Source organism: Heliconius melpomene, chromosome 12 (genome assembly GCF_056956725.1).
Source record: "Heliconius melpomene rosina isolate 202511_hmr_F chromosome 12, ASM5695672v1, whole genome shotgun sequence".
NCBI classification, from domain to species: domain Eukaryota; kingdom Metazoa; phylum Arthropoda; class Insecta; order Lepidoptera; family Nymphalidae; genus Heliconius; species Heliconius melpomene.
Window position 1 is genome coordinate 7,325,745 of NC_140400.1, and position 62,229 is coordinate 7,387,973.

General features: G+C 32.4%; 5 protein-coding genes across 6 annotated transcripts; all 5 read right to left on the reverse strand.

Annotated features, from left to right (window-relative positions):
- Positions 1 to 3,106: 3,106 nt before the first annotated feature.
- Positions 3,107 to 7,584, reverse strand: LOC146533693 (uncharacterized). Its single transcript, XM_085193782.1, has 4 exons — positions 7,581 to 7,584; positions 6,153 to 6,845; positions 4,365 to 4,637; positions 3,107 to 3,885 (listed from the first exon to the last, which is right to left on the reverse strand). The coding sequence occupies exons 1-4, from the start codon at positions 7,582 to 7,584 to the stop codon at positions 3,107 to 3,109; spliced, it is 1,749 nt and encodes a 582-aa protein (XP_085049908.1).
- A 1,979-nt stretch (positions 7,585 to 9,563) lies between these two features.
- On the reverse strand, positions 9,564 to 10,491 carry LOC146533694 (kallikrein-4-like). The gene is made up of 2 exons (XM_085193783.1): positions 10,488 to 10,491; positions 9,564 to 10,342 (listed from the first exon to the last, which is right to left on the reverse strand). The coding sequence occupies exons 1-2, from the start codon at positions 10,489 to 10,491 to the stop codon at positions 9,564 to 9,566; spliced, it is 783 nt and encodes a 260-aa protein (XP_085049909.1).
- A 1,236-nt stretch (positions 10,492 to 11,727) lies between these two features.
- Positions 11,728 to 23,256, reverse strand: LOC146533695 (putative inorganic phosphate cotransporter). 2 transcript variants are annotated; one of them, XM_085194761.1, is made up of 11 exons: positions 23,079 to 23,256; positions 19,591 to 19,712; positions 18,502 to 18,681; positions 17,527 to 17,665; positions 15,396 to 15,613; positions 14,780 to 14,929; positions 14,458 to 14,590; positions 13,978 to 14,102; positions 12,959 to 13,078; positions 12,480 to 12,612; positions 11,728 to 11,847 (listed from the first exon to the last, which is right to left on the reverse strand). In XM_085194761.1, the coding sequence occupies exons 1-11, from the start codon at positions 23,110 to 23,112 to the stop codon at positions 11,807 to 11,809; spliced, it is 1,395 nt and encodes a 464-aa protein (XP_085050887.1). In that variant the 5' UTR covers positions 23,113 to 23,256; the 3' UTR covers positions 11,728 to 11,806. The 2 variants fall into 2 exon arrangements, with proteins under 2 accessions (XP_085050887.1, XP_085050888.1); XM_085194762.1 differs by lacking the exon at positions 23,079 to 23,256 and adding an exon at positions 20,370 to 20,529.
- Positions 23,257 to 28,029: 4,773 nt separating this feature from the next.
- LOC146533696 (putative inorganic phosphate cotransporter) lies at positions 28,030 to 45,952 on the reverse strand. The gene is made up of 10 exons (XM_085193934.1): positions 45,745 to 45,952; positions 40,862 to 40,986; positions 38,926 to 39,105; positions 37,540 to 37,678; positions 36,288 to 36,508; positions 35,391 to 35,540; positions 32,975 to 33,107; positions 31,179 to 31,303; positions 30,610 to 30,729; positions 28,030 to 29,361 (listed from the first exon to the last, which is right to left on the reverse strand). The coding sequence occupies exons 1-10, from the start codon at positions 45,773 to 45,775 to the stop codon at positions 29,197 to 29,199; spliced, it is 1,389 nt and encodes a 462-aa protein (XP_085050060.1). The 5' UTR covers positions 45,776 to 45,952; the 3' UTR covers positions 28,030 to 29,196.
- A 4,580-nt stretch (positions 45,953 to 50,532) lies between these two features.
- Positions 50,533 to 57,115, reverse strand: LOC146533697 (putative inorganic phosphate cotransporter). The gene is made up of 10 exons (XM_085193936.1): positions 56,993 to 57,115; positions 56,428 to 56,663; positions 55,915 to 56,100; positions 55,391 to 55,529; positions 54,942 to 55,165; positions 54,609 to 54,755; positions 54,346 to 54,478; positions 52,971 to 53,092; positions 51,185 to 51,304; positions 50,533 to 51,018 (listed from the first exon to the last, which is right to left on the reverse strand). The coding sequence occupies exons 1-10, from the start codon at positions 57,066 to 57,068 to the stop codon at positions 50,821 to 50,823; spliced, it is 1,581 nt and encodes a 526-aa protein (XP_085050062.1). The 5' UTR covers positions 57,069 to 57,115; the 3' UTR covers positions 50,533 to 50,820.
- Between the last annotated feature and the right edge of the window lie 5,114 nt (positions 57,116 to 62,229).

The following is a 62,229-nucleotide window of genomic DNA, read 5'->3' on the forward strand; positions in this document are numbered from 1 at the left end:
AAATATTATACCAGGAATTATCAATATAATGACATGTGTAATAATATTTTTAAATAAAATACAACGGTACATATTGGTAACTTTTAAAAGTATATAATGAACTTACGAAGTAACACATTTTATTAAAATATGTATTTCGCTGGTCTTATGTTATATATAATAAAACAGTAAAAATATATTGTCTGTACATTTAGTATTTTAACTGAAATGGATATACAGAGAGACAGATACTTAAAAATATTAGAAAGCAAAAATATATATTTTTTTAATTTCTTGTTTGTCTGTCTATATGTATGATCACGTTTATCTCCAAAAGTACTGAACCGATTTACTTAAAACTTTCACCAATTGCTTTGTTTTATGTTTCATCAAAATCGATTCATTAAAAAAAAGTTATCGGCATTTGAATGAACTTAAGACATGAGTTTGTCTGCAAATATGAAGTAATTCATATCTATATTTATACTTATCATAAATCTGTATTTGTTTGTGATAAATTTATATTTCAAACCAACTTTCAAAACAAGGAGGAGGTTCTCAATTAAATATTTTCGATTCGATATTCGATTAATTATATTGGATTCGATTTCGATATTGGACTATTCGATTCGTTTTGGGTAATGTGCTATCATTACAGTTATTTTTTAAAGAATATTATAATCCTTATCTAAGTCAATAATTTAACATTTAAGGCTATTTCTGAACGAGTAAATTAAATAATACATTGACATTTGACACATTTGACTGTCAGTCAACTCTGTTTATTAAATGAATAATGATGTAGTTCAAGCGAGCGAAGCCGCGGGTGGGCTGCTAGTTGATAATATAAAATATGTACTTTTTCAATTTCCTATTGGCGAAGAACCAAGCAGTTAACGCAGTTCACTCTCAAGTAATGTCATATAATATGCATAAATACATTTAAGAAAAACTCGGTAATTATGAATTTGTTTGAACAAGAGCGGTAGGCAATTTTTCCTTAGAACTTTTGATTCTAACATTCAATAAGTACAAATTGTATAAATGGTAATTCATATAATATTACTAGTGGACGCGTGCAGCTTCGCTTGCGTATTTAAGGGTGAATTCTAATAACCCATGAAACATGTGTTCAATGAAATGTTTTTAAGACCCCAAATTTCAAATTTTATAAAAATTGGTGACAATTTAAAAAAACCCTATACAAACTTTCAACCCCTTATTTGCACCCTTAGAGGGTAAATTCTAGAAAACGATGAAACACGTATTCAATTAAATACTTTTAAAAATCTAAATTTCAAATTTTATAAAAATCGGTGCCGATTTAAATTTTTTTCCATACAAACTTTGAACCCCTATTTCACCCCTTTAGAGTTGAAATTTTTCAAAATCCCTTCTTAGTGGATGTCCAGAATACGAAAGTAAACATCTGTCCAAATTCCACGTTTCTACCATCAGCTGTTACGGCTGTGCGTGCGTCTTACCTCAGTCAGTGAGGACAAGTCCTTTTATATATATAGACTAGTGGACCCGGACGCGGCTACGCCTGCTTCAACTATAAGAATATTTATTAAATATATCCATGAAATTATTTTCAATTTTCATTAGAATTAGTAAGGAAATATAGGCCTAAATAATCAAAAAGAATAATAAGTAGATACATATTATTAGAAAAAAATATCTGAGTTATTGAAATGAACCAACAAAAGGATTAAAAGTAACTAAAGGATGGTGTTCTTAATATTAGAAAAAGTACCTAAAGTTTTCCGTGCGTGCTACATAGATATCGACTCTACGAAATAACTAAACATTTCTCTCTATTAAGCAGGATAATTTTAGCGGGCAATATCAAATAAAATAAGAAGAGAACCAAAGTGTAGCTTAAATTAATTATAAACAGCAATTAATAACATAAAAATTAACAATAGTTCGAAAATGTATGAAAATTTATAAAACCGTCAACGTCATCTGCCCTTTCGCGTTGGTCATAGGTACTCATACTATGCCCCCCGTAGGCTAGGTCATTTGGAATCAGTGACATCTTCTTAATTATTTATTAGAATGTTATACAGTAAACTATAATTTCAATCTAGATAAAATGCTAAAAGTGACTATTATATTTATTTTCATAAGGATGAATATCAAAATGTCGCGGTAACGGTTGCGTAGCGACGCGACGGTTGTTATTAACATGGCAGAATAAATTGCATGTCAAATTAGAAAGTATTTTAATTTATTAGTATATATGTGTAATGTAATGTTATATAGCCTATAGCACTTCTGAAGAATGCAGCTTTCATACAAAACAAAAACAATGTAAATCGGACCAGTAGATCCAGAGATCTTAGCGTTCAAACAAACAAACAAACAAACAAACAAACAAACAAACAAACAAACTCTTCCGCTTTATTATATTAGTATAGATTATTCAGCTTCACGCTGTATCCCGTTTGCAGCAGGGTAGGCAGAGGAAATCTATCGTTGACACTCTGTTCTTCTCCTTTTTCCACCGAATCTTTCGAGGCATTGCGTGTTGAGCGGCGGAACTCTGGCCTTGGTGCCAGAGCGAAGTGAAAAAAATAAAATTTTAATAAATAATAATTTTATTATATTAATTTTTTACGCTTTTTTATTATAAGCAAATTATTATTAAAAATATGTCGAACACGCAATGCGTCGCGTTACAGTCACACACTTGTGCCCCTAAGCCACAACGGCTTCAATTAATATTTTAGGAATATTTATAAGATTATTCTTAAGAAAAAATCGTTCTTCGTCCAACCCTACCACTGCAGCCCTCACTGAGCCCTAATGTAGAGCCTTGGAGTAATTTATTGAGTCAGAATAAGTTCAGTTGAAAGTAATTAAGATGACTACCACCATCTTCCTTGTACAGACGTCGATCGGTTACTATTGCATTATAAGTACTACAGAAAGGATGTAGTATGCTATTATATATATTTCAAATTATTCTAAAAATACAATAAATTAATAAAAAAATAAAACACCACCACTATATATGTCACCATATGGTGATAATTATGTTGGTATTTTAATATAAAATGATACACTGTGCTATGGTAATGTGTGTTGTACACGTCAACTGGTTCTCTAATTTACATATTTATTATGTGTCTTTAATTTGATGAACAATCCAATTGAGGTAAGGACTTAATGGTGTTATCATTCCTGCAGTATGTAGTTTTTTCATCGTATCACAAGCTGCACTTTCACCGCCTGTAAGAACTCCTATGATACCAGTTGGGTGAATGACAGGCCCTCCTGAATCTCCACTACAAGACCTTGCAGGCTTGTTGCACTCCCAGGACAAGCAAAATAAGGGTCGCATAGAACTAAATCCAGGAAATTCTTTTATAGCACATTTTACAATTATCGCTTCATACATTTGAAGCGTTTTATTGAGTGATAGAGCATCATTTACACCTCCTTCTGATTTGGTCAATCCAAAGCCATATGTTGAAACTTTGTGCCCATACAATGTGCGATAATCAACCGAGCTAAATATACCCAGCACTGAAACTATTGCCTTACTTGTTTTCAGCAAACCTATGTCATTAATTATAGTTAAAGGATTATTTTCGGAAGTTATCTGTTTATAACTAGGATGCAATACAGAGCCTATTATATCACTAGCACCCCATTCATGATGCTTTTTCTCTGAATTAATTGCATAACGGATGACTATCTTAGATTCACCTAAGGTATTATTTGGTAAAATAGGATGACTGCGTATGAACGCAATACAATGTCCTGCAGTCAATGTCCATACTGGCGTAACAATACTCCCAGTACAAAAAGATTGGTATAATTCCGATTGTGTTCCTTCACTTATTTTCACAGCTAGAGCAACTGCATAGGGAAAATCTCCAGGAACAGCATCTCGTCCTTGAAAGATTCTTAATGAATCAAAATTGCAACGTATAGATTGAAAATAATAAGTACAAATAATAAAAATGAATGTAGAAATATTTTCAAACATAGCTAACAAGCCTTGTGTGAACAATTAAACGAAAATATAATTCAAAAAGAAAAAGTGTAAAATTCGATATGCAATAAAAATATATTATTACATTTGAGTTTTATAATGATTGCAAAATTTTACAGAAAAACATTCATACTATAACAATGAAATGTTAAGCGAGGACACTTGTACTATCTATCTATATCCATCCATTTCAATAATATAGTCACTTATATTAGACTAACGAAGCCAAGATTGAAATTATATTTTAGCTTATTTCATAATGTTCCGACATTATTAACTATCCAATCGAGAAACGGGCTGATCGGCGTTGAGATTGATGCATATATACCTAGTCTTCTACAATTTCGATTTGAACTGGCTGAATGAATTGCAATAATACCTGTAGGATGTATAACTGGTCCCCCGGAATCGCCTCCACATATCGTTGAAGGATACTCGCACTCCCACGCCAGACACAATGCTGGGTGTATGTGATTCCGGACATGATAATCACCACATTTGATAATCACCGCGTCGAACACTTGAAGTGAATTATTAAGTTTGATAGGATTTGCTACAGTGCTTTCTTCTGTATTCATATCTCCGTAGCCAGCTCCTGTAACTGTATGACCAAACATAGTTCGATAATCAACAGTACTAAGTCTCCCAAATTCTGAAATTAGCGTTTTATCCGTTTTAACTAACGCTATATCATTTTTAAAATATAATTTATATTTTATATTTTCTCTTAGCTTAAAGGTAGGATGTAGTATTGTGTCTACTATATTACTTGTATACCATGTAATATTATCTGTTTCAATGACGTAACGGATAACTAGCTTATGTACAGGGGTATTCATTACAGAAATTATCATGTAAATACAGTGGCCCGCGGTCAAAGTCCACACCGGCGTAATCACACTGCCGGTACAAAAATAGTTGTATTTTTCAATGTTCTGTTTTTTTCTATAATTTGTTGCCAACGCAACTACAAAAGGATATTCTCCAGCATCAGCATCTTGCCCATCAAATACTCTCAATCCTTTAGAATCAACGTTGATACCATAGTCAAATATTATACCAGGAATTATCAATATAATGACATGTGTAATAATATTTTTAAATATAATACAACGGCACATATTGATAACTTTTAAAAGTATATAATAAACTTACGAAGTAACACATTTTATTATAATTTGTATTTCGTTGGTTTTATGTTATATATAATAAAACAGTAAAAATATGTTGTCTGTACATTTAGTATTTTAACTGAAATGGATAGAGAAATACTTAAAAGGAGTAATAGAAAGCAAAAATATATATTTTTAATTTCTTGTCTGTGTGTCTGTATGTATGATCACGTTTATTACGTTCTCATTCGATTATGGCGATTCGATATTTAATTCATTTATTCGATTAGTTATTTTGGATTCGCTTTCGATATTAGATCATCCGATTCGATTTGGGTATTTATTGTAATATGCAATCGTTGCAGTTATTTTGCAAAGAATATTATAAATTCTTACTCAAATCAATAATTTAACACTCAAGGCTATTACTTAACGAGTAAACTAAATTATTCGACATCAACACATTTGACTGTCAGTCAACTCTGTTTATTATCGCCCTGACCCTCTTTAAAGAACGAGTGAATAGGCACTACCTAGGTAAGTATGCTCCACCGTCGTTCGCATCGTTACTTACCACCAGGTGAGATTGCGGACAAATGCTTGCCTATCTCCAATAAAAAAAAATAATAAATGAATAATCATGTAGTTCAAGCGAGCGAAGCCGCGGGCGGACCGATAGTTGATAATATAAAAAATGTACTTTTGCAATTTTGCTATTGGCGAAGAACCAAGCAGCTAACGCAGTTCACTCTCATGTCATATATTATGCATAAATGCATTTAAGGAAAACTCGGTAATTATGATTTTGTTTGAACAAGATCAGGGGTAGGCAATTTTTCCTTATTCGAATCTTTCGAGGCATTGCGTGCTGAGCGGCGGAACTCTGGCCTTGGTGCCAGAGCGAAGTGAAATAAATAAAATTTTAATAAATCATAATTTTTCTAATTTACATAATTATTATGTCTCTTTAATTTGATGAACAATCCAATTGAGGTAAGGACTTAATGGTGTTATCACTCCTGCAGCATGTAGTTTTTTCATCGTAACACAGTCACCTTCATCACCAGCACTTTCACCACCTGAAAGAACTCCTATGATACCAGTTGGGTGAATTACAGGCCCTCCTGAATCTCCACTACAAGACCTTGCAAGCTTGTTGCACTCCCAGGACAAGCAAAAGAATGGTCGCATAGTACTTAATCCAGAAAATACTTTTATATCACATTTCACAATTATCGCTACATAAATTTGAACCGTTTTATTAAGTGATAGAGCATCATTTACAACTCCTTCTGATTTGGTCAAACCAAAGCCAAATGTTGAAACTTTGTGCCCATACAATGTGCGATAATCAACCGAGCTAAATACACCCAGCTCTGAAACTATTGCCTTACTTGTTTTCAGCAAACCTATGTCATTATCTATAGTTAAAGGATTATTTTTGGAAATTATCTGTTTATAACTAGGATGCAATACAGAGCCTATTATATCACTAGCACCCCATTCATGATGCTTTTTCCCTGAATTAATTGCATAACGGATGACTATCTTAGATTCACCTAAGGTATTATTTGGTAAAATAGGATCACTGTGTATGAATGCAATACAATGTCCTGCAGTCAATGTCCATACTGGCGTAACAATACTCCCAGTACAAAAAGATTGGTATAGTTCCGATTGTGTTCCTTTACTAATTTTCACAGCTAGAGCAACTGCATAGGGAAACTCTCCAGGAACAGCATCTCGTCCTTGAAAGATTCTTAATGAATCAATATTGCAACGTATAGATTGAAAATAATAAGTACAAATAATAAAAATCAATGTAGAAATATATTCTAACATAGCTAACAATCCTTGTGTGAACACAACTTGGTTTAAAAATAAATGAAAAAATGTTAAAATTTATTCCTTCATATTATTATTGTTTTGTAGAAATGCATAAAATATCTATCAATGTATTATTGTTACTATAAACACTATAAATTGGTCGCTGGTATGTTCACAATAAAAACTATGTTTATTTGTTGGAATGTGATTGGTATTTCAGGTAATAATGTTTCAATTCAAAATAAAATATTATTTTTTAACAAAAAAAAAAACAACTCCTTCAATTTTGACCGGATCCCATAACCAGAACCAAATCAAACTTCAAACTGGCCTTGGAGTGTATCCTTTCCAATAAAAATCGTTTGGCTTATTTACTTATCGAATATTAAGTTATTAGTCCATTTCTCGCGCACATACTTAAAGCACATTTAAGACTTACGTCTTTTTTATATGGATACTATTGTCAGAAATAGACCAAATTAAAGTGAGATCACATGGGACCGCACTACCTTTCAGACAAAAAATATTTATCAAAATCGGTTGACCCAACCAAATGTTCAAAGGTAACAAACACAAAAAAAAAACAGTGGAATTGATAACCTCCTTCTTTTACAGAAGTTGGCTAATAAATTTAGATATAATAATAGTTCTTTAACCCATATAGACCCGCCGTGCCCAAATGGGTACACCTACAATAGTACTCTTGTTTTTTTTATATTTTTATTTTTATGCAGTTTATGTCTAGAATTGTAAAGATAAGTAGTATATCCTTATGTTGTAGCCGTAAAATCCAATTAAAAATTTTTTACAATCGTTCATTTCGTGCCTTTTGTAAAGCTGTTTCACGAAATCTGTGAAGGCAAAATGTAAGTATATATATTTTTAAATTTTTCTTCTAAATACATTTGTTTTGGTACAAAACATACTTAAGTACTTAGTATTCTATGTAATATAATTACATTTGATTAGAAAAAAAGAGTCGTAATAGGACAAATTCAACTTTTACGATGCTGTCCCCAATTGAGGCCAATGGGCACATCAGAGGTCAATTTTTATGTTTTTATATGCATGTCCATCCAAAGTTCATAATGACTCTTAGGATATTTAGCGGTCGCAATGAATATAAGGGTCTTCAAGAAGCAATCGCAGTTGTAATTATTGAAGAAAAAGGCTTCGGAGAGGTATATTTAGTTGCGCTGCCTCTAAAACCAGGTGTGGTATTCGACGAAGAAGAAGATGTAGATATACAAAGCAGTGCTAATCTGCCTGCTTACTAAAAGAAGCATTTATCAACCTTTTGCTAAGAGACGTAGAGGAACCGTAATCTTGAGCAACCCCGTTGGTGTAAAAGTGATCCAACTACGACTAATATACAAGGTCGTCTTGAGAAATTTAAGAATTGTTAAAAGATGAAACTCAGCAGTAAAGGATATGAAAAGAAAAACCGAGCCGATTTTGATTACTGCTTTTACCAAGATAACTAAATTTTATTAGTGCGAAGGTTTTACAGTGTGGTATGGGAGGGGTTGATCAGGCTGATCAATCTTTTTACCTATATAGCAATGCTGTACGTGGCAAAAATGGTGGTGGGTTTTATCCACACATACATAGGATCTTGCTGTTGCAAATTAGCGGCACCTGCACTTGCTAACCAATATAAACAGGATAGATTAGCTTGATTTTTTCGTTACGTCGCTCGTCACGATTTAAGAGACGAAAATATCAACGTATTTATGCGACCAGCAGCTTCTGCAGTACCAAGTTTGCAGCACCACGGGGTAGACCACTACTCCCAAAAATTTTGCTAGCAACTGAGACGTGCAATGTGCCATAAAAAAACGCGTTGATAGTGTAAAAAGTGTTATAAAACATTTCGTGTCGCAAAAATAGTTTCGAAAATTTAGATACTACATGTGCCCATTGGCCCCATTTAAGGACGGCATTTTTTTATATTTAAATAAAAATTATTTTTTTTAATGTTTTTTATTTTCTTACATCGATATTTATCAATTATTACCTAAAAAACTAATTTACTGCTAGTTTGGCTATGGGTCTAAATGGGTTAATAAATTTGTAGAATCGGAGTAAAAATATATCTATATATATAAAATCAAAAGGTCACTCACTCATCACGAAATCTCAGAAACTACATGTGCTAGGAATCTCAAATTTTGCATAAGAGTTACTTATAGGGCGTAGGTGCTCGCTAAAACGGGAATTCGCAATATTCGACTTCAAAGGGGTTGTTTTGGGGTTGAAAGTCTGTATGACACTTCGTTACTACAAATGCTAGAAGTCTCAAATTTTGCATGGACGTCACTTATAGGACGTAGGTACTCATAGAGACAGAAATTTATAATAACGTAGTTCACGCAGGCGAAGCCGCGAGCGGGCCGCTAGTATAATATATAGATCAATATGTTCACATATTTTTTCTATAAAATGATTGTAGCAAATTAAAAAATATATATATAAACTACGCTTCCCATAATATTTTCATTTATTCTCTCTGACACCAACACGCAATGCCTCGAACGATTCTTCCAACCGTGCTGTACGGGATACAGCGTGAAGCTGATTTTTATTTTATTTTTTATTTATAGCTAATAAGATGACGTCGTATACAAAAACCAAGGAATTTATTCTCTTATCTTTTTAATAATCCAATTGACAAAAGGACTGAGTGGTGTTACCATTGCCGCATAATTTGATGTTTCCATCGTGTTGCATTTTTCATTGTCACCAGCCGTTAGAACTGCTATAATACCACTCGTATGAATCACGGGTCCTCCTGAATCTCCCCTACAAGATGTTGCAGGCTGATTACACTCCCAGGACAAACAAAATGATGGGCGGACAATATCTTTTGTATTAGAACATTTCACAACTACAGCTGTATATATTTGAAGTGATTTATTAAGTGTGAGAACATCGTCTACGCCGTTTTCTGAATTCATCAATCCAAATCCTGCTGATGTAACTTTATGCCCATATAAGGTGCGATAGTCGACTGAACTGAATTTTCCTAATATTGAAGCTGTTGCATTATTTGTTTTCAGCAAACCTATATCGTTGGTCACAGTCAATTGATTTTGTTTATTACTTCTTATTTTATAGCCAGGATGACGTTGAGTACTTATTATATCACTAGTAATCCATTTATGGTGTATTACTAGCTTAGCCCCAGGAATATTACGATGTAGAATATCAGAAGAAATACTTTTTACCTTTTCAACACAATGGCCTGCAGTTAAAGTCCATACTGGCGTAACAATGCTGCCGCTACAAAAAAGCTCATAGAATTCAAATTGTGTTCCATCGTTAAATTTAACAGCAAGAGCTACTACGTAAGGAAATTCACCGGGAACAGCATCTTTTCCTTGAAAAACTCTTAAATTTTTCGAAGTAACATGTGTAGCTGTGAAATAGTACACACAAAGAACAGAAGAAAATAATGTTGAAATATTTTCAAACATAACTAATAAAAAAAATTGATCGTTTTATATGATTGTGTTTAATTTTGATAAAAAATCGATAAAACATGTAATCGTAAATTATTATACACATTGGTACGATTGAATTGGGATGCAATAACAATCCTATTATTATTTATTATTTAAGCTGTTGTAACACAGTTAAAAAAATTGTTTTGTAACTTGACTGTAACTGATGTTTTGTAGCTCGGTCCTCCAAATAAACAAATTACCGTAGCGTTTGGAGCTCTGTTCTCTCTGACTACCCTATTAGGGAAAAGCTATATATGTGTGTGTGTGCGCGTGTGTGTGTGTGTGTGTATGTGTGACTGTGATTTATATATGTAGCGTGTTTACAAACAATACGGTTCTTTAGTAGAAAAAAACGCATTGTAATGATATACGTATCACATAAATAAATAAAACAAAATAGTACATTACACACTATGTATATAACAATCCTATATAAGGTCCTCGAATGGTGACCCCGTATCGGCAAAAGGAGCGCAGGCCGCCTTCCAACCAGGTGGACCGACGACCTTAAAAAGACAGCGGGAATCCGCTGGATTCAAAGGGTGAGGACCGGACGGAGTGGCAAGAATTAGGGGAGGCCTATATCCAACAGTGGACGTTGAAAGGCTGATGGATTTATATAACAGTCTATATTGTGCTTGTAGGAAATTGGGGGGGGGGGGGAAATTGGGGGGGTCGCCACTAACAGACGAACAGACAAAAATAGTATGAAAAATATATAAACTAGTATATACGTTATAATACTAAAAACCATTTCTTTGTATCAGTTATGAGTTTTCAAATGAAGCATTAGTATGGAAATGAAGTAATGCATAAATTATGGGAAATCAATATTTTATTTTAGGTTGGGTTGAGCCTATCGTATACAGCTTAGTGAAGGTACAACAGCTTATCTTAAACGAACGGCTAAAGACGGTCTAATAACACTATTTGCATATATACATATTTACTTGTATTTCATCTTAGAACGAAAGAGGTTTTGTTAAATAATTGGGGGGAAAGTGAGGAATGGAGTCTTAACACGGAGTTCTCTCTGCCTTTCCTGCTGTGTGCGGTTCTTTTTGTTAAAAAATATTTTATTTATATTTCCTAATTAAAATATTATTATCAACTTTTTAGTTTTGCTTAAGGTTTATAATGATTATTATTTATATAATTTAGGTATAATTTCGAAGTTTATTTGTGTTGTTTTAATATTATAAGCCGTAACAGTCATATTTGGCGCCCCACTCTCTCCGGCTATCCCGCTATGGATAAAGCGTAAAGCAAAAAAATCTTAAGAAAAGAAAGTCAATAATAAGATGAATTTTATTTACATCGTATTTTTTTCAGGTACAAAAATAAATAAGATTAGTTTAATCTCAGTGTCATTCACTTCATATATGTGTAGAGCTTGCTTTATCTGTGGTTTTCTTTTCTGTGGAAATAATTACACAATTATTTATACTATAAAAATATAAAACAGAGAGATAAATATATCAACTCTTATATACTCAGTACTCTTCAATTACAACACAGCATCTATATAAGCGCGACGGTTGCGAGTTCAATTTCCATTCGGTGGAACAACGTAGATTCATTTCCTCGCGCTGGTAACAAGACCAGGCTCGGCGTTGAAATCCGCACTGGACACGCAATGTCTCGAAATTTACTCGATATGTGGGAAACAGACCTTAACACAAGTTGCCCTCTGCTTAACTTTCTAAGTGCGTGGTGTGCGTGTTTTATATATGAAGCTATTAATAATAATAATAATTTTGGGCACACTTATCAAAGAAAACAAAACAAAGTTGACAAGTTGGCAACCTATGGAGAGGACCATCACGTCAACAAAGTTACGGGCAGCAAGTAGTATAATATATGAGGTATGTATGTACTCTGGCAGACTAAGCGCGGCGTCAAATTCCAATTTTTCCAATTCTTTCTTTTCCAATCCAATTCCAAATCCAATCCAATTCAAATTCCAATTCAAGAAAAGAAAAGAAATAAACTTTCCTGTGTTTACCCGGAGTCGTGAAAAAATTTTTTAAACTCTGTTTGTGTACTTACCAATATCAGTCTCTTCATTAGGCTCATTCCACTCTTGTCTTGCCGATGTCGTGAACAGTATGAAGAACAAGTTAGTGAAGAAGTATACTGCTGATGCTAAGAAGAACACCTTGCGCCATTCTGATGCTTCAGTCTGGAAAGGAAATTAGTAGATACAATGTCTTGAAATTTAGATTTTTTTTGGCCGTCTTGGCCTTTTTAAACTGTAAAAGAAAAATAACGGCAATACTTAATTATAGATACTTTATATTATGTTCCTTCATGATGTGTCACGTGAGTAGGCAGAAGGAACTTAGTGTTAAGACACTCCCTTCCCCATTTTCCGCCGAATTTTTCGAGGCATTGCGTGTTGAGTGGCGAAACTCAACGTTGGCCTTTTTGCCTCGGTACCAGAGCAAAGAAATGAAAATATTATTATTTTTTAGAATAATTTAAATTATAAAAACATTATGATAAATTTAATATATTTAAACACTTACTTCGTCTTGAATGATAATTCCACAAACTATAGGCGCTATAATCGAAATGATATTGGCAAAGAAGTTGGATATCCCCATAAGAGAAGAACTGAAATTGGGTGCCAAGTCGATTGATATTAACTGAAAAGATAAAAATGTTTCTTAAAATATTTTTTTTCTTACTTTTAATATGAACCTTTACATACTGTGTAAAGGTACGCTAGCCTCTATACTACGATGGCGGCTCTGTTCCCGTCAGTAATATTTCAGATTTTCTTATGAAAATGTAAGACTATAGTTAGACATAATAACATGGTATTGCAGGTATTCATCTCCTCTATAAAATTTTAGTTAAACAGCTCTAATGTCCACAGATTAATAAATATTTTTTTGGTACTTTTTTTACACGTTGTGTTACATTATTTTCACGCAAATACATATAGGCTATATTTAATAGGATAAGAAAATAGGGATCATAACTTAAATTTATTATTTATTTCTATAGAAGATGGGAGTGTTCGAAATATTTATATATCAAAAAATTTCTTAAATAGCGATGCCTTGCGTGTTGATTAAAGGAACTCAACGCCGCGTTTCTTGAACTTAAATAAAAAAAACTTGAACTTAATATAATATTACCTTCTAAATATTTACAAATAATCACATAAAAAAATCGTATAGCAGCTCTAAATAAAGCTAGACATTTCTAAAGAAACAAAAATTTAAGTAGTTAGGTCGAAAGACCTTTTATAAATTGACTTTAGCTCTCTCGAGATCAAGTTGTCGATTCTTTTGCGCCACCTACAAATATTTAATATTGAAACAGGTCAAAGGTTCGAATAAATGAACTCCTACTCACCTATGGATTGGAAATATATTATTAAAATCAATTTACTTTTACGATTAAGAAGTTCTTCTATCTAAATTGATAATCCATTTCGTCTAACATTGAAAATGAATGTCTAAATGTCTTGTTATTTTTTTAAACTTGAGAAACTTAAACGTTTTTTATTTTTTTATATATACTACGTATTACATACCATGTATCCAGTATACTGTCCTGCATTAATTCCCACACTGACAGTCAACATTAGCACAGCGAGGACCAAGTTACCCTCAGGTGTGTATGAGAGACCCACCAGTGCGAGCGCCGGGCCCCATAGACCTGAAAAGGATGATAATAATGAAATATTAAAGTTACAAGCTTAAAAGAACTATATAGATATATTAATTGAATCAAAATTAAATCAGCTTCACGTCGTATCCCGCACACAGCAGAGTAGATAGAGGGAGAGTGGTAAGATACTCCGTTCTCCACTTTCCGTAGAATTTTGGAGGCATTGCGTGTTGAGTGGCGGAACTCAACGTCGCGCTTTGCCTGGACATCAGAGAAATGAAATTATAAACTTAAATAAATATTTAATTTCCTCGAGTGGGTTTACAGGCTGAAGAGAGAAGACAATTTACCATAAATATATAAGTAAGAATAAAATTATGAAATGAACGAAGTATGTATATACCTATAGTGTTAAATAATTTCCTCGTATTAGTTACGCTGAGCCAGCCACGTCTTATGATCAGATCAGTCATAGTTCCCATGGGGAAGCTTAAGATATACATAGCCAAATACGGTAGGGACGATAGCATACCATTCTGAAAGCGAAAAATCACGTAATATTTTTATTTTAAGCTAGACTATACAATTCTTTTAACTAAATATATAAAAAAGATCGCATTTGGATATGAAATCTACCATTTTTTTATCGTAAAAAGACAAAATCGTAGATAAATCGACATTATTTGGATAATAATACATAAAAAAAATCAAATAAAAATATTTACCTTAGTCAAATTCATGCCCAACACTTTAGCCATATAAGTAGGCATTTCCGTCATGAGCGTGAAGAAGCCCCAGTTCTGGCCGCAATGCGCTATCACAGCCGCCCAGAAAGGAAGGCAGCCAGCTATCTTTTTGTATGGAGTTGGATATTTCTGAAAATATTTAGTATATTTGAGAATATATTTCTATGATTATATTATTAGGAAATTTTATTCGTGCTCTTTTCAGTAAATGCTTAAGAAGTTGAGTAATGTTCTGTTATTTAAATAAATTGGTTTCATATTTAAAAACTAAATATTTTGTTATTCAGTGAAGATATCTATAATATTTAGTAGAGGCTTTGAGTTAAGTTCCGTCACTCAACACACAATGCCTTCGAAATTCTGTCGGAATATCTCGTAACATTAAATTTCGAGGTTCCCTCTGCTTACGCTGCTATGTGTGGGATACAGCGGGAACATAAAAAAAATATCTATATATACTTAATTGATAATGTCTAATGAAATGCTATTATTTACAACATATTATATTTAATAGGCTACGCTATAATTTACCACTGCGCCACGACGGTTTCAATTATTATAACAAAAAAGGTTTAACACAATAATATATTCATACCTTTTGCTCACCAACTCTGCCCAGTGAAGTTTGGATGTACATAAGTTCTTCTTCAGATATTAATTTAGATGATTCCGGCGAAGCTGATCCCAACATCAGGTACGCAATGGTCCATATCGCTCCAAGAGTACCGTTGACATAAAATATAGCTTGCCACCCCCAGGCAGTTGCGAGGAAGCCAGACGCAATAAGTTGTATGGCAATACCTAGTTGACCACCTGAGAATGTATATAATAATATATTAAAAAAAACTCAGTTTTACCTTCTTCATAGGGTCGGATTGTGCTAATATTTGGAATACGACTTCAGTTCTGATGACATGAAGATATAAAAAATATTGTTGTTAATTTAAAGTGACCGCCGCAACAAAATGGTGGGTTATAAAATTAGGCACAACCCACGTAATATGGGTGTCAATGGAATGGGCTCGATTTGAAAAATACAATATTGGTATATTAAAAATTTTTTTAGAAAGATTTTTTGTTAACATTGCTTTATCCCGCAAATAGCAAAGTCAGCAAAAATTTCGTGGCGGAACTCAACGCCGCAGTTTTTAACAACAGAGTAGGCAGAGGGAACCTAGCGTTAAGACACTCCGTTCCCCACTTTCTGCCTAATTCTAGAGGCTTTGCGTGTTGAGTGGCAGAACTCAACGTTGCGCTTTGCATCGAAACCAAAGCGAAAAAATGGAAATATAAACGTAAATGAATATTACACTTCCTCGAGTGGGGATCGAACCCGCAACCGGCGCGTTACAGTCACGCCCTTGTGTCGCTGCGCCACGACGACCTAAATATTTTATTTAAAACAAAATAGATATATATATATAAGAAATAAAATTACTTATATGGTGTCGTTGTGAATACCATTCGTATATACGCGAAGCAATTACTAAGTGCTAGTTAAGTTAACGATTAAAGCAACACTAAAGTTTAAAAGACCGTTACTATGAAATAAATAAATGTGAATTTTAATACTATAGTTTTTATAGAAATACTAGTGGGCCCGGACGCGGCTACGCCCGCGAAAATATTTTCCTATATTATAAATTCGAAAGTAACTCTGTTCTGTCTGTCTTTTACGCAATCAGGGCCAAACCGCTAATTTAATTGTAATAAAATACTCATATAGAGATACTTGAGGGTCTCGGGATGAACATAGGATACTTTTTTTTCTCATATTTGTAATATTTTTGATATATACCTACTAATAGACTAAAATACTTATTAATTTGACATGCAATTTATTCTGCCACGTTAATAACAACCGTCGCTATGCGACCGTTGTTAAGCAACGATTTTCAAAGTTTGTTGTTAGAAAACGTCACCCAAACTGAACTTGCTTAACGTATCTCTCTATTGAAGTTGAAAATAATTTCATACATATATTTAACAAATATTCGTATAGTTCGAGCGGGCGTAGCCGCGTTCGGGTCCACTAGTATTTTATACAAACACAGAATTTTTAACGCATTCGCTATCGAATATAGAGTTCGATAGTAACTCTTCGACTTGTCTTTGACTGCAAAAGTTCCCTGCGCCAATTCAGTACGTGTTTAACTTTGTGTTAATAATTGCTGACACAATTTTCGAATTAAACTTATTAAGTTTAAAGTTAGTGCAATTGGCTAACGTATATTATGTTCATCCTATGTTGAGTATAACTTAATATATTAGTATAAGAGACCAAATACTAAATGTGCAATTTAGAAGGGTAATTGGTATTTTAAATTGAACCATCATCATAACAGCAAATGTGGCGATGAATGAGAAACGTATGGAACTGACGAAAATTTTTAGGCTAGAGACTTAAAGAAATCCAATGAAGATATTTATATCCAACAATGAACCCTGAACCCCCCCCCCCCCCGGGTTCAGTTACAAACGAAGAGAGACAGTAAAAGGTGGTCATAGATAAAAAAAGAGTTTAATAGTTTAAATTATTAACTCATTTGAAAATTTGAAGTCGAATTCTAAAGAGACGTTACATGTTGAGTGGTTAAAGTGATTAAAATATGTAAATACGTTATTCCGCCGCATAGGAATTATAGGAGCAATCGTCGCGCTTATAGTACATACGCTGTTTCGCTGCACCACGACAGCCTCTAGTTTACACATTTTGTACAACTTACCAGCGTATATTATAGTACTTAAAGTGCCTTTTTCTTCCAAAGGTATCCATTGGCTCACGAGATGATGCATACTTGGGTAGACAAACGCCTGTGTTAAACCTTGCAGCACTCTGCAAGCTATGACGAACTGCCAACCACCCTGGAATAATTTCAAACGAGTATTAGAAAACAGCAGTGATTAGTCACTTCGTTTTTCACTTTTTCGTTATTTTAGAAAAGTGAAAAATTAATGATTCTTAATTCTGCAACTTCTACAACTTAAGTAGGAAATAGTCTTAAAAAAAATAATGGAATATATTATCAGAAGTAAGAATTCCTCTGTAAATTTTAACAAATTGTTCTTTTGAATTAAAAACACTTCGTACTAACAAATCAACAAAAATATTTACTTTAAAAGTTAAACTAAATTACAATTTAAAGCTCAGTTATCTTCCGAAGTTAATTAGAAAAGTCTGTCTTTTCACGTCTCCTTCAGTATTAACCTTAGATCTCTGTACGTTACTGTCGATTAAAATATAATTTAAAATTCTTTTTTAAAGATCGTCTGTTTGTTAAGAAAAGTAAAATTGAAATGCATATAATATTTCTACTTTGCTTATGTTTTAATTGATCATGACTATATTTCACCGCATAGCAGGGTACGCGGGGTTCCCCATGCTATGCGCTATATCCTAGTGGCCCAGACACTGCGTTGCTATTGTTGGAAATAAACACAGTCAGACGTTCAACACGACCACCACGCCACGATGGCCTCAACGTGTTAGATGTATCTCTTACAGCAGAGAAGACAGAAGGAACCTGGGTATCTAGTGTTAAGACATTCTGTTCCCATTAAGACACTTCCCCGTACCTCATTATCCGCCGAATTCTAGAGACAATGCATTTTTAGTGGCGGAGATTAACACCGCGCTTTGTCTCGACATCAGAGCCACGATGGCCTCAGTTTTTATATACAAATTAGTTAAATTGACTTACCAATTTAGCGCCAATGGGCATCGAGAGTGATAACAGCGCGTTCACTGACACTGAAATAGTGATAAGGATCTTCCCTCCAAACCTCTTCGCGAGCTCACCACCAGGAATTTGTAGAATTATATAACCCCAGAAGAAAGAAGATAGTATCATGGATTGTACGCTGTAGTTCCAGTCGAAATACTGTAAGTAGAATCAATGTTTGTTATGTACTAGCAACGCCCTTGTGGCTTCGTCCGCTTGAACTACATAATTATAAATTTAATAATCAGTATATTTTTCGTTTTCTTATAATAATTTTGTTTTAAAAACAATATCTCTACTGACTGACTGACTTTGTTCTTTATTTTTCTCTACTTTTTACTTTATTATATGATTATATTTTTTATTTTATTCTACAAATACTATATTTTCTATTTTTTTTATATTTTTTTCCAGAATAAAGATCAAAAGAAATCTTGTGATCTACTCTCAACGTTACGAAGTACATAGTTCAAATTCCTTTGTCCTCATGGAGACTAATTAATTAAAAACTAAAGGACCTAATTAACTTGAATATTGCTTAGCTTTTATATATACTTTAAAGCATTTTAAATAAATACCAAAATGTTTTTAACAAAATTTTTAGCAAATAAATTAGTTTGTTTCAATTATTTTCGAACGATTTTTTAGTTTATATAAAAATCATCTAAACAAATTACCTGAATGACATGAATTTTGTATACCTTCTAAAATAAATTATCTAACAATATCTTCTTTCTAAATATATTTTCTTTTATATTTTAGTGTGTAAATAAATAACCCTTTAAAAAATTAAAATGACAGCTTTTGACATTGGAATCCATAAATCGGTGTTTTATTTCTCATAGAATAAGAAAACACTAATGATTGCATCTATTCGTGTAGTTTAATATAAAAAAATAATACATTTCTATTCGTGTTAATCTAAAGAACTATTATTTTGAAATAATTTTTTTTGAGTTTATTAGTCCATTAACAAAATGATCGTTTCTATTATACCCGTGGGCATGCACCTTGAACTCTTAAAGCGTCAGACGAAGACGTAGGTTAAAGTTAGTAAAATATACTTACGCTGTCATTTTCTTCATTGGTCATATCTACAATGGCCATGCTCATGTTAACACGCATGCAGAATGCTAATAGCATAGCCAGGAAGAGTAGGAACGTCTGCGCATGTCTCACACCTAGGCCTTCTGGAATTTTGAAAGTGTAAAACATAAGTGACGTTGTAAGTTCGATTCCCACTAGGGGACTTACGTTTCTATAGGGTTTTTGAAATATTTATCACGCACTTTTCACTCGTTGAAAATGGATGGATGTTACAAATGGATCTACATAAATATATACAAGAAAAATTAGAATATTTATTATATCAATTTCGGTTACAGATATTAAGTAGATTTTTGCGAAATTTATTTTTTTAACAACTTTCCTGGTACTTATCGCTACTTCGTAATAAGCCCTAGTGTCAGTTATAATAAAAACCTGTCATGATAAAAATTTTTTAATTTAGATTCGAATATGGTTATAGAACTTTTTATTTCGGATATCTATTATGGAGGTAGAATAAAATGTTACCGGAATCTTGTTAAGGTCAACTATTTTAATGTGGTTGTTTTAATATTCTAAATAAACAATCATAGTAAATATACACAATACTAATATTATAATAGTAGAAGTTATATAATATATCTACAGATAACTGCCTAGATGGAGTAAAGTTCAAATCACTTGAGTTTAATAGGGAAAAATATTGATAAGCGTAAGTCCATTTCCGCACGTTAGAATAAATAATATTTTATACTTCCTGGATATTTTTAATCTATATTATATACTAAATGAATTCTTACCTATTCCCATACAGTCAACAGACATTGCGATCCCTTTAGGATCGTTTGAAGCTAATAGATAATCCAAAATTACTGTTATAAATTACTGTCAATAATAAACAAGTAATTGGTAATAAAAGATATAAGCTATCTTATCTTTCAAGTAGGATCAAACTGTACAGTGTGTGAATATGAATTAAATCGGTTCAGTAGTTTAGGAATCCATCGAGGACATACGACGTGAAACATAGTTTATATATAATCTATATTATATAAAAAAAAAATCTAAATTCTAAATATTCTTTATTCAAATAGACTGTTATAAGCACTTTTGAATCGTCGAATGAACATATAAGCAAAAAGCTACCATACCAAAAGGACATGTTCTCAGTGACTGAGGTAAGACGCACGCACAGCCGTAACTGCTGATGGTAGAAACGTGAAATTTGGACAGATGTTTATTTTTGTAATCTGGACATCCACTAAGAAGTGATTTGGAAAAATTTTAACTCTATAGGGATGAAATAGGGGTTGAAAGTTGTATGGAACAAAAAAATTAAATCAGCACCGATTTTTATAAAATTATATATTAAATCTGTTTGTTTAAGGTTCCCTACGTCAAGGGAAAAAACGATCCACCTTGTTGTCTGTTTCTCAAGTCTGTCATATCTCAAGATCGCTTGGTACCCCCTTAAGTTGAAATTAATTTCAAATATCTCTTTCGTCTACGGTCTTTAGAATTACATACATAAATAAAAATTAGGCTTCTAGATAAACGCAAGCAAAAGATACGAGCATTTCTGGATCGCGTTTGCTGCTTTTTCTATGAAATTTATCACGTTATCAACATTTGTAGTTTACTTCCCTTTCCATTCCTCCCCATTATCAAATAAGAACTCACAAAACAAATAAAGATAAAATAAGAAAAATGAAAATTGATAGGTATACTGATATAATATGAAAAAATTATTCCAAGCAATCATTACATTATATTTGTAACTTTGCCGTGCTTTGTATCGACACCAGAATAAAGAAATGGTAATATGAAATTTCCTCCAGTAGTAATCGAACCTACAACCTGTCGCACGTAAGACTATGAAGTCATTCACTCATTTGTACCACTGCGCCTCAACTGGCCTTAACTGTTGAATATTGAATATATCTTTCCACTTTCAGCCCAGTAACAAAGAGAAAAGAAATTGAGAGATTACAAAAATTGTTTTGACTTCTTATACGCAATAAAAAATAGACAAATATTGAGAACCACTTGGTTCTATATCTCATAGGGCAAGTGCCCTAACACTATTTTCTTCTATTTTCTTTGCAATTCCAAAAAAACAAGCGAGAGATATACATATAATTATCAAATTAACAAATTACATTAATTAATGTATGTTTGAATTAACTGAGGCGACCTTTTGATAAAAATATATACGTAACAATAACATTATACACATAATATTTATATTAAATACGACGCGTTGAAATGAATGGAAGTTTTTCAATGACCCAAAAAGTCGATAAAGTCATTGCTCGTGGGATAACGCAGAATTTAAATAAAAAAACTTTAAAAATAAGACTTATATTAGCGAGAAGAACGCAAGACAGATGAAGGCTGTTGTGGGAGGCCCGGACCTTTGATTTTTTCCCTTCGCACGATCATGAAAAAATTCTTGGCAGCGAACCAAAAAACTTTTTGTGGACTTGGAAAAGGCGTTTGACAGAGTTATGACAACGAAAATATTGGAGATACTACCCTCATATAATATGAGCGAACCGTCGCTGCGGGTTGTACAGACACTTTACAGAGATGCTAAGCCAGGCCAGGAAATGGAAAAGAACCTAGATCTAGTAATAGGATCACTTCGTTTTCCTTCTGTTCGTCTGTCAAAACCATTCATAAAATATGCTTAACAGTATAATAACACATTTTTGGCTTTTTGAAAAAAGAATAAAGGTCATTATCATATAAGTTTATAGAACACTTGCAACACATAATCGACTTATAAAAGGAATAAAAAACCATTTAATTGTTTTTACAGTTACTTTAAACATAAGAAAGATTGCACTGACCAAGAATATTTAACGGACAAAAATGTGTGAAGTTATAATCATTTCAGTTTTATGTAAGATAGCTCTATACCATTGTATTAAATAATAAAATTGTAACTTTTATATAAAAAGGGCACATATTGAGTTTCTTGCCGTTTCCTTTCAGCAAAATGACTTCCGAGCTGTTGGTAAGTTTTTGTTGTAATTGATCCTAGCCTTAGTTCAAATTCAAAATATACTTCAGGGTTGAAGTCAAATAAATCGTAACAGATAGCTTGATTGTAATATTATTTTATTAGGTATTATCATAATTTTAATGGAGTTCATAAAAAAATATAAACAAATGAAGTTTTTAGTACTAATTTTATAATCTTTCATCATAATAAAATTACAACTTTGAATAAACTTCAAGAGCTTTTGCTTATAAGCATCTAATTGGGGTAATATCAAACAATAAACTCGAAAAACAATTTACAATAAAAAAATATAATAATTTGGTTTCCAAGAGGATATGGGTATGGTAGTGTATGAGTCCGAGACCCGCTAAGTTCATTTTTTTATTCGTTTTTAAATATTTGACTTCCATTAGTAAAGAAATAAATATTTGAAAAATAAAAAAACGTGCTGTCTTTTATTTATTTTACATAAAAAAAATATATTTCTTTAAAAAATACTTACTGGGCCTCATTTTTTCAATATCCGGTACACCCATGTTCTAGTTCAGTTATTTATTTTGCTATTTTATAAATTAGTCATTTACTTTTACTCAGTTATTTAGTTATTTACTTTATAATTTAGTTATTTAGATATTATCATGGCGAATCCGCACTGAAGCGGTGACTACTTCAGAATAAGCTGCGGATAGCTTACGCGGTACATTTCGCACGACTACACGATCTATAGAGACGAATGCAACTAAAAATATTAAAAATTGCACGAAAATCGTACCGCGAATTTAACCAATTTTTTTCAGAATCGTCCCAAAGTTTCTATGTAATAAAGCTATTCGTTGCTATCATATAATGTTAAAATTTTTATTCTATTATAATAAGTTTTGTTGTTAGCATCGCTGTACGTGTGCTTGGAAAGCTATGCCATACAAATACAATTTTCAATTTTATTTATTTTATTTGAATTTGAATAATTTTCCTTGTACTTTCTGAAATGTACTTTCTATCTAATATTTTAAACTAATTTCCATTATTTTATATATACACAAGATAAATTCGTATATTGTAATAATTTCTTTTTTACATTCGTTTTAGCTCTTCTATTTAAATAAGCTAGTTGAGGTCAGTCATGGCACAGTGGCTGTCAACGAGATGTGACATTCGATCTTAATTCGCGGAAGTAACATATTTATTTATGCGCTGCAGCATAGTGTTTAACTGTATGAATTCGATTCCTCGTCTCGGGGGGTTCCCCTGAATTATGTTCGTTACCTTGCTCTAGTAATAAGATAAATTACCGTGTTGAGTTCAGTCAACACGAGAAGTTGTCGAAGTCGAGAAGTCGAAAATATTTAAGAGGAATTCTATTTTTCCTTCTATTTTTATATTATACTAGCGACGCGCTTGTGGTTTTGCCCGCTGTATATAGATAAATATTTATTTATTTAATAACCTGCATTAGTTTTGTGTTGTAATTAATTTATTACTTTAAACACAATGTCTATACATGGAAAACTAATAAAAGTTTCAGGCAATTTGATAATTTTTTGTAGCAATTTTATCGAACTTTTTAAACTTTTAAAATACAAATTTATAGATAAACTGTTAAGAACTTCCTCACAACTAATAGTACTGAACTAATAGCGTTCAGAAATACGGAATACGTGACCTATATTATACTAATATTGAGTAATATTTGGCTTCCAATATACAAGTCTAAAACTATATATTTGACACAAGTATTTATTTATTTTTGTTGTTTCTTTATATCGCTTTAAATTAGAGTTCGGTTTTTACATAAGAATACTTGAAAGTTATTTTACATAACATGACTGCTTAAATATTTTTTTCTGTATGTACCTATAGACAGGTACATACAGAAAATATGCAAATATAGTACCACGTTTCTCCGTATTTTTCATCATATATAAAATAATTTATAATCGTATGAGCCAAGTTAACAGCAATCGTTCCTTCAAAAGCGAACGTCTCAACAACACCACAACTAAAAAACATAATAATATAATTCTAGTTATCTTAGATGTCTGCAAACCAACGTAGTATAATTTTAAAAATAGTTAAAACAATATATTGAGGACTCCGTCAACAAAGCACAACGATGAGTTTTGTCACTTAACAAGCAATTTCTCAAAAGTTGAGTAATGGCTGGCTAAACTCTTGGCTCCCTCTGCCTACCTTATAAGCCAGACAGCGTAAAACTAAAAAAAAAGGTACTTCTTTAATTGTTTACAATTATAATTCTATGGTAAAATAATCTAGCTAAGTAACATTTCTACATGTTGTAAGTAATGTCTGTTGATGAAGACAACTATCTTGTTCCTTGATATAATGTTTCACAAATCAGACTTTAATAGGACTCAATCAAAGACTTGCTATGTCACTTTCTCGTGGCAATTATTTGTCATTAGCTTGAGAAATGCAGTCATTGAGATGATATACTACTGTGCTAGATATGTATTTTATTTATGTATAATAAAACGAGCATGTATATAAACTAACTTTTACTTGTGGATTCGCCCGCCTGTTTGAATGGAAATAACGAATGTTATTTATTTTTTTACTATAAAATTACTGGGGCGGAACGCTGCGCCATAATAGAAAAGAATGGTGAATATCTGAAAAAGTAAATATGCTAGATTCATCGGTTTACAAAATGTTTCTCATTTTCACACATCACATTTAACATTTTTTCAAAATATGTACTTAAGTGCCTAAAAAACATATAGTCGACGCGACTCCATACATTTCTGTGTCATGCATAATTTCTAAGGGCGATACGTATTTGTATATCTATAGGAGGTTATCATTGCAACGTATGTAATATCAACAAAATTGGATGCCCCCTACGATATATGTTGACAAGAATAATCCTTACTGAGTGTTAAGAGGACGCACATTTTATCTTGACACGAAGATAAGTTAAGGATGCTGTGTTTTTTATACTAATATAATAAAGGTGAAAATTTTATTTGCCTGAACGCCATCATCTCAGGACAAAAAAAGAAAAACTAATTTTGTGTTGGATCATTCGTTTATTGAGGAAGGTAGTTCTCTAGTATATCACGTTAATCATCAGAGAGTGTCATGACACTAGGGGCACGAGTGCAGGGACTTCGAGTGTCACTCGGGGAATTAAATATTAAAATAATATCAGCTTCACGCTTATATCCCGCACACAGCAGGATGGACAGAGGGCACATAGTGTTAACACACTTCGTTCCCCATTTTCCGCCCAATTTTTCAACTTACTCGGCGAAGGGGACCGCCCTTTTATTTATTTTGCACGAATCTTCAGAGGATGTTATGGTGGTTTCAACATGTATAGGCCAAAAATTGTCCGGACGTAAAAACTTATCTTGATTTATGGCCCTTATTGAAACAAAATTATGATTTTTTAGTACAAAGTATCATTAACAGTAAAAATGTATTCTCAATGTGTTAAATTTGGGTTTTTTGTATTATAGTTTCATCTAATCATAAAAAAATTAACTTATATATATTTTGCTACCTTTTCTGTTGGCAGATTCTTATAAGTTTCTGGTACCCTAAGTATATATTTATAAGAATTTCGACGTAGCTTGATGAGGACGTACAGCTTAGTGGTCAGGGAGCTTGGACGGTTTCCAAGACCCGTGGGTCAATTGCCGCTGCCTTTATACTTTATATACGTGTTCTAAAAAAAATGATATGTATTCATATTCATAATGTGCATGCATCTTGAAACATTACTTGTAAATCCGGATCGACACTGGTTTTGTTATCAAAATGAACTCTTATATTTTTTTCGTACAAAAATATAATAAAATTAATCGTAGTTTAAAGGTGATTGATAACGATGCTGAGAAAAGCATCTAGTTTTTATGAATTATAACAATGTATACTAATACAGTGAATTAAATAATTAAAACTTATACGCACAAATTTAAAAAGAAACTAAAATGTAGAAAATAATATACTTACTTACTTCAAAATAAATAAAGAAAATTAAGGAATAATAAATGATATTATACACTTTTATATAGCTTATTTACTACTTAATATCCGCGAAATTGTGAACGTTATTTTTAAAACAAACACTCCGTTCTTTTATTTACAAGCAGACCCTTCTCCACTGCGCCATGATGGCCCCAGTATATATTTTACAGTAAAGAATCATTTAGATAACTTCGCATCACTTATTTCACTATTATTAGCTTCACGCAGTATCCCGCACATAGCAGGATAGGCAGAGAGTAGCTGGAAACCTAGTGCTAAGCGCGCTGTCCGGCTTATTAGTGAGGTAGTGTTAAGACACTCCGTACCCTACTTCTCACTGCCCAGCAGTTAAACACACGAACAAAGTTATAGGCAATAACTAGTATAATTATTTTATTATAATTGTGTGAAATGAGAGATAGTATGGTGTCCATACAGATTTATCTATTTTAAGGTTAAAAGTTAAATTGACTTTTTATACTAATTAAGCAAAGAATTGAGGATTTTTTCCATTGTTGTACCTGATAAATATTGGATTTTGAACTCACTCTCTTGTAACTAGCTAATCCAAGCACTTCAAGCGGCTGAGCTATTTACGCCTTTCATCATCATCAAAATCATTTTTATTATTCCCGCTTAGCAAGCAGAGTAGGTAAAGGGAATCTAGCGTTTAGACAATCCGTTCTCCACTTTTAATGAGTGTTGAGTGGCGGAACTTAACGCCGGACATTTTGCCTTGATGGCAGAGCGAAGAAATGACAATATTAATAAATAATAATTAGTTCCCCGAGTGGGGACCTAACCCACAAGCGTCACGTTAAAGGAACACCCTTGTGCCACGACGGAAGCTCTCAAGAATGGAGGAACTCTGTGTCTTAATATTAAGTTCCCTCTGCCTATTCCTTATACATGTGGGATACATCGTGAACAGGAAAAATAAAATTCTCATGACCATAAGCTAAGCTAAACTAAAAATAAAGGTTTTGTTTGTAATCTTATTCTTTATGCATTTCGAAACAAGAAGTCCGAATTAGGTTCTTAATTACGAAATAACAATGCCTTTTGAATGCATTTCTTTGTGTCGCAATATAAATATAATATTTAAATATTTATTCTAAATTCTCAAAGAGTTTTTTATTATGGCAATATTTAAAATTGTTGTACCGTAAAGTGTTTCTAAAGATATATATTTTTTAAAAGGAAAATATTGTACTTTAAGAAAAAAACAATAATCACGGCACTTGTACTGGTAAATATTGTTTTGTGAGTAAAATGTTTCTCAAAGAAGATTTTCTTTTAAGTGAAGTAGCTTATAATACAAAATTATTCATATACAGAGTGGAAGAGGCAGCGCTCCTTTTACTGAAACTGCATATAGGGTAAAATATTTTAAACCCAGAATAAAAGAAATTAATCAAGGTACCTTAACAGTTTGGACACGGGATTTTTTTTTCATTTCACGATTTTTATCCATACCTGTATTTCGTGTGACGCACACATAAGTGTACGACGTTGCCGCTTTGTGCGTGCCTATGTTATACTTTACAAATGGCGTTTTATTTGAAAACGATAATTTTATTATTTATTTTGTTTGAAAAAATAACTTTTTCATTTTTGGGAATTATTTTTTTTTCTGAATTATATTAGGCTTTTATAGAGTAGTTAAAACTGTGGTTCCATTTAAAGTGGTGCTGACAATTCCACCCTGTATATGTATTTTCATAGCATCACGGTGTATCCCGCATATAGCTGGGTGGGTAGAGGGAACCTCTTTTTAAAATACTCCGTTCTCCACCTAACTCCAAATATTTGGGGCATTGTCTTCTTAGTAAGAAGACATTACCCTCTGAGTAGGAATCTAACCCACAGTCGTCACGAAACAGAAAAAGAATTTTCTTGAATTTCATTTTTTTATTATTTCAAGAATTTTCCATAAGTATCTATTTGATGTACATTTACAATTATATTAAATTAATTTATTATTAACTAATTAAAATCGAAAAAGTGTTAATTATAATAACTATATTTACAAAATTACATTTAAATTTCTCAAACGAAATCCAATACGACTTTACTTTACCAAAGCGTAGGGATAAGACTCCTTGGTTTTAGAAATTGTTAAGTATAATATATTATATTCTTTTTTCAGCTTCACGCTGTATCACGCATATGGCAGGGTAGGCAGAGCCATTCTAGGTTTGAGCCCTTCCATTCAATCATCGAGACATTGTGTATACAGTGTGTATAAACTAAATTGTCTGTCAAGACAATTTATCTAGAGAGAGAGATCGCACTTGGAAGTATCAAGTTAAAAAAATATCAAATGTTTATGTTTATGTATACGGAGGACAGAAAAAATGAAATTCCTAAATCAACACAAACAAAAGACACGAATATTTTTTATACAAAATGAGTACAAACTTTAGTATTTTAACTTCTATAAATAGTTTTTCCTTACAATCTTGAATGGATACTTAAGCCTCGGTCTCGACGAGTCTCGACGACGATTCGGAATCGCACTAAACCAACAAAATAAATGTTTCATATAAATCTAATAAAAGTGGAACAAACATCTTTACACTCTGACAAACTTTCACATTTATAATATTAGTAGGACTAAGAGTATACTCTTATAAAGCAGTCTTGTTAGAATTCTTCTCTTCATCCTTTTCGTCTTTCTTCACTTCATTCCAGCTTTGGGTCTTACAGGAACCAAACACAATGAAAAATACGTTACACGCGATATAAACAGCTGAAGAAACGAAAAACACTTTGCGCCATTCGTTAGCATCGGTCTGAAAAAGAAGAGAAGTAAGGTAAAAAACACCAGATAAGTTCGATCGACAGGTTCGATTCTCACTTGAAGAAATACTTCCTAGTTCTGGTAACGAGGCAAAAAAGCACGGCATTGACTTCAGCCACTCACCATGCATACTTCTAGAATCTGGTGGTCAATGGGGAACGGAAGTGTTTTGAATGGGAACCGATTGTCTTAACACTAGGTTTCCAGGTCCCTTCTGCCTACCATGAACGCATGGAATCCAATACTAAAAAATGTTATGTTGGGTTCCGTGACGTTGATATCCATTAATATTTTCATTAATCGGGGATTTCAATATGACATCCTCGTGACGTTCTCAGGTGGTTAAAGCAAGTCTAAAGAATGTGTGACTATATTATAGAAAACATTTATGAGAAATGAGTGGTAAGGGAAGGAGAGTGAAATCTGTGTTGATCTAGCACGGTATCTGATATTGTAGAAGGGTCACGTAAAAAAACGTGAGGGCTTCCTAAAAAGCTTGCGTGCCTTCTAATAATTATAGTCATCATTTTTAACAAGTTTTTTGGACTTTCCTGAGAATTTAAGGTTTTAGCAGGATTACTTTCTAAGTCGATGATATTTTTGTATGTGAATTACGCTAAAAACCATATGGTCAGATCTTGCAAATGTACAAACAATTTCAAAGGAAAACTTATTTTAAAATACATATAAAACTTAATTACTATTAAACGATAAAAGCCTATAATTATCCTTTATTTGTTTGTTATATCTAATCTATTTTCATTATAATACCATTAAGCATTATTAATGTGATTCGCAACTGTGAGTTTATTCATTACTAGCGACCCGCTCACGGTTTCGCCCGCTTATACCACAAAATTATTTATTTTTGCATCTGAATTATTTTCGCAACATTTGAAGGACTAACTATACATAGAAAACTGCAGTTTCAGCCAACTCTGATATAAAAAAATATTATAATAATTGCTAAGATAGAGAGTTTTCTAAGTCTCGTTAAAGTAAATATTTTCAAAAAAATTACAGAATTTTCTATTGGCAAGATTAATTGGGATTCAAACGTACATAAATCTCTAACAAACGCTACAGTAAATTAATTTGTTTCTTATCTCGAAAAGTAAATAGTCATGTATGTCTAGTTTATTTTGGGATAAATTTCACACAAATTTTTCCACTTTGCTTAGACAAAGTGCGAACTAGAGATATTATAGAGAATAATGAAAAAAGAAGTGAGTAAAATCACCTCATCTTGAAGTAAGGCTCCGGCTGCTAGAGGTGCGATGATGGATATAATATTCGCTATACAATTGGTGATGCCCATGAGAGTTCCCGCGAAGTTCGGCGCCATATCTATGTGTACCAGCTGTAAAAGCAAGTCAAATTACATGTTAGTAAATTGTATTAAAAATTAAATTAAATCAGCATCACGCTGTATCCCGCATACAGCAGGATAGACAGAGGAAACTTAGTGTAAAGACACTCCGTTCCCCACTTTCCGCTGAATTCTAGAGGCACTGCGTGTTGCGGAAACAACGCGTGCCTCGACAACAGAACGAAAAAATGGAAATATACATTTAAATAAAAAATTCTTTTCTCGAGTTGTGAACGAAGATGTCAGCGTTAAACACCGCACCATGAAGTGATGTATATTTAACCTGTTATGTCACAGTTAAGATAGTTTTCTACTTTTTACTTCAGTTCAAGACAGCATAACTGACTCAAGAAAATTAAAAATAATATTTATTTAGAATATTTATAAGCACTGCAAATCGATGGTTTCGAAAAGAGATACCTTGATTAAAAATATATTACCATAAAACCAGTGTAATGGCCAGCATTCAAACCAACTACAAGCGTCAGTAATGTGACTGCCATAGCTACTGAGCCGGGAGGTACATAGCAAAGACCACATAGAGCAAGGGCTGGGCCGAAGTGACCTGGAATTTAGAAAATAATTGATTATTTATCTATTTAATAATAAAAATAAAGCATTGGGTATTGATGAGCGGAGCATAAAGCAATTGGTGAAGGAGCGTTTCTTTAGCCGCCTGAAAAAAGTGCTTGGCAGCCTTTTATCTGGTGGCAACAAGGTGCGTGCTTTCAACGGTTGGGTTATGCCGCTTTTAGCCTATACTTTTGGCATTGTAAGATGGACACAGACTGAGTTAGACTCCGTAGATCGCCAAATACGTAAATTGTTGACGACATACCGAATGCACCATCCGCGTTCGTCTGTAATGAGACTGTATATCCCGCGTAAGTGTGGAGGTCGTGGCTTTTTGAATGTCAAGAACCTCCATAACCACGAGGTATGCAGTCTTAGAGAATATTTTCTCAAGATTGACGTGGATATGCACAAGGATGTGGTAACAGTTGACAAAGGCCTTACTCCTCTTTCCTTGGGCAAAGAGAACAGGCGTCGGCCTGTAGTACTTACTACTTCTGATCGCATGGCTGTATGGAAGAGCAAGGAGCTGCATGGTAGATTCCATAGAGCCCTAGTGGGCCAGGACGTGGATACTGTTTCATCATTATCTTGGTTACAGTTCGGGGATCTTTTCGGAGAAACTGAAGGTTTTGTCTGTGCAATTATGGACGAAGTTATCAAGACACGGAACTACCAGAGACATATTATGAAAGATGGCACTATCGACATCTGCCGGGCGTGTCATCGACCTGGGGAGTCCCTCAGACATATTGTCTCTGGTTGTTCTCATCTTGCTAATGGCGAGTATTTGCATAGACACAATCAAGTAGCCAAGATAATACACCAGCAACTTGCTCTTCAATATGGCCTTGTAGAATTGGAGGTGCCTTACTACAGGTACAATCCCATGTCTGTTCTTGAAAATAGCTGTGCTTTGCTCTACTGGGATCGGTCTATTATTACTGACAGGTATATTGTTGCCAATAGACCTGATATAGTACTAGTAGACCGAGCGGCGCGCCGCGCAGTGATTGTTGACGTTACTATCCCACATGATGAAAATCTCGTGAAGGCCGAAAAAGAAAAACAATCTAAATATTTGGACCTAGCCCATGAGATTACCGCCATGTGGGATGTCAATGCGACTATCATTGTGCCGATAGTGGTTTCGGTTAACGGTCTAATAGCGAAAAGCCTCGACCAACACCTTAAGAGGCTATCGCTTAGCTGTTGGATCAAGAACCGGATACAGAAGGCAGTGTTACTTGAGACGGCACGTATTGTGCGGAGGTTCCTCTCTCTGGAGCCCTAGCCACCGATGGCTTGGACCCTTGTCCCGCCCTCGGAAGTGTGGTTTTTTATATTTTTAAATGTATCTTTTTTATAATAATTTATATTTAAAAATGTAAAATTGATTCGCTTATTTAATAAAAGTATATTCTGTAAAATAAATATATGTTTATACATATTTACACAAGCCATTGTGATACAGCTATTGGACTGTAATCACAACTGTAGCAGGTTCGAATCTCACTCTAGGGAATTAATAATCTTTATTTCCTCGTTCTGGTAACACGACTAAGTGTCAATTTCCTCTATATAAAATCCAATATTCTCGAGACATTGCGTCTCAAAAACGAGACTATGTTAGGAATATCTAAAAAAATAAAAACCAATTTACCTAAAGAATTGGATACTTTTCTGCAAGCTGTGATCGATAGCCAATTCTTCTTTAAGATATAATCTGACAGGAAACCAATGGGGAAGCTAAGTAAATACATGGCTAAATATGGCATGGCTGACATTACTCCATTCTGAAATGAAAGAAAATAGCACTATCTTATATAATACTATACTAGGTACTGTACCTCCTGAACAAATGGATATATGATTTTTTTGAATATTATTATAAATTCCTTGATAAATTATATATTTTTGTGGGCATAATAATTTTGCACCTTGTACTCTTCTTTTATTTTTGGTTAGAAGATGTGTTATCTTATTTAATAATACTTGCTTAGGTAATACATTTTAAAAACATGTAATACTGTTTTGTCGTCATTAGAATACGCCACCTGTATTGAATAAACACGATAAAACAATCAAAAGTCGCTCGCACGACAAAACATTCAAACATGACCACTTAAAATAAGCGTGACTACTTATACAGGGTGAGTCATATTGAACTTTCCGGTTTTGGAAGGACGTTGCACGAAGAAGGGAAGGAGTAGAAGGGTGGGGATGGTGTCATTAGACGCGCCATGACATGCAGTTTTAGTGTGAGCAATGGCTTGGTCGGGACAACATCGTGCGTTCGTAGTTGAAGAGTTTATTAAAAATGGGGGCTCCGTGATCACAACACAGCGTGCGTTCCGTTTACATTTTGCTATTGGTCGACGTGATCCCATTCCCACTGGACCAACAATCAGAAATTGGGTATCAAATTTTAGAGCAACATCATCAGCATTAAAAACAAGACCACAAGGCCGAGAATAACCCACGAAACCTACACGAACGACCACTTCACAGCCCTCGAGTGACAGTGTGGTGCGCTATTGCAGAGTTTGGTGTGTGGGGTCCCTATTTTTTTGAAGAAGATGGTCAAGTCGTCACAGTTACCTCTGCTCGGTATTGCGACATGCTTGAAACTTTTCTGAAACCGAAATTGGAGGAATTAACGCAGAATCATGACAACGATAACATCTGGTTCCAACAAGATGGTGCTACAGCCCATACATCCAGGCGTTCAATGGAAATCCTGCGACAAATGTTTCCCGGTCATCTCATTTCTTTGCGAGGTGACGTTGGGTGGCCGCCGAGATCACCTGATTTAACCCCCTGCGATTTCTTTCTCTGGGGTTACCTGAAGGAAAAGGTGTACACGCATCGTCCCCGAACCATCGATGAACTGAAGGCTGCAATCACGGAAGAAATCAATGCTATTCCGCTGAATATGACTCGACGAGTAATGGACAACTTCCGGGAAAGGCTTCAGCAGTGTGTGGTCAATGGAGGTAGACATTTACAGGATATCATTTTTAAAACCAACTAAATTAAAACTGCATGTTATGTGCTTTCAAACAATAAAATAATTTTTACTGCATGTCGCTTTGTTTTTAATACACACCTTATTGAAATCGGAAAGTTCAATATGACTCACCCTGTATCATAAGCCTTTTCTCACTACGCTAGTAATACCTAGACAAAGCTAGTAGTTGGGTTTCACCCAGCGAGCAATATTTATATATACTCGTGAATGGAAAAGTGGAAAATTTGAGTCATCATCAATTTGTGCTCTTGGGTCATTACGTAAATATTAAAAAAATAAATGACAATATAAACAAAAAGGCAACTTGTGTATAGCAGACTAGGTAACGGGAATTTTATTTTTAATACACCCCTTTCCCCACATTCACTTGTACACTATCCCCATGAATATAATTATTTCCTCAAGTGGTGAATTTACCCTCAACTATCGCAATTATATAAAAAAAAATGATCAAGTGCGAGACGGACCCACGCACAAAGGGTTCCGTATAATGATGTATAACAACGTTAAAAAATCACGTTTTTTGTATGTTAGCCTCCATAAATATTTATTTAATTCTATGTGTTACTCTACCGGCAATAATTTCTATTTAGATTTTCAACTGTCTAACTATCACAGTTTATGAGATACAACCTAGTGATAGACGGACAAACAGACAGTCATACAGCCAAAATTTAATAATAGGGTCACGTTTTACTGTACACTTTTGTTACGGAACTCTAAAAACTAAAGCAAGATATAATAAAATGTACGAAGTAAAGTGCGGATTGCATCATTATGTGAATGAAGATAATTATATCTTTATTTATACTTAAAGGTTTTTAAAATTATATTGTTTTTGACCCTGGCGCAGTATTTGACTGTAAAGGCGATGATTATGAATTTGACCTCTTATTAGGGGAAAGGACTTTTCTAAGGGTGTTCTAATATGAAACAACAAAGAAACACATACTTCTGTTTTCTCATTTTAAGTCCACACTTAGTAATCCAAGACAATAAATTGACTCCATTCTTCTCTTAAAACAAAAATAACAGACTCATAACTTACCGCCTTTATATCAACGCCTAACACTTGTTTCATATAGGAGGGCATTTCAGTCATTAGTGTCCAGAAGCCCCAATTCTGACCACAATGGGCTACTATCAGCGAAATAAAAGGTAGCGAAGTGAATATAGCTTTCCATGGTGTTGGTAGTTTCTTAAAAGAAAAAAATCATTTAGTAATGGATAACGGAATGTCTTGACACTATAATATCTCTGCCTACCTTGCGTTTACTAAGCCAGGCTTAGTGGAATACAGTAAGAATGGTAACAAAAATATTTTATTACAATTTCAAAACATAAAGAATAAGTAAATGTTGCATTTTGGAATGTCAACCAGTAGTATGTAAGGTACAAGGTGATATAGACCTCTCACCAGCCTTATCTAAAAATTCCTTTCTACACAGCAATGAGATAAAATAAAATTTGCAATAGTAGAGGTAAATATAATATCAATGTCCTTTGATAAATTGGTGTTGATAATTCGTGGTTGACGGATTCTATGCTCATGAAATTGAAATTAGCAATGGTCTAGTATGAACACTGCTTTATCGATGATTTAGTTTTGTGATAATAGGCTCTTGTGGCGTAGTGCAACTTACTGACTCTGACTGTAAATCCGGATATGGGTTCGATTCGATTCTTTTATTTTATTGCTCTGATAAGAAGAAAAAGTGAGGCTGTAAGTTCCATTGTACGAAATATCACCAAAATTCCGCGATGTATGGGAAACGGAGTGTCTTGACACTAAGCTTCCTCTGCCTACTCTAACATGCGAGATACAGTGTGAAGCGTCGTAGTGAGTACTTATAGTTTGAAACATTATGCATTTTATTTAATATCACATTAGGATCCTAACAAATATCTTGACATTGGGGATACGAAACGAACATAAATAACCAACCTTATGAACACTGCCAACATGCCCTAGAGATGTTTCAATATATATTCTTTCTCCTGTGCTAATCATTTTAGAGTTTCTTGGGGAATCTGCTCCTAGGAACACATAAGCAACTGTCCAAATAGCGCCTAGAGTTCCATTAATGTAGAAAATTGCTGGCCATCCCCAGAAATCTGCTATGAATCCTGATGCCAACAACTGAAGAGCAGTTCCCAGTTGGGCGCCTGAAATAATGATAAACTTTGATTTAATGTTTCTTTAGTTATGATCGAAAATGTGAACAGACAAAAGTATGTAAATGATGGTAACGTATATTTTCAACAGTAAATATAAAAAATATTTTACATTTAAATTTCATTTAACGTTTACAGAAATACTATTAATATAAGTCTTTGTTTGGCCATCGTTTCTGCATCCATTATTTTTGACAAAGACCAAAAAAAAACATATTTCATGGCTAATTATTTTATTATCATAACAATATGTTGTACGTGTGTGGTATACAAACGTATGTTCAAATAAGTTCATCTTATTTTGAACTCATCTATGAGTAAGTAAGCAAATATTCGTTAAAATAAAGCTGGTTTCCAGTACAACAGAGAAATGACCGGGTGGAATGGCCTCTTTCTTCCATATAAAATTAGTGGAAATAAGTTAAACGTAGTCCTTAATGGGTCCACTCAGCTCGTAGTAGAGCTCGGGCTTAACGGCTTCCGGGGGAATAAATTAAAAATAAAATTGTGGGATGCGTGGAGAAAAGAATGTCTCAATACTCAGTGTTTAATTCATATCTAAGAAAAATATTTTTCTAATGGCCACTCATACTGAATGACGTTCTATCACGTGCCTGAGTTCTAAATATTTAGACATATGTCAATTCTAACATGTTGATATCGTTAGATGACAGTTCAGATATGAAATCGTATATATTTTGTTTTCTAACGTTCATCAAATGCCATTGTGCCATTGTGACGTATACACTAATGATTATGGCATGAGACAAAATGTTAACAAGGAAATTCTGTTTCTCAAACTTTTATTATAAAATGTAAAATTTGTTGTGCTATTGCTTAATGCGCCACGACGGCACACTAAACTAAAAAAGAATATTTTCACGATGGTCGTGAATTCAACTTTTCACTTTGGGAAATTCTTCTGCCTACCTTGCTGTTGCGGGATATTGCGTGAAGCTGGGATTTCTACACTCTTTTAGTAGATATAGAGAATGCGTTAAATATGCTTTAATTAAGCTTACCTGCATATATCACTGTACCAAGACGACTTTTCTCTTCTAATGGCACCCATTTACCTATTAGATTGTGTATCGACGGGAAAATAAAGCCTTGAGACAGCCCTTGCACTACACGACAAGCACAAACTAATTTCCATCCACCCTAAAAAAGTACTTTAATATGAAAAAAATAATAAAATAAAATAAAGTAATAAATAAAAATATTTTTCGTTTTGATTTTGAAATAGAGAGATATTCTCCGTATCACTAAAGGTAGGCAGTTCCCTCGAAAGTCATGGGCACTGTATAGTACAATAATAATAATTAGAACCTCATTGTATCGTTCTATATAGACGATATTTCTCTCGTCTATATAGAAATAAGCACGAATGAAAGTAACATTATATCAATCAAAATTATGTAATTTGTGGCGACAGCTGGTTCGTTTCTATAATTAATTGGTTCACAAGTAATTTCGATTAGGACCTTGAGGTCAGAACGTGCCTTTATAAGAGATAGATTGTGCAGTTTAATTTTTTTAAAAAAGAATTACTTTCATAAATGATGTATTTAAATTGTGTTAAATGTAAATAGTACATCCAATGGGATTCGAACCCACTATTATCTTCTGCAATCATAACTGCTCTACGAAGTTGGTTCTATGGAGTACGCAGTTGGAGTCTCTCGCAATTATTTTGTAGGAAAGATGTTCTAGCATCATAACACTTCGTTCTCCACTCTTTAAACATATTGGAGACATTTATTGACACGGCGGAACCCAACACCGCACCTTACCTGATCAAACAACGAGCCGAAGATGACCGAAATCTTTATTAGATAAACTTGTTTACTATTGTGAGAGTTGACGTGATCACATTATATTGTATCTTGTCATTATATATCTTGAAATTATTGATAACGATAAGAGAAAACGTGATAGGCTTTGACAAATAGTAAAAACAAACAAATATTTATGTAGTGTCAATAGATAGATTATGACACCATCGAGGCTCAATTTACATGTGTTTATCATAGTAACTTTTGCTACTTTGTTACTTTGCTACTTAGCTACTTTGCTACTTTTGCTACTTTTTTAGTAGCGGGGTAGGCAGAGGGAATGTAGTATTAAGATACTCTCTTCCCCATTTCTCGATGAATTCTGGAGGCATTGCCACCAGATCCCAGACCAGATCTCGCCACCAGAACGAAGAAATGAAAATATGATATATTTCATTTATATACATATATTAAATATTTCTATATTAAATATATCATTTCTTCGAGTGAGAATTACCTTTGACTATTACAAATACTGAAATGAATAAAATAGTCAATACTAGAATTCCAATTTTATCTCGAAAAAATAAATAAATACAAATAAACATGGAAATAAAATAGTAGCATACTTACATAATACGAACAAATTGGTATAAGCAATGATACAGCCGAGTTTATACCAACGCATATTGTTATCAGGATCATGCCCCCAAACTTTGCAGCCAGTTCCCCCCCAGGTATTTGGAGTACAATGTATCCCCAAAAGAACGAGGATAGGATAACACTTTGTATCTTAATGTTCCAATCGAAGGACTGTAACAAAGAAATAAATTAATATGTTTATATTTATGTAAATACAGTCAATAAGCTCCATGGTCGTTGGTTTTATAATCAATTGGAAAAGTTACTTTATTAGAATTATTTTCGATTTACCGCTGTAGTCGATAAAGAGCGGCGTTGAGTTTGGGCGGATGGAAAATGTGAGGAACGGAGTACATTAAGAATACCCTTATTCTGCCTACCCTGGAGCCCTGATTGGAGTTATGTGTATTAAAATCACGTTATGGTAAAGAATGTCTAGAAAATTTGGCGGAAAGTGGGAAAGTTAGTGTCTTATCAATTTTTTATTCCGCTATGGTAGAGAATGTCTAGAAAATTTGGCGAAAAGTGAGGAACTGAGTGTCTTAACACTAGATCAGGTACACGCTGATACCGCAAATAGCAGTGTAGGCAGAGGGACAAATAGTTCCTACTTTCCGCCGAATTCAGGAGGCATTGTGTATTTAGTGTCGGAACTTAACGCCGCACTTTGCCTCTCGACACCAGAGCGAAGAAATTAAAATATAAATTAAAATAATTTCATTTCATTTCCTTGAATGGGGATCGAACCCACAACCAGTCGCAGTCGCTTGAATATTAAAAGTCGAGTTTAAAATCACGAACTGAAATAAATAAAAATGAACGTGTCGATCATAGCCTGTTGCAAATCAATCGCAATATTTACGATATGCTCGTTCTTATCGCTGTTTTCGTAAGATTTTATGTCACTATTAGGTATCTAAGTACTTAAATGACAATATAGGATCGATGTAATCAGTGCTGATATATTGACAATATTATGTTTATATTATCTTCGAGCATAGACATTTTTGTGAAGTAGGTAAAAGATTTTAAGTCGAGAAACCATGTTGCTCACTTTAGATTTTAATATACCTTTGGTTTTGGACCAACTAGACATTAGATGCGAAAATGATTTTAGCATAATATAATAATTCCCCCGAATGGGGTCAGATTTTCTGATTTAAAAATTTCTGGTTTAGGATATTTATTTCCCATAATAGTACGAAATTCATTAACATTAGACCATAAGATATTACTCCAAATATAAGTTGGTAATAGGTATACATAGAAATATATTTGCTAAACCAGATTCTTAAACAAGATTTGGAAGAACGTGTCCTTCTAGAAAAATAATCCTCATACAACATTTATTATAATATAAATTAAACTCAAGACAATGTAATCGAAATGAGCAAAAAACGTGATGTTTCTTGTAAATAACTTTATGCTGTCTTCACGCTTCGCTTACGATACGATTGCCATCACGGCTCAGTGGTGCAGCATCTGCCGAGTATGTTGGTTCAATTTCCAGTCGGGGAAGGATTATATAGTTTTTTTTGTTGTTTTTTCATATCTCTGTTCTTCTAAGACAAGGTGCAACGTTAAGTTCTGCGTAATTTAACATGCAAATGTTTACCCTGATTTGTGAGAAGCCATATCACTTCCTTGAATTTTTTTAGCTTCCCACTCTGTTCCACATACAGCAGGGTAGGCACCTGAGGGAACCTTGAAACCATACATTGAGTGTTGAGTAGTAGAACTCAACGTTTTGTCTCTAACAGAGCGACAAAATAAAAAATATTTCATTCATTCCCCGAGTGAGAATCGAACCCATAACTATTACAGTCGCCTACTTGTGTCCCTGCACACAACGGCCTAAAGAAATTAAAATTATATTAAACAAAAATAACAAAAAAATATACTTAATATGTATGAAGTAAATACTCACGTTATCCAAAGTTTGGTCTGTCATAGCAACTATCGCCATGCTCATATTGACTCGCATGGAGAACGCCAAGACAAGCGCCAGGAACAGAAGCGCGACTTGAAGATGCCTGATGCCAAGGAATGATTCTGTAAAATATTTTTTATTATACAAAAGTAATTTTACAAAGTAAACTGACTTGGAAGTTGGTAAGAGATGTATTCGAATACATTTCAATTAACTACGTGGATATCTCAAAACTACTGATGTAACCCTATTTTGATGTAACTTAAAATATATCCTATCTTAGAAAATACTCAATTTAATTAAAACAAAAATCTCTCAAACTCGTTATGAGTTTAAGATTCTGATAATAAAATCTCATAATATCATAATCAATAATCGTGTAGATAAACTAAGTTAGAAAACTATTCAAAACAACCCATCAAAATCGATTTAATCTTTTTTGAGTTATTCATATAGGTAACTGACAGGTATGAGATATCGATGATAATGATCCATATAATCGATAACAGATTTGAGTTGAGGTTATCAGAAGAATCGGAAGAATCGTTACATACTCGTAAGATTAAATTCATATTGACCTCCTTCTTTGAAGTTGGTTAAAAATGAATGTGTAATTCTATCTCCACTATAGCGAATGTTTTAGAGTTCCGTGACTCAAAAGGTAAAAATGAACTTATAGAATCACTTTGTTGTTCGTCTGTCCATCTGTCAAGACTTTTTATAGAGTTCGCTAGTAGATATGAAACTGGAATTTCTTTTATCACTTAAGGTAGTCAACTTTTATAAATTGTACTTCCCTTTGATCGAAATACTGAAATTGGTACCGAAGCCTGGGTGGGTGGGCTTTTTTAAACAATTTCTTTTTCTATATTTTTTAATATAGTAGTAGTAGTTAAACTTTGGAAATGCGGAAAATAGGCAAAACGAGTATCTTAACAATAGTTTATCCCCCCTACTTTGCAATATACGGGATAAATCATGAAGCTAATATAAAATGATATAATAATTAATTTGAAATATAGATCTTAAAATAAAATTCTTAGATAAAAACGTAATTACGTAACAATTACGTCACGTGACAGGACGTTGTTATATGAGATGATTAAACTCAGTCATTGTATAGTTAATTACGAGTAAAGTATCACCAACGTACGTTTAAATCTAATAAAATGACTTTAACTAAGACAGATTTTAGCTTTTTGTTGACTTTGATGGAAATGTAATCGATATGCATATACTCATATATGTAAAAACACAATTGTATGCGAATAAAACTTGTAATTCAATTAATATACATAAATATTATACTATATAGAGAATTGGAGTACTTTGTAGAGGTGGTTATGGGTTCAAACCGTGTTTGGAACATCACTTAATATATTTTACATAAGTTACTGAGGAAATGAAAATATTAAATAATTAATTTCCTCGAGCGCCAGCGGGAATCGAACATCCTCGCCCCAAGGGAATTGTCGTCCCTGCGCCCTGACGGCCTCTAAAATAAGTTTTAATCTTATGGATTTGAGCTCAGTTCTTATTTACAAATATTAAAATAGCTGTATGTAAACAAAGTATGTGAAGGAATTCCATAATTACAGTCTTGCGAGTTGCAAGTCTCGTGCAATAACGAAAGTTATTGGAACATACGTTTTTCCTCCTTATATTGAATACCTGTGGAGGTAAATATGCTTTAATATTATGTTGCAATATTTAGTTGTATTAAATAATTTTAGCTAGTTTGTTTCCTTAAAGGTTTATTTAATTCTTTTATTTAATTATTGACATTTCCCCGCTCCGGTTAAAAAAGCGCGGCGTTAGGTTACGTTTTCTTGAGGTTGTTGTGGCGAAGCGACACAGTGTCTGACTGTAAACGAGAAGGTTATAAACTCGATTCCCAATCATTGGAAAGTATTATATCCTCGCTTTGGTAATGAGACAAGCAGCGGCGTTCAGTTCTGTGATTCAATGTGCAATCTATATAACCATCATATTGAATAATAATAATGTAGATACAATCGCAATTAATTGAATGAAGTTGTTTTTCTTATTTTCTGCACTTCTCATCTATGTCAAACCTCAGTTTTGCTAAAACGAGGATATTATAATATCTTAAACAAAAACAACCATCGGCAGTTAATCAAAGCAATGAACACAAAAATTTATATTTCAATGGCGACCTAAACGGGGCTTCCCTCACTTGTATATACGTAGTATTTACGTAATCAGTTTATTTAGTACATAAACTGAGGCCTATGTATTATCCTGATGTATAAGCTATAAAGTATCATCAAAATCCGTCCAGTAATATATATTTGATAATATTGTATTAGTAGAATTTTATAATAAAAAAAACATTTGCTACACATAAAAAGACAAGATTACGTCGTTGAAGGTACTTAAAACGTAAGTTATTCTAAAATTGTATTAAGAGACAATAAAATAAAAAATAAAATACGTGTATTCAATAAATAACTGATGACAGTTTTGCATAGTACTATGTACCTATTAGATATATATTAGAAACGCGCACGAAAGTGACGTCATTTCGTAAGCATATTTTTTGTAAAATAATGTAAATATAAAATATATAGAAATAAAATAAATAATATTTTTAAAGCCATCTGGGCTTTCTTCGGCAGCTTGTTGCTCGTTCCTGCGATTCTATTTTACCAAAACAGTCAAAACACTAAATTAGTAGATGCAGAAACTCCATTCTTAACAGTGATTAATGTAAAGAAAATTATTATTACAAACATACGTTGTTTTCATTACATTTATTTCAGAGAAGTTATTAATTTGACATCCTTAACTGACTAGACGAGAATGAATTTAATTTCATTCATTTCCTTCTTCTATTATGGTTTAAATGTTATGGTATATGGTATCAGATATTTCTGCTTTTGTCGTTCTTCTTTTTATGAGGTACACCTCAAATGTAGCTTGATTAATTGGCACATTAACAATCAGCTTTCGATATATTTTAGGGAATATTGTGAGAACATAACTCGGTCTTGCTTGTGTGTCTAATTTTTTTACCTCCTATGATATGTTCATTCCAAAGTAATTGAATTTTGATACCATAGAAATTAATTTACACTAAAATAATAATTAATAAATATTCTAAAAAATGCAATGCATAATATTGATTTAATTAGTATTGTAAATTTAAGGTTATGTCCAATATCGTTTACTTTTTCCTGTTTATAACAACTGTCCATTCAAATCTTTAGTCTAATTTTGAGGTCGCTTTAATTGAATATTTCTACTGTTGCTGTTTTTGCAGTTCACAATTCAAAAAAAATAAGGCCACATTTAAAAAATATTGAAAACTTTTATTAAGGTTTCTTAGTATACACATTTCTGCCGAGACATGTGTTGCAATCGTTTATTAATATTTATAATAATATTATAGTTTATAATTTTCCAGCTCAGTTAAGACACAAAGCTAATGACAGATTGTGGGTTCGATTTCCTATTGAGAAATTGAAATATTTAATATATTGATTTCTTTTCTTTTCTGCTATGTGCGAAAGGTTAGGCAGAACAAAAGGAAATTGACATAGACATTCTTAGTAATAATAGACATTTATATATAGTATCTTAACACTATTTTGCCTACCATAATATTTTAAGAAATTAGCCTCGAATTCACAACAGCCGTTTGCAGAGTCAGAAACAACACCACTGAACTATAACGGTATAAGTTAAATTAACTTTTTTTATAATGTTAACCTTGTAATTAAGAAAATAATTGACGTGATAATACACAAGACTGCCTTGTGTTACATTTCTTATCCTCAATTGATTATATTTTATTGGATTTGTACTAAGCTGAATACATTTTGAGTCTATATATGGACCAATATGTAACTATAATTAATTTTAATTGTCGTTTTCAATCAAAAAAGATATGAAATATCATGCCATATTAAGAAAAGCCTTTCCTGCCATCAAGATAGACTGACAAAATTTATTGTTAAAATAATTCCCCACGCACTGCCCAAATTTAAATAAATAAATAAGTAATACTTAATATTTAAATAAGTAAATTTAAATATTAAGAGATATTTAAAAAATATCGTATTTTTATAAAGGCAATATTTATATAATAGGTACAATATGGTTTATAGCAATCATCATCTTCAAAATAGATTTTAAATTGACTTTTAATGACCGTTATAAGGAGAACGTGCCCACGTATTTTAATAATGTTAATGTTGTGAATGTTTCAGAGAGATAGAAAAAAAGAGAAATACCCGACTGGAGAACACAATACCCATAATACAGAAGAAGTCACGTTACGGAGAAGACGGAGAGAAAAATACAGCTCTTATAAAAGTTTGACAGTTACAGATATAAAAGCTGACAGTTTTGTCAGACCTGGAGTAAGGTACCATTTGCTTGATAGGCACCAGCAATGAGAAGAGCTTGCGAGAAAATCAAGAAAATATGTTCTTATGATAATATTTACTAATCCATAGATAAACGTTTAAGATTTAGTTATTTTTATGTTTTTCGACAGGATTTTTTTTATTTATTTAAAATCTGATAACTCTACAGACGTATTCTGTGTACCCTTTTATTCATTTCATTATTATTATTTTTCTATATTTTTTTTTAAATTTTACATTTTATGTATCCCGTACATAGTTGTTTTTTTCAATGATTACGTATTAAGTGGCAGAATTCAATGCAGTGCTTTAATTCGTTACCAGAAAAAACAAATGAATATAGTATATTTCATTATCTCGAGTAGGAATCGAACCCACAAACGTCTCGTTTATAGTCGCACGCTTGTGCCCCTGTGTCAAATAATATAATACTTTCTGATTATTCTCAAAGAGGAAAAAATATAAAAAATACGTTAAACAAAAACCCACTTGGCTTCTTCACATCTTGATCTTCCATCATTTTGCCTCACACTATCACAATCTATTAAAACAAAATAAAGACACTAAAAAATAATAATAATACAAAAATAAATATTTTTAAACGATTTTAAATTATATTTTCGATCGATTTCGTTAAGAAACCAGCGTGGTTCATTGCGCGTGCGCACGCTGTTAATCCTATTTGGTCACTATTCCGCTACTACGGTATTATTATTAATTTTGTATCGTTTTTTTTTCTTGTGATGTGACGTGTCCATTGTATAATACTTCATACGGTTAAATATATTTATTTCCATTAAAGACATAGGCCACTTACATGGAAACATTGGTTAACAAAATAACGAATTGTAGTCGATCGTACATTAGTCAATTACAGCAACACTTTTTTTTTGCTTACTCATGTAATGCATTTGTTTTTTTTTTTAAGGTGGGTAGCTTTTAATTATGTATTCGCTTAGTTGAGTTTTAAATGTATTAAATGAGCTTACACTCCTTAAAGTAGACAGTAAATTATTGTAAAGTCGTGCCTCATAAGTAAACATTTTTTTACCAATCTTTTTTCTGCTCGCACGTCGCGACCGCAAGGAACGATTTGTTGCAGATTTTAATTTTACAAAATTAAAATTAAAATTCATATTAAATTTCATATTTACTTTATGTGTGCATTTTTTAATACAGTACAATAATGTCATCGCAGTATATTGGCTTAGTGCTTGACTGTAAACACAGTGGTTGTGAGTTCGATTTCCATTTGGAGTATGACTGTTTTACTTTCTGTAGAATGTATAGGTTACGAAATCGTAAGTCCTTGTCGAATATTCTGTCAAACTAGAGACAGTAGAAGCAATTAAATTAAAGATACATACATATTTACCTTTTGAATTTCTTGACTTTCGAAATATTACTACATTTTTCTTAATTAACCTATTAGTAATGATTGAAATAACTCATTTATCTTATTTTTAGGCACTGTAAAATAAAAATATAAATGACGGTTACGAGTTATTTGAACTATGATATTTATTTAACGGTACAATGGAAACGTGTAATAACGTTGGCATTGACTTCGATCAATAGTTGATAACTATTGAGTTTATAGATCTAAATTCAACTAATAAACGGAAAGAAATGTAAAATGGTAGTATTTTTCTAAAAAATAATATTTCTTCGTTGTCTTATTTTTTTAGTTTCAGTGAAAAGAAAAATTTGTTAAAAATGAGGTCATATTATATATGTTCAGTGCACCCCTCTGGTAACTTGAACGACATCAATTTCGCAAACGTGAAATAATAAAATTATAATGATGTATATTAAAAACAAATTTTTGATATACTACCAAACGAAATATGACATAATAATTAAAATAAAATTGTAGAGAATATCTGATTGGTGGCGTTGAGTTACGCCAATTAATACGCAATGCCTCGAGCATTTGGCGGAAAGTGGGGGAAAAAAGTGGCATAATGAGTAAGGATTGTCTTAAATTTAACTTCACGCTATATCCCAGCGCTAGAATCTTAACATATTATGTTAAAAATATATATTTTATGGAGAATTTTGTAATTTTTGACCTACTACACATACTTACAGTATGGGCAGGGTTAATACACATTTCAAAGAGATCCTAAATCTACCTAGGTCGCTTGTCCGAGGCTCTGAGCTCCTCATCCTGATTTTTTCTTCTCACTCAGAATAATAATTATGATAATTTAATTCGCCCTTGTAACTAATGCAAACCTATCTACTTTCTTTTTAACTAATAAATTTAAAAATTAATTAATGAAAACAGTTTTTGTTAAGAAAAAGTTCAACAATATTTACTAGTACTAGTTTCATTAGTGAAACTAAGGCAAAAAATATGAAAATTTATATTTTAAGAATGTTGTTATTCAATCATTCGAATGAATAAAATAATCATGCTTGAGTGGATCTAAGAGTGACTGTAAACGTGAAGGTTGTAGATTCGAATCACACTTCAGGAAATTAATTATTTTATATTTTTATTTTCTCACTGTGGTAACGAGCTAAAGCGCGGCGTTGAGTTCCGCCACTCAACACGCAAAATTTCGAGATTTCAGCAGTCAGTATTTTCAAGCCACAAAAGCACTTCACGTAACTCGATAAAGTGGATAGTTTTTTTTTTTCTATCTTTCTTGTTAATGGATAAAACACAACAAACATAACAACAAAAACAAAAATAACATAATTTTGATGTTTCCTAACGCAGTCTTTTGCCTTATCAACTATTTGTTTACCGGAGAAGTGAAAATAATATTCATTCCCACAGATGGGAATCGAAGCAACAATCAACGCATCTCAATGACGTCAAGAATACAGCACATTATAGTAAATAATGAAATTAATTGCGAACAACTCTATTAACTAGTAAATTAAAGTTTTTATAGCCTACTGTTTTTCTAATCTTATGTTTTAAATTAAAAATATTTGTTGAAGCAATAGTGACACAGTTGATAATAAATGTTTTATATAGGTACAAATATATATTAATGGGTACTAATTATTTATATCTCAGTTTGTAAGTCCATACTGTAAGTCACAAAATTATACGGAGAGTGGAGGATGGAATATCTTTGCTCTACGTTCTATCTGTCTACGCCAGGAAACTGAAAAAGAACCTGCGACCCAATGACCAGTGCTTATAAATAATCGTACTATTGCGATCTTTTATTAAACTATGTTGAAGTGTCAAGGTATTTTAGCAATTAAATTTACATTAGAATTAATTTCATACTTGAACTTGTTTGTCTATAGCTTCTCGACTTATGAGAATTAGTTGCGAAATATATTAATAATATTATTTTATATGACCACCGTTGGGTATAGGCATAGCACCTTACTGTAAGCGCGACGTTTGTGGCTTCAATTTCCTTTTGGGTCCGCTCTGGTAACTTTCTAGACTTTCGTCTTGGTCTTAATTTTGTAGCGCAAATTTCTATAAACGCCATAGGTTATAGGTTCCATTATAAAGTGGAGGAAGGGAGTGTCTTAATGAGAAGGGAGTGTATTAACACTAGGTTTCCAGTTTCCTTCTAGGTGAAGTATGCTATATATGTGAAATTTTAATATTAATACACCATTAATTTTTTCTTGTTAATTAGCTTGCAAGTAAATGATTAACTCACTTAGTTAATGGTCTTGACACGTGACAATATCATAATGACCTTTACCGACTTAATCTATATATAAATCTCTTCTGTTATAAATTCTCAATGCATACTTATATTATAAATTCGAAAATAGCTCTGTCTGTCTGTCAGTCTGTGTGTGACGCAACAACGGCCAAACCGCTGATACGATTGTGATAAAATTTCATATAGAAATACTTGAGGATCTTGAGATGGACGTAAAATAATTCAAACTTCCTTGTGAACGTTGAATCCTAAACCCTTCCTTTTTAAAGATTATTCAAAACATTATTCATTCAAAAAAATCGTATCCATAATCGTCTTGTACTATATCTTCAATAGCATCAGCTATTCCATAATACCATTTTTAAAATAATAAAAGGGGAAAAAATAAACAGGATCAAGCACAAATATTCTTAAACAAATAAAAAAATAACGATCTTACTTTACAAACCATATCTGGCCGTTAATCTTGGGGAGTACCACAAGGTAATATTTTAATGTCCAGAGTTCTTCTTTATTATAGCTTTCTTAGTGTCTTCCAAGTTTTTAGTAATAAAATTTGTTGCGAGAGAGTGAATGGGAGAATTTTCATCGTGGATAACATTTCAGTTGTGAACTTTTAATTGGTTAACTCTATTTGGGATCTTTGTGGGGTATATTCTTATATTAGAGCTTTAAATTAAAACGATGCTTGTCACCTTTCATTTGGTTTATTTAGCTTCAAGCTATATTTCTCATGTAACATAGTAGGCAGAGAAAATCTATTGTTAGGACACTCCATTCCAGCACTATCTTCTAGTTCGCTTTGTCTTGTCAAGCAAAACGAGATAAAGCAAAGAAATGAAAATTATCCTAATCATGTAAAGTTAATTAAAAACCTATTAGGCAAGTTGAAAGTGTTTGAAAATTTACATTGACACCAGTTTTCGGATATTCTAATAATAAAAAGTATTTTAATTTAACCTTATGGGTACTTTATATATACAACGCCTGAAGGTTATTACATAGCAAAGTTTCAGTTCAGTTGTTTAGCTCATAATTCACCATCTAATGATATTCAGGCGTTAGTAAACATTATTCCGAATACTAGATCAATATCAGCAGAATTGGATTTTAGGAATGTATTAGAGCTCAATATCGATTTCAGATTATGCTTATATACTATAAATGAGGGCTTGGTTGGAAGTGAAATATTTATTTAAATACATTTATTTCTTGACACTGTTCTTGAATATTAAATTTGTAACATTAAAAATATATATTAATATATACTAATGTATGGATTTGTCTATTGATCTCGAATAATATTTAAATTCGAGTCACTCTTTGTTGCTTGTTTATTTTGTTAGCTGTCTTTTAGGCAAAAACACAAAAAGGCGGCCTGTAATTATTATAAAAATATTTTTTATACATTTTTAAGTTTTTAATAAGCTTTATATAAAAAAATATTATAAGAATTAACTTTTTTTATATTGCGCATACAACATAAAGGTGCTTTTTTTAATGCGTTGGAATAAGTATTTAACAATTATTTTACGTTTATTATTCATAATCAAATTTCATAACTCTGCTAAATGAAGATATAAAATTAATATATAATAGCGTATCGTTACATAATATTTACAAAATATGGAGAAATAGATAAAAGCAATAAAAGTGACACAATATTTATCTTACTACCTTCCTTGTTAAATCATTTTTATAATTTTTAATATCATTTTTCAATTTGATCTAGTTGTTTTTGAGAAAAATGCAATCGACCATACAAAATCCTTAGCTTTACAATCTTAGTACAGGTGGTCACGAAACGCCACTACCCTCTTTTCATTATCAAAGCAACGATATTGCTATAATTTTTTCATAAGTTGTTTTCATCTTCTCCACATTTATTATATTTGATTTTATTTGTGATTCTTCAATATTTAAGATTTTTTTTTTCTTCATTCACATTTTCTTTAAGCATCGGTTCCATTTCTTTCACATCAATAGATTTTGCTTCGGGCTTGTCCCATTCCGCAGTTTCAGCAGTACCAAGAATTATATATAAAGTATTGGTACATAAGTAAAACCCGGCTGATACAAAGAACACCTTGCGCCAAAGAAATTCGTTTGTCTGTAACGAAATTTTTTTTATATAACAGTTGTATAATATATTTTTTTAGCATCACGCAGTTTCCCGCGAGTAATACGGGCGACGGGCGACGGGATAAACACAGGCTACATTTTATTATATAATATCAATTAATAACATAAGAATAAAATAAATTGTGAAAACTTACCACATCAGTTAAAATAATACCAGCAACTATAGGAGCTAGAGAGGCAAATATGTTAGACGCAAAGTTGCTAATACTCATCATTGTGCCAGAAAAGTTACTTGAAATGTCGATATGATTTACCTAAAAATAATAAGCTTATATACATAAAAAGGAAATTATATATTTTTAATTTTCATATAATTGTAATAAATTATTATTCATTAATAAATTTATTTGTTTTCATAAATAAAAGTCAATTAGTGGTAAAAAGGCCCAAATAGGCGTTGAACCTACATCACTACATATTTTTTTACCATTTCCAGAACTTCTTAAATTAATATTACTTTTTATTTAATATTACTTTACAAAAATAACTTTTTGGGACGAAGTTCCTTACGGCAGGCTTGGAAGGGATAGGAATTTTGCTGCGTGACCGAACTGAAAAAAATGTGATAGTAAAACCGTAAGAAAAATGCGTGGAATAAAACCGTTAAATGAGACGTAGGCGCGACAGTCGCATACACAGACGAGTAGTGTATAATACCTTTCTCTTTCTCCCTCTTTCTTTTTCTAGTTGATAATTTGAATTACGATGTTTTTTTATTTTAAGTAATTTATTATTTCCTAAAATACTGAATTTCCTAAATACTTTCTTGTACTTAAATAAAAACTAATCAGCAAAATTTAAGAGATAAATTAATTTTTAACAAAAACAAAAACCGACTTCTAACAACGAACTAAAAAGTGAAAAATAATTATATAAAGATTTTATAATTTTGAAGTCGGTGTCAAACTAATGCTACAACACCCTTACTACAATATCTAATTACTAAGCCTGTTTGTTTTACTTGACACCGACTTCAAAATTATAAAATCTTTATATAATTATTTTTCACTTTTTAGTTCGTTGTTAGAAGTCGGTTTTTGTTTTTGTTAAAAATTAATTTATTTTACGATTTTTAGTGATGGGTAGATCTTAAAATGATGCTTCTGGAACGAGTGGTGATGGTGGTGGTAGTGGTTGTCAACGAGTGGTTGTGATTGTTCTATGTAAAACTTCATTTAATTAGGTATTATTTTTGTGCAAAGTAACATTTTGGTATATTGACAAGAACAAACATAAAAAGTATTCGGGTGAATTCGGAATCTCCCTTTTTTGAAGTTGGTTGTAAATGAGAACATCCTCTTTTTTGAGATTGGTTGAAAAGAAATGCAACGATCAGGAATCTCACTTCTGACATCAATTTAAAAAGTTTTTGCTTGTAACTATTACAGTATAATTAATTTTTGACCAAAAAAAACAAACTTTCTCAATTTTCTCCGGATTCTATAATCGAAACCTAACCAAACTTTCACCAAATTATCCTTGAAGTATATCCTTTCAAATAAAAAAAGAATCATCAAAATCGGTTGGCGCGACATTGAGTTATTCGGCTATTAGTCGCGCACATGCACAATGCAAATTTAAGACTTATGTGATTTTCTCATGGATACCATTGTCAGACATGGACCAAAAAAAAATGGGACCATTCGGGAAGCTATACCTTTCAAATAAAAAAAAAATTATCCAAATCGGTCCACCCAGTTAAAAGTTATGAGGTAACAAACATAAAAAAAAAATACAGTCGAATTGATAACCTCCTTTTCTTACAGAAGTCGGTTAAAAAATCAAGAAAACCTACATAAAATTGAGCACGACTTTTTTTGCAATTTGTGTCGATACTACATGAGCCGAAGGTACTTCGTTCCTACCTGGTGTCCCACGACACCACATTTTATTTTTTTTATTTTTATTCTTACAACTTACTTGAAATCCGACATGCGTTGAAATTTTAAAACCACATATAATAATTAATATGGATTCCACTATGTAAATATTCTTAGGCGCATAAGCTAAACAAATTAAACCTATTGCTGCTGGTATTGATCCTGAAAAAACATTGATACTATTATGATTGATACTTTTTTAGTTTCACGCTGTTTCCCGTATATGGTATGTATGGGAGGCAGAGGAAACTGGGGACCCAGTGTTAACATACTTCGTCCCCATTAAGACGAGCGAGGAAAATAAAAAAATAAATATCGCTTTTAAAATCGCATCTCTGTGCCTTTTTACGTACGTATGTACTTTGTAATGCTTTTAGTTCACGCAAATTTAACAAATATATATTTTTAACGATATAAAACGATATGATAAAAAATAAGTGAAACTGAAATAAGATTTTCAATATTAATAATGTTCGTATAGGGTTGCTATCGACAACTAATTGATAGTTAAATATAATTGAAACCATATTGCATTTAAATTTGTAGAATCCATATATTTGGATTTATATTTGTGTAAATGTAAATTGTTCACATGTTCCAGTATGTTTCATTAAAAAAATATCCTACGGCGTTCTTTATAATTTGGGTAGATTTAAAATAATCCATGTATTATCGGCACGTAGAGAATTCAATTTATTCCATTTAACTACAGGGGCACAAGGGTGCGAATGTAAACGTGACCGGTTGTTGGTACGACTCTCATTCGAGGGAATAAAGTATTTAATATATTCATTTTCTCGCTCTGATAAGGAGTTAAAGCACTGCGTTGAGTTTCGCCACTCAGCAGTGCTTCCAGAAATCGGCGGAAAATGGGTAAAGAAAGTGTCATATTAGTGACAAAGTGTATACTCTATGTGAGGTATTGCAATCTGCACTATCGCATACCTCCACTGACCGATATCCGGACTCTACCTTATCAAAAATCAAACTCGGCTTCACGAGAAATAGATAAAAACAATAAAAGTGATACAATATTTATCTTTACACCTTCCTCTTTAAATTATTTTTATAATTTTTAATATCATTTTTCAATTTGGTCTAGTTGTTTTTGAGGTAAATGTATTCAACGACACAAAATCTTTAGCTTTACAATCTTAGTACATGTTGTCACGAAACGCTACTACGATATATTGTGTGTTGATAGGAGCAACTTAACGCCGGGCCTTCGCCTTAGTGCCAGAGCAAATGAAAATATTAATTAATTATAATTGATTCTCTCGGATGATGAGAACAGGAATCAAACTCACAACCGTCACGTTACAGTCACACCCTTGTGCCCCTGCACTATGACGGCCTCAACCTAATTAAATTTGAATTAATTGAAAAATGAGTAAAATAAATAATCCACTACATACCTAAAGAATTCATTAATTTTCTAGTTTGTCTCACAGTTAAATACTTCTTCACAATCAACATATCAGAGAACCAGCTGAAGAAAAAGTTTGTTATCCACATCACGAGGAAAGGCAGCGCTGTTAAAAGTCCATTCTGTAAATATAAAAATACCTTTATTACGTAATCACCTTTATGGACCATCTTTTTTACACAGCATAAAATATATCTAACCCAGTACTGTCAATCTAACCCAGTAATGTCTTAAAAATTAAAAACCACTTACAGCCTTTATATTGACACCCATAATTTTATCCATGAATGCTGGCACTTCTGAATACAGAGTCAGCTGACCCCAGGCGTTACCGATATGAGCAAACATAATTGCATACATCCCACGAGTACGTAGAATTGATTTCCATGGAACTTTTTTCTGAAATTTATCATCAAAAATTAACAAATTCAACGAATGTTTAAGATATAAAAAATATTTTTAGATCTATTTAGCCTAATTAAGGTCTTAAGTTTCGTATTACCAGCCAAACTTATTCAACTGATCTTTACGTCTCGAAATAGGCTACTAGATTATTATTTCAAATTGTATTTATTTATCTAATACCTTTTTATCTTGTCCACTGTGGCCTATACTATTTTCTATATATAATCTTTCAGCAGCAGATATTTTAGGATGCTGTGCTGGGCTATCAGCGCCGAATGCCCACATCACTCCAGCAAAAATACCGGATAATATTCCGTAGAATCGAAAGATTCCTGGCCAGCCTAATGGCGATGAAGCTAGAAAACCAGTTATAGGTAATCCTAAAACTGTACCGAAAGCTTGACCTGAAATATCAAGAAGGGAAAAAAAGAATAACAAAAATATATACTTAATAAAAAAATCCGGGCAAAAATTGGAATTTTCTGAAATTCATACTTCGCTTAGCTGAGCCCTTTCATCTGATACCTCACTAGAACTAACGGCTTTAATACCAAATTTGGGCAAAATTCTTCCCTTTAAGCCTATTTTTTTTGGATTTAATCACTAATCTAAAGTTTTCAAATTTGTACCTCCATAAGCTAAACCAGCTAGTCTTCCTCTTTCTTCCAAAGTAGTCCATTTGCCGAACAATGTATGCATTCCTGGTATAATGCAAGCTTGACTTAAGCCTTGTATTATTCTACAAATGCATGTTAGGATCCAACCGCCCTGGAATGTTATTGATAAGTCAAAAGCAAATATAATTTTACTTTAAACTTTTTACATATACTACACGAAGTAAGAAAATAACAACAGTGACAGTACGGAGTAAACTAGTACGGAGAGTATCATTTCATCAATTTTTGTTAGCTTAACCATCAAAATAATAACAGAAACAATGTGTACAACGAATAACTTATCTCTAATAGAGATCTAGAAATGAAAATATAAATGTACATGAATATTTCATTTCCTCGAGTGGGGATCGAACCCACTACCGTCGCGTTATAGTCACATCCTTATGCCACCATGACGTTCTCAGTAAATATAGTATTCATTCAAATAAATATGTCACAATTTTAGAAATATGAAAATAAAAAACAAAAAAACTTACGTATAAAGCAGCCCACGGAAAGCAAAATGAAATCACACAGTTAATTAAGAGAGCTCCAGTCAACAAGTATCGGGCGCCAAAGAAATGTGCCAATTGTCCAGCAGGAATTTGTAACAGCATATAACCCAAGAAAAATGATGACAAAATTGAATCTTGAGTCTTTTTCGTCCATTTAAATGATGGATACTAAAAGTTCAAAATTAATTTAGGTACCTATTTACTATGATAAAACAGTAAAAAAATTCATAATTTTTAATATTCGTCTGCCTGTTTGTTTTTTTACAGGCAACTGTTAAGACTTAAACATTTGTATGTTCTTTTGCTAACACCATGATTGTTGGTAGACAGATAATAAAAATGTAATATTTAATTTTTTCGTTCAACATGTAAGCATGTAGCATGATGATGATGATGATGATGATGATGATGATGATGATGATGATGAGCTTGATCTAAAACTCTAGGGACAGCATAATATATAATAATCATCAAATAAAATAATACAAAACTCACCGGTGGTATCAGCATCAGCGTATGAAGATACCCATCGTTTTTGGCCAATGTCAGGTTATTTGGTCTTAATATCCTCGAGCTATTAGCACTGGGTACAGAAATATTAGTAATTGAATATGAGTTGCTATCGACCATTGCAACTAAAGCCACTCCCATACAGGCCCTCATTGTGTACGCTGTTGTAAGACACAAGAACAGTATAAGGCATTGTTGATGCCTGTAGCCCCAACCAGTACCTAAATTAGAAAAGATTTAAACATTTTTTTATAATTTTAGTTTTGAATTCCATTCTGAAGGTTATTCATATTAATAATATTATTGAATCTCTGATTGAGTCTAGCTGAGCACAGTGGTTGTGGATTCCATTTCTGTCCAAGAGAGTCACTCATTACGCAATCTTCTCGAAAATATTGTTGAGCGAGGGAAACGGAGTGTCTAAATACTCGATGCCCTTTGCCGACCCTTAATAAAAATAAGCACCGATGAAACATCGGACTCTAGTATACCAATCAAATTAAAATAAAAAGAAATCAATTAAAATACTTCATCTCCAATAATCAGTTACCTTTGAAGTTACTGGTCTCAGAAACATTGATTTGTAAAGTTGTACTATTGTTTTGACCATTATTGTGAACTTTCATTATCAGTGGTCTATTAAACACCGCAATCTAAATGCCTTTGACTGTAGTTAATTATCACTAAGAAATAATTTATCAGATTCAAATTGTTTCGCATCTATTTAAGACGTAATATAATAACGCTATCATATGCAAATAATTATTATCGTATTTTTTATTGACTCCTCACATAGGAACTGGATTTAAACATACCGAAATTAGGTTTTTTATAGAAGGTCATATATCTGACATAATGTTATGTAAAATCTATCAGGAAATGTTTTATTTTACAGATTTTTTTTTATTTTTCAGCGTAAGATCGGGATAGACTATACTTTTTGGAAAAGCTTTCTATTTTCATAAATTTAAATTATGTATGAATAAATTTTTCGAATCTATTTTGAATTTTAAAAGCTTTTTAAAATTTATCAATTAGAGTTTTAGCAAAAATCCAACTACTTTTATGAGGTATCTATTCCTATTTCTGTATCTATTTCTATTTCTACGAGGTAGCTATTCCTAAGATGGCTATCGCCTCCACGTAGCTGGGATCAATTTATTGAAATTATTTTACATTTTTTTTAAATCGAGCCCAGTCGGGGCGCAGGAACACACTGTAAAACAGACTGGTTGTGGATTTCATCCCCATTCGAGGAATTGAAGTATTTATACAGGACACTCATTTTAAATTAATGTAAGTAGTTGAATATACAGTTCATCAAAAATTAGTTCTTTTAATTAGACCTCAACAATTTTTATATAGTAATCTATTTATCACATAAATCAGTTTTAAAATAAAATTTCGTGATCGCCTCCTAAAAGTCATCTTTATGCCCCAATGTATTAATACCATAAAATCAGAGAGAAATTAATATTGACATTTTATACTTTCAAGAAGTGAAGTGAAATGGTAGATCATGTTTAAACAACATAATCTCAACTTTTATTTTTGTAAACAGATTTTTTTAGAATGCAAATCTATTCCAATGGGTCATCTATCCCCGATTCACTCTATGGACACGAGCAGCTAACAACCTTGGTTCACATCATATCTCTATGATAAATCAATAGAAATTCAGGAAAATTTGTATGTAATAAGTTCAATTGTATATATGACACATTACTGTATTTTCATGAAATAGAATATGTTTTTATTTATTATTTATGTATATGTATAAAAATTTCAAAAATAAAGCTTCCAAAATGTAGATTTCACAAGATTTCGTCAGACAATCGGCATGTCAGTAACGTAGATTTGTTTGAACAAATATTCGGTAATATAATGTATTTATTTTAACTCGATTATTTGTATAAATGAATATATAAGCCTTACCATGTTATAAACACTTTACAGTAGTTCATACTAGGCTATTATAGATATACGAGTATACAGGTGTCCCAGGAGTCAACGATAAAACGAAAACAGGTGATAGACCAAACCGTGACAGTTATGAGAAAAATATAAAAAAAAATCTGTGTCATGCATTTTTTCATATTATACTGATTTAAAAAAAAATCGGAAAAACCGACACCTTGTGATGATTTTTCATGTCCTAAGACTACAAATATTACTCTTTTTTCATTTTTTTTTCTGTAATGTAATCATGAGTAACCCTTCTGTGAATTACAGTTTAAGATTAAAACATACCTGCATCGGTTTTCAATAAAATGCCGTGTTTTTGCCAAACATTAAATTCAAAATATTTAGTACACCCAACTTTAACCAACTGTACTATAAAAAAAATGTACTACACCGTTTTTGCAAGTAACTTTAAAAGTTGGCGCATTTAATCTGGATTCCGAAATGGTACGATACTTGCTGGATTACTTCTTTGTTGAAGAGAGAAAAATCGAAATACACCATCGGGGTGACGTTAAACGTTTTGGTATCTTTTCCGATACATTCTAGATGCAGCATTTGCATTACATAACCATTCTCCATGAATGAAATGCATATTGGCAATGTGTCAAAGACCGAGTATAAGGCCTGCGAGAGCCCGGACTCGAGCACTATCCTTATAAGTCCTGGGCCAGCCCCTAAGTCGGAAAAGGTTTGGACGGTATCCTGCGATCACAGACCACACCAGTGACCTCCCGCCGCTTAGCCCAGGCAACGCTTATCCGACCATGGAGATCGTGATCGATGCCTCCAGACTCGTGCATGACGGATCTAAGATAACTGAACTTTTTCGACTTAGGGGCTGACCCAGGACCTGGCTGGCCTGGCTGCAAGCGCAGGGGTTCAGGTTTGATTTTCACACAGGTAAGTAAATTATTTTCATTATCAAGTAGGTACACTGTGCTTTCTCTGATATATGCTCGATACTGAATTAATTATTACAAAAAGCGTTGTTTTTTTATGTTGAGATCCTTATATAATAAATTATTATAATATTGATTGTTATGTTACTAATTCTAAAATTTTCCACTTATACCTTACACATAGGTCAGAAGTCCCAGATACGGGCACGAAGAATTCATGGGCAGCTAAGAATTTTCTTTTAAAAAAATAAATATTTAATATTTTAATTAATTGCATTGAGTAGAACGGAAGTGTCTTAATAGAAATGAAAAATCCTAACACTTGGTTTATCTATGTGCGGTATACAGCGTGAACCTAAAAAAAAATATACTATAACAATAATACAAAAAAATAATAATTAACGTTAATTAAGTTTATTTTTATTTTTTCAGATAGTTTTTCACACTTTAATTTTTTTCATTTTGTTCTGCACCTCTCATTTCAATTGATTCTGCTTCTGTGAAAAAATAACAAGCAATTGTAATGTCAATTAAACTTAAATTAAATCAAATTACAACAAAACTATAGGTTTTCAGGTTTCCCCTGCCTACTTTTAGAATTAAAGTTAATAGAGAATTTAGAAATTTAATTATAAATAATTAAAATAGCAATTTCTGATTTTAGAAGTAAAGAAGATATGAAATTTATATGAATAACAATACTGATAAATATAAATATAGTAAATAAATATAGAGATTAAATCTAATATAGAGGGTAATACAAAATTATAAGAAAAGTGGTTTATGACATCAACCATTATTTATTCTACTACATAACAAATTTATATACATTTATTTATTATATAAGTATTTATAATTTAATTTATTACCATTAATTAACAATTTAATTACATATTGTTACGCATATTGTTACTCCGTTTAATTATTTAAGTAAGCCAATAAAATGATATAATGTTAGTCATATTTATTTATATAAGATATAATTCCCTTAAAAAGACGCACCAAATGATTGTGACGCCTTCCATAGATTATTATTCTTATGTACGTAAAATGATCTTATCTTTTCTTATCTATAATATAATGTTAAAATAAATACTGGTATTTGCCATTTTGACGCACATTAGATGTATCAGAATGGATGGTTATGGTTGTGGATTCAAGTTCCGTTTATGAAACATTAGCTTTTTTAAAGCGACATATTTTACTCTCTTAAAGTGTCTAAATAGATAATACACTTAAATAATAAAAAAAACAGTCAAGTGCGAATCGAATTCGCCTATCGATGGTTCTGTACGAATTTCAAGATTGTAGGTCAAGTAGGGAGGTACTAAGTATAATTCATCGGATGTAATATGAAATGAAGTGCAATTATATATTTGACTGTAATGTAAATATAAATTTTCATCTCTCGGAATATGTGATACAATTTAACACTGGAGGTTCACGGAAAATGTCCTACAGGTTTCAATTACGAGGCAATTTTCATAAAATTGCAGCAAAACGATGCATCGAATCGATTGTGATGACTTAGAAGCTTAATATTCCCATGCTCCATGGGACCATAGATCTGAATATTTAATATTCATTTCAACTTGATACCTCCACGCGATCTTGAGATGAAGAGAAAGGTCCTGACAAAGACAGACGGGCAACATATTATAAGTTTTCCTTTCCTTTTTTTTGAGGGGCGGAACCCTAAAAACCGTATATATATTAGTAGAATAGGGTCAAGGCCAAAGGACTATTTGCGTCTGAATGGGGACCAGAGTGTCTGACCACTATGTTTCAAGGTTTCCTCTGCCTGCCCTGCTATGTGCGGGATACAGAGTGTAGCTAAAACATATAATAATCAACAATCACTAACCTTCATTCGCATTTGTTAACATTATTTGTTATCAGTTTGTCTATTTGTATATGTCTTTAAAACTATGACGTCATTGTTATACAGTTTTGTAACCACAAACTATCCATGGTTGTGGGTTCGATTAATCTTAGAAATGAAATTTTTTTTGAATATTTTCGAGTTCCGCCACTCACCACGTCACACCTCCAGAATTCTAAAAAGAGTGTCTTAACCGTTAGATATCTAGGTTCTATTTAGCTACTCTGCTGTGCAGAATAAAAGAATATTACTATTAAATTTTATTTTTAATGTTTCAGATTAAAAATAAAATTTATATAATGTTAGCAATTCACATTTGTCTATGATTTGGTCTATAAACAGTGGGGTTTAAGTAAGGTAGTCCTTTTCTCGTGTGGTCAGTCGGATATTATAAAGCTAAGTACTAATTTGTTACTTTTTGTTACTTTTAAAGTATTAAGTTATTGTATGTTCCCATTTGCTGATTAAGTCATCCTCTCCTCCTTACTTAAGGGAGCGTTTTCAACTGACACTTCCAAGTGAAAGACCTGTACGCTCATGTGTAACTCAAAGAAAGCTTGAGTACCCTATATGTAATACCTTTTTCTATGAAAAATCCTTCACAGTTCAAGCAGTGCACTTATGGAACTCACTACCTAACTCTATACTGTCGGGCAATCCATCTCTAAATACTTTTAAAATCAAACTAAAACAACATTTTCTTCATCTTAATTAGAATCTTTAGTAGTCGCTTTGTCTTTTTCTTTATTAATTTTCTTTTTCTGTTTCAACTCTTTTATGTCATTGTATATATTTATATGTTTGTATGTGTGTATGTTTGTAAAAGTATATTTATGTAGGTATAGGAATATTGATTAATATTATGTATATTTGTATGTAGGTTTATTATTATTATTATTATTAACATAACATTAAAATACCGCACCCGAATTATTTCTTATAACATCTCCTACATTCAAGGGTTTCTGGTAGAGATCTCTATTAGAGATAAGTTATCCTTTGTACACTTTTTTACCTGTTGTTTTAAGTTTTCTGTACATT

Bases quoted from the DNA above. Each gene is read 5' to 3' on its own strand.
- LOC146533697 (XM_085193936.1), bottom strand. From the start codon at position 57,068: ATGAAAGTTCACAATAATGGTCAAAACAATAGTACAACTTTACAAATC. The intron at 53,093-54,345 runs GTATGTAGTGGA...ATGTTTTTTCAG, and splicing joins AAAATTAATGAATTCTTTAG to GATCAATACCAGCAGCAATA. The intron at 51,019-51,184 runs GTAAGTTTTCAC...ATTTCGTTACAG, and splicing joins GTATTATTTTAACTGATGTG to ACAAACGAATTTCTTTGGCG.
- LOC146533693 (XM_085193782.1), bottom strand. The intron at 4,638-6,152 runs GTGACTGTGTTA...CGCTAATTTCAG, and splicing joins TGAAAGTGCTGGTGATGAAG to AATTTGGGAGACTTAGTACT. The intron at 3,886-4,364 runs GTATTATTGCAA...GAATCTTTCAAG, and splicing joins ACCAGTTATACATCCTACAG to GACGAGATGCTGTTCCTGGA.
- LOC146533696 (XM_085193934.1), bottom strand. From the start codon at position 45,775: ATGATGGAAGATCAAGATGTGAAGAAGCCAA. The intron at 33,108-35,390 runs GTAAGTTATGAG...CTTTCATTTCAG, and splicing joins TAGGCGTTGATATAAAGGCG to AATGGAGTAATGTCAGCCAT. The intron at 31,304-32,974 runs GTAAATTGGTTT...TCTAAATTCCAG, and splicing joins AAAAGTATCCAATTCTTTAG to GTCACTTCGGCCCAGCCCTT.
- LOC146533695 (XM_085194761.1), bottom strand. From the start codon at position 23,112: ATGGGTGTACCGGATATTGAAAAAATGAGGCCCA. The intron at 19,713-23,078 runs GTAAGTATTTTT...TCAAAATTCCAG, and splicing joins TATTGAAAAAATGAGGCCCA to AAGGCCTAGGTGTGAGACAT. The intron at 17,666-18,501 runs GTAAGTCAATTT...AAATTATTCCAG, and splicing joins TGCCCATTGGCGCTAAATTG to GGTGGTTGGCAGTTCGTCAT.